This window comes from Cryptomeria japonica, unplaced genomic scaffold, assembly GCF_030272615.1.
Source record: "Cryptomeria japonica unplaced genomic scaffold, Sugi_1.0 HiC_scaffold_281, whole genome shotgun sequence".
NCBI classification, from domain to species: Eukaryota; Viridiplantae; Streptophyta; class Pinopsida; order Cupressales; family Cupressaceae; genus Cryptomeria; species Cryptomeria japonica.
The window spans coordinates 36,772-108,860 of record NW_026729103.1 but is presented as its reverse complement, the minus strand read 5'-3'; the positions used below and the strand labels follow the sequence as shown (position 1 = coordinate 108,860).

The following is a 72,089-nucleotide window of genomic DNA, read 5'->3' as shown; positions in this document are numbered from 1 at the left end:
GTTATCCATGCTGTTACAAAATGTTCTTTCTTGTTCAGCAACCTGTTGTAAAATCAAAACAATGTTGTGTTAAAGGGTATTTTGCTAAAAATAGACCTTGACCATGGTTTCATTTTGTTAAACTCTTCATGTAGATAGTGAAGGGTGTATTAATTACTAATATAAATGTGTTTTTTTTTTAAATTTTTGGTGGATTGAGTTTTGTATAGGGACATTAATATATAAAATAAAATTTTATTTTATGAATAATATAGTTCAATGATAAGATATGGATAAATTTTAATTTTTAGTTTTATTTGGTAATTAGATTTTTTTATTTTTATAATTAAAACTAATAAATTTAATTTTAAGATTCTAATGTTGAAAGCATCATCCTACAAGATGTAGTAATATTAGGTTCATAAAATTAAAATGTAATAAATCTTTCATATATTATAAAATAAAAAATATAGTAATTATGAACACACATATATCAAATGTTGTTTGTATTCTTGGAGTCATTTATGTTTTTGAAGATTCACATGTTTGTTTTATTTTAGAGTCAAGTAAGACATCAAATGAATAAAGAATAACAAGATATCATTGGAGGTTGGCGAAAATGGAGGAAGGAGATTTGTTATCATGTCGAGCTTACTTCTCACTCAGTGGTGATCCATGCATGAGAAGCACATCCTTTTCTCATTTGTGTCCCAAAAGAAAAGTGGGGATTGCATTATTTTTATCCTTTCAAGGACCAAGGGGTTTAGATTTTCTTGTGGGTTCACTTGGCATATTCACATTTGGTTGGTGTTTTGTACATTGGAGAAGGTATTGTTTCCACAAAATTGGAGGAGGGATTCGACATAATTGAAGGAGATGTAGACTCTTAAAGGAGAGTTGTTTTATCATTGGTAGCACTAGAGGAGACATTAGACACACTTGGAAGAGATGCGAACTTTTGGAGGAAAGGTGACTCATTGTGCAAGAAGGTTGGAAACACTTAATATTCTCTCATGTTGTGCAAATGGTTGCAAGTTCTACAATAAAAAAGATTTCAATCAATGAGATTAGTTTGGTATTTTTTGGGTGAGCAAGGAGGATAGGTTAAGGTGCTTGGTCAAAGTCTCCAGAAGGGTTGTTGTGATCAACCCATAGAATGTTTTATCCTTTGTTTAGATTAATGTGAGGGGGAGGGGGGGGGGGGGAGATGCTGGAGAATATAACGTATTCTTGGTTGGCTTAAATAATTAATAAAATTAGGTTGGTTAGTTTTTGAGAATTTAGTGATGATCTTTTTGGTGGATTATATGATTGTATGCGAGTTAGTGGTGATTGAGAATCCATTTTGGCACAGTTTCACATGCACATTATTGATCCGGTAGCTAATTGAGACAGTGAACATAACAAAACATAGCAGAATAGTAGAGGTGATTCAGTTAGTATATTTGACACTCAACTGGAACTCATACAAGCATTGTAGATGCTATTTTGGAGTTTATTTTTCTATAATTTATCATTGTAATTAATCAGTAAGGCAGTGAGCCTTTCAGGGTTGTAGCCCTTATTTTATTTGAGTAGTGAGCTCTAGGCAGTGCGCCTGAATGCTTGTGCATTCCCCATATTGTAATATTGTTTTGCTACTGGCCATAGTGGAATAATATTGTGGGTTCAAATCCCACCATGGTTTTTCACATTTGGGTTTCCATGTAAAAATCCGGTGTTATGATTTTGTGGTTGATTGTTTTATGTTTCTGCATTTCAGTTTCAAGTGTATGCTTCTGGTGGTTTAAAGTTAAGTTTAAAAACAAGATAACGGGTAGATCACTGATTCACCCCTCTCTTAGTGGTACCTGATTCCAAAAATTGGTATCAGATCTTGGTTCCTCTAAGGAAGCTTAATTGCTTGAGGAAGGTCTGGGAGATTGACTCAATGGATTTTGGTTTTTCAGAGACAACTTAGTGTGGCACTTGAGGATCTTGAAGCAACAAGAAATGAGATCAGTTCCTTGAAAATAAACTTGAATGTTGCTGATGGTTTCATTAACGACTTGAAGGATCAAGTGAGAATATCAAGAGACAAAAGAAAAGAATTGATGGAAAAGATGAAGGAGAAGGAAGATCAAATCATGGAAAATCAAGGTAAAGCTAATGAATATGAAAAAATTGAGATTGAGAATGCTGCCTTGAAGAATGAGATGCAATCCATTGTGATGAGGCTAACTAAGGAGATTGGGGATCGAAAGAAGATTGAAGAAAATATGGCACAATCATTGAAGTAAAGAGCTGATGAATGCTTCAGGCTTACCTATGAGAATGATGAGTTGAAGCTTGAGCTGACACAGTCAAGGAATAATGGTCAAGAACTTGAAAGATAGATTGCTACCTTAAGGGATGAACTTGCTACTGCCAATGATTACAAAGAAAAATTCAAAGCTAGCTCAAGAAGGCTTGATGGGATGCTATAATGTTAGAGACATGGGAAGGACATGCGAGGACTTGGATTTGAGAAAGGTGAATCCTCTAGATTTGGACAAAGCAATGCAAAACCCGATCAAAAGAAGAGAAAGAATCCTCTGGTAAGACAACCTAATGCTCATAAATTTAATGGTAGATGCTTTACTTGCAATAAATTTGGTCATATGAAGAATCAATGCAGAAATAGGACGAATAATGGAATGAACAACATGGACAATGTTCCTACCTTTACCGGTCAGTGTTTCATATGGAATAATTTTGGTGACACGTCAAATATGTGTAGAGCAGTAATGAATAACTTCTAAAACAAGAGGTGCTATGCCTGTGGGATGTTTGGACATATCTCTAACCAGTGAAAGATGAGATCAAATCAGATGAACTTCAAACCTATGCAGAGAATTTCTTTTTGCCGTGCATGCAACAAAAATGGTCACATTGAAAAGTACCGTAGAAACAAGAACAATGCTTTGATAGAAAAAAAAATCAGTTGAGAAGGGAAAGGCAGAGGTAGAAGAGATAAGAGACAAACATGAGAAGATGTGGGTCAGAAAAGGTGAATCTAAAGATGACAATGGATCTGCACTCGAATCCGGTGCAAGATCTTCATCCAGTAACTAGGGATTTATGCCTTAGGGAGAACTTTTCATGCAGATTCTAAGAACCCCCTCTTCGGTGAACTGTAATTGATTCTAGAAGGTTGTAGAAGGCTTAAATTAAATATGTAGATGCTATTTGGAAGTTTCAGTGAATATTTGATGCTCTGGTAAGCGATTTCATGAAAATCAAGATAACTGGTTGCAACATTTATTGCAATGAAGAATTAGGTCTACAAAGGTTAAAAAGGCATTTTAAGGCTTCATTCGTCACAATGAGATCAAGCGAATAGTGCACAAAAGCAGAGCAAAGTGACTTGGCGATTTCAATAATGATTACAATGATTCTAAAGTGAATCCCAGTGCTTGTTTGCGAATCAAGGTATTTATCTGTGACAAACTATCAGTTTTTGCAAACCCTAAGTTTGAAATGGCTTTAGCTTTTGGTATTGATACCCCATTTGTTGTCAAGATTAAGGATAGGGCCATACCAGTTTTCAAGAAACACCCTTTCAAGTCTATTGAAGACGATCCAGAAGGTGCATTTTCTTCGGCACCCTACGATGTCCTTCACAATGAAGACATTAGGGAATACATCCATTGTGATCTCAAGGAGCTTGGTAATGTGGACATGTTGAACCTTTATAACAAACACTTGATGAATAATTTGGGAAACCTCAAACCAGAATATAAGGTTCTTCAGGATAAGGGTTTTTCACAGTTCATCCATTTTTCATTGTTCGACGAAGCAGAGTGGATCCGGTTTATTCTTAGTCAAGTCCATGATGAGTTCATGTGGCTTGATAGGCCCTACAAGATCACCAAACAGAAAATTTGAGTTGTGACATGCCACAATGAAATTGGTGAAGTACTTGGCTCGAGGAAAGTGTCGAATAACACAGTGATAGCCACTACTGGTTCCAAATTTGACAACAAAGCAATGAACATAAACAACATCTTGGAGCATGATGTGAAGTTTGCATCAATGGTGGTCGAATACAAAGTTTACCAATCCAACAGAAAAAACTCCGTCTCCGAAATTGCCATATACTCTACATATCAGATGTTGAAGAATGACATGAGGTATGATCTATGTACAATCCTTCTAAATGAGTTGTTGAGTAATTTGAAGAAGATAAAGCAAGATAAGAAGCACACTTTGAAGTATAAAATTATTCTTATTTTCTTGGCCTTATATTTATTGAATGAGATACTCGGTATGAAAGGAAAGGTCCAATAGGGCTATGATAGACCGGTGGCAATGCAAATCATAGAGGGATTGTGGGGAATAGGAGATGATACAATGAGAATATCTATGCTTTGGGGTTAATCTTTCCAAGTTGCAATGAAAAAGAGAGAAAGAATCCCTAATGAGATTGTAGAGAAGTATGAGAAAACTATTTTCTTCATGGTTGATAAAGATCAATGTCAATTGGAAGTCGTGGAGCCTAGGACAGTGTGGATCATGCCCATGGGGTATAAAGTTGACTCTATCATACTTGAGGCATATTCTCAACACCTTTTAAGCCAACCAGTTGATCCTAAAGAAGGAAGATTTGGAACATTCAAGGAGAAAGACCTTGAATTGCACAAACAATTCACTACACCTGTTAGGAAAAGGAAAGTTGAAAATATGGCCGAGGAAGTGGCAGTGCAAATGGGTTTCACCCGAGAGGAGGTAAAGAAGGAGAGATAAAAAAAATGCATAGATCGAGGCCAAAGAGGAAACCAAGAAGCTTAAGGCAGACACGATTCCCTCCAAATCTCAACCAAAGGAGACCAAGTCTGCCCCTGCTTTGGTGGCATCAACTTTAGGACAAAGCCCATCCAAAAAGGGAGTGTTAAAGAAAAATGAGAAGCCCAAATGAACTTATGTTTCTATATCTCTGTTGGGCCTTGAAACTGAGTTAGAGGAGGCAACAGGCAAGGCTAAGAAGAAAGGTGAATTTGTTAAAGTGGTGAGGAAGCCGAAGACCGGTGGAGCCAAGCAAAGGAAGAAAACTAAATCTGAACCTACCCCTACCAGAAGACCCAAGAGAGGAAGATAGGTTAAAACTCAACTTGACAAAGACCTCGAATCTGACAATTTGCAAGGTAAATACACAATTGTTCCTCCATTGTCAATACACCAACTAATATATGAAATAATTGCTGATGGGAACTTGAAGAATCTTAGAGCTTATTATGAACATCTAGATGAGGGAGATCAGAGAAAGGTTGAAGAATCTATAGTTTTATACTTGCATAACTTTAGAAAAACATTGATTGAATTAGGGTGTAGTAACCCTAAGGATTTGTATAACATTATTGATGCAAGGAGGCTAATAGCTAGCAAGATTGACAGAGAAATGAAAGAAAGAGAGCTAATAAAAGTTTGCACCTGTATCACCCATGATGAAGTCAAAAGACTTATTGAGGAATCCAATAAGAAAGAGCTCAGAAGAAAAAATAGGGTAAACAAGTTAATGACTGGGAGAGTGGAAGAGGCAAGAAAGGAGACAAAAGACATATGGAGAAAAATAATTGTAAATGATCCTTCGTACAAAGATGCATTTAAGTCTTCTCAACCGGAAGAAAAGAAAGGTGTTTTTGGTTATCAGAAGGGTGAAACTCAGACTGGGGGACATTCGAAAGATCAAGGCAACAAAAATCTTGATGTTGAGTTCGGTGATAATCCTTCGGTAATAGACAGTTCAAAAACCCCCGAAATTCAAAAGGATGATACTGCACCAAGTGGTAACACCAGTACACAAGATAAAGGGGATGGATAAGGTAAAAAGGAAGCTGAGGGTGTAAAGGTAAAGGCTACAAAGGTAAAAAAGGGCAAAGGAGTCGTTGATCCGACAATTGATACTCCTGCAGTTGTAAAGACCCAACCTCAAATCTCCATTAATCTAGATGGTCCACTGAACCTTGGACATATGTCCCATGCTGAGAAGCTAATGTTCATAGCTACTATTCAAGCCCAGGATAGCCAATATTTTGTAAAGTCTGAATCAAAAGATAAAAAACTCATTTTGATGTTGGCTAATCTTTTGCAGAAGGTCGCTCCAAATGTACAATTAGATTATAATGCTAGCCCCTTCGGTAAATTATTTCAATTGATGAATAGTGTAAATAATAGTTTTGTTTCTTTAGAGAAGTCTGATACTAAGTGAGTTTTGGATAGATTTAAGGATGTAAGGATGCAGACATTCCGGAAGTTGATTGAGGATGATAGGGTGAGATTGAATAAAGGTCTGTAGGTTATTTTAGATACCCTGATAGAAGGTGGTAAAATGTATAAGTCTTGTCTAATTTTGCCTAAATTCACTGTAGATATAGACAAGCAAATAAGTGTTTTCCAGGTCAAACTTTCTAGTATTTCACAATCTTTTGATCCCAATGTAGCTCCAACTAGCAATGTTGAAGGATATATTTTGGCTCTAAATGATAAGATCTCAAGTCTTAATGATCAGATCTCTAGGATAGTGTTGGTGAACTTCAGAACTTGATTGCCCCTCGGTTGGACACCATGCTAAGCATTAAAGTAGACTGCATTAAGGCAATGGCTCAACCTGTGCCATCCGATCTTAGGGAAGTAGAGATTCATGTCACTATATTTAGTGCATTTATTACAGTTTTGGATAACTTGAAGAATGGGTGGGACACTCACCTAGGATCTTTGAAGACCATTTTTGCTGACATCTTCAAGTATTTGTAAATTATCTAGCAAGTATCTTTGTATATAAATTTTGGACAACATCCCATCTTTGGCATTGCTGTCAAAGGGGGAGAGAAAAGGTGAAAAATGTACCATATAGAAGAGTGCTATTTCAAGCTTCAGAATTCTTTGTCTAAGGGGGATCCTTAGAAATTCTTTTGATCCAGTGTACAGTGCTCAACACAACCATTTTTTCACAAGTATTGCCATCAATGCCATAGGGGGAGATTGTTGCCAATTGAGACTCATTCGGTGACTTCTGATGGTTGATTATTGGTTTAGGGTTGTCATTGATGGAAACTCTTCATGGAGATTCGATCTGGTAGCCATAATTCTTCTTAACTGGAAGCAGGTGTTAATCGGTATTTTAGGATAAATAGAGCAGTTTTGGTTTGGAAGCTTTCCGGTGATTACGGTGCTATGAATTTTGTATGGATTGATTGAGATGACATAATAACATCATTTTATTGTTGTTTTGGTGATCCACATTATCCTTTGTGATCTAGTTAAGCTGACATGTGACTACACGTTACACTAGTAGGCCGACATGGTAAATGATCTATTTTGTGATTGAGGATATATAAGACCAATGTAGATGATATTTTTGGTGGATGATATGATTGTATGCGAGATAGTGGTGATTGAGAATCCATTTTGGCACAGTTTCACGTGCACATTCTTGATCCAGTAGCTAATTGAGATAGTGAACAAGGCATAACATAGTAGAACAACATAGGTGATTCAATCAATATATTTGACACTCAACCAGAACTCATCCAAGCATTGCAGATTCTATTTTGGAGTTCATTTTTCTATAATTAATAATTATAATTAATTAGTAAGGCAGTGAGCCTTCCGAGGTTGTAGCCCTTATTGAATTTGAGCAGTGAGCTCTCAGCAATGTGCTTGAATGCTTGTGCATTCCCTATATCATAATTTTTTTTTGCTACTGGCGATATTGGAATACTGTTGTGGGTTCAAATCCCACCGTGGTTTTTCCCATTCAAGGGTTTCCACATAAAATTCTGGTGTTATGATTTTGTGGTTGATTGTTTTATGTTTCTGTATTTCAATTTCAAGTGTATGCTTCTGGTGGTTTAAAGTTAAGTTTGAAAACAAGATAACCGGTAGATCACTGATTCACCCCCCTCTCAGTGATACCTGATTCCAACAGTTCCAACCTCTGAATTTGTATAACCCATGTCACCTTTTAATGGTACATATTCTGGGAGTAGTGAGGAGATCAAGATGAACCTCTGAATTTGATCCTAGAGGACTCACTCTCTTGTTCCCCACGACAGTAACTCAACTCAATGAAGCTGTGGAAAGATTAAAAAGCCTAAATAATTATAGAGATGAAGAAGACCAAGAGGTGGGTGGAGGCTCAAGTGAACCACATGAATTATAATCAATGATCGAGAAGATAGGGAATCTTAATGTTAAGGTTGAGACATTGGAAACTCCACAAAATTGCCTAGGTTGTGAAATAAATAGGGAATGGATCAAATGACTAGAGGGTGGTATTGAGAACCTAATAAAAATCAGTAGAGGCCTAATGCATAAGTGTGTGATGGAGGTCATGACTGTGGTAAAGAAAATTGATAAGAAAAAGAAAAGGAAAGCTCTTGCAAAGACGAAAGATGTAGGAACTAAGGGAAAGATGAGCAACAACTTACTCCCTTGGGAGGAGGAGTAGAATGAAATGCTGGTTAGTTGGGGCTATATCTCATAATGCCCCTTTCTATTTTATTTTTTCCATCTCTCTTATTAGTTGTTTTTAGTATGATGTTTCAGAGTTTATATGTTTAAACTTATGTTATGTAAACTCTTTTAAACTCTGTGATGATCTTGGTGGGCTTGATCTCCAAGCCTTGGTTCTATTTTGTTATGGATGGTTTTTGATTTATATGTGTATTAGGTTGGGGCCCTTCCCCACTTAACTTAATTAAAAACATCCATTTCTAATGGATCTTACTAAAATAGATCAGGAAACCTTTCATGCACAATACCATCAATCATCATCTTTCATATGTACAAAATTGAACAATATATAAAGTAAGATATAAAATTTGAAAAATGTATTAACATTTGCACATATGTAATCTATATAAGATGTTTTCAAGGTAAGACATAACATTTTCACAATACCATCAATCATCACCTTTCACATGTACAAAATTGAACAATATATAAAGTAAGACACAACATTTGAAAAATATATTAAAATTTTCACATATATGTAATCTACATAACATGTTTTCAAGGTAAGACATAACATTTTCAAGGTAAGACATAATATAAGATATAAAATTCAAAATATATTGAACATTAAATCACTTGGTAAAACATAACAAATTCAAAATATATGAATAGGTAAGTCATGATTGATAATCTATATATAGTTCAAATAAATCATCTCTAGAAATATATATGTATATATAAGCACAATCATAGCTCAAACTTATATGTACATATAGAAGTTGAAGAAAAATACTTAATAGGGGATCCATCTCTTCTCACATCTTTGCATTCTTATCAGTTTTCATCATATTCTTATTTAAGATCATCCCAATGCTAACTACATTCTTCATAAATTATAATGCAAACATAAATCAATTTAGCCTTGAGAGGAATTGAGCATTGTACTTACAAGGTTTGGTAATTGCAGTTGAAGAAGTAGAAGTGCAGGCACTTTGAAAGATGTCACTAAAAAATGCACAACAAGAGATATTTGTGAAATATCAGAGTGATGACATGGAAGAAAAATGTATGACAATTTATATAAGAAATATTTTGGTGTAGGGGAGGAAATATACATCTTTATTGAAAGTGATCCTTACTTTAGATATAGGGAAGAGTGTAATCCTTCAAAATGGTAGAAATGACATATATAAACTACTAGAGAGAGGAACTAGTAGTTTTTAGGGCTAAATTTGCAAGCATGTAGCAATTGCATGGAATATTGTAGGAACTCTATTTTTTTATAAATGTGAATTTTCTAATTATTATCTATCTGCAACTATGGTTTGGAGGTGTGACTCATCACACGAATTTCCACATCAACACATCTAGTGATAAGTGTGAAAAAATTGAGTTTTTCAAGGTTTGGGTAAAACTTAATCATGGTATTAGTAGTGTTGAAAAAAATCATTTATTGTTAACGCAATATCATATTTTTATTTATAATATATCTTATATGCAACCTAAATAATCTCAATACCTTCTGGTAACCATAAATCTTTGTTATCTCTAACTTTTATATCCAACACAAATATAACAATAGTTGAACACAAAAGAGCTATTTGTTTTTGATTAAGATAAACAAGTTTTGAGGGGACCAAAAACCCTGTACAACAAGTTTTGAAGGGACTTGAAATCCTCAGATTTTTCACGGATCTGAAACCATCAAGGGATCGCTGCAAAAAGATACATCAAAGACATAAAGTAGCCCATCCACAATCAAAAATCTAGTGGCAAAAGCAGCTGCAAAAAACATAGCAGCCACCACCAAACAACTGCCAACCAGATAACAAAAGTAAACCAATACAAACCATGTTGACAGAAACAACAGGTCTAAAACTTGTCTAAAACATCAAACTATAGATATGAAAAACAAAAAATGAGGATTTAACAGGCACCCTCAGCCACCAAGCAAGGTTTTCCCAAGCTCCCTTAACCTGTAATAAAGTCTTTAGATCACCAACAACAAAACCTGATCTTAACCAAAAACACACACTGGCCGAACTGGGCCATTGAAAACGGCTAGCATCCAACCGACCCCTGGAGAAAACCAAGATACAAGGGCTTTTCCTAGCTCCCTCAACTATGAAAGTGGGTTTTACAAGGATCCCACAACAAGACAAAGCCTAGATCACAACAATACATCTTGAAGGAACAATCTGGGATTTCGGGTTTTGAAAAGGCACCAGAAACCTACTACATAAGAAGCCAAGAGGGTTTTTATAGGCTCCCTCAACCCACAAAACCAACAGTACAAACAAAAGCAACCGAAATGATCCCTCACCCCAACTCTCCACCTCAATAGAGACAGGTCCAGCTCAATAAGATAAGGAGGAAAGCATGTACCGAGAAACCAGATAATCCTTTCAAAACCACAAGTAGCACCAGTCGGAACACTCCCTCACACCTAGTCTCCACCTCGATAAGAGACATGGACAACTCAATAGGACAAGAAGGAGAGTAGATAGACTTCCCAAACAACCCTTTCATAGCCAGAAAGCTAAACAATCTCTCCAACACCACAAAATAGAAAACCGTAGGAAAGAGGTCAAGAAAAAGACTGCCCTCTATTCCCACATAGTCTAGAAACATGGTACCAACAATCACCCACCAGCATAACCCTTCATCCACCTCCAAGACAAAATCCACCTCAATAGGAGAAAGGTTATCTCCAACAATATCCATCTTCACCTCTAAAGAAGATAAAGACACCTCAATAAGGCAAGCTAGAAAAAACCCAAGCAGCAGGGAGAGGGCCATCCAAAAAATGAAACCAACAAAACCACCATTGGAGCAGAGCTAGAAACCCTTCATCGAAGCTTCAATAAGGACCAAAAGACACAAGAGGTTCTGTCTAAGACCACAAAAGGCCTCCAAAAGAAAAAATATGATCATACCATCAACAAATCCTCCAAGAGAATAATAAACCCCAATACAACGCAACAAGAAATAGGTAGTAAAGCACAGACTGAGGGGGGAAAGAAAAAAATCCCTCTGCCTCTTTCAAAAAAGAGGCCTTCAGAATAGGTAGAAAGACAGGATGAAGGGAGCAAGAAGAACCCCGTCCATACCCACCAACTAAACCAAGAGCCAGGTGATGGAGAGTGGGCAATGAGAAGGTAAGAAGACCCAAATCACCCTTTTAGGCCCAGACAAGGCTTGTCTCAACCCACAACTAGGGTTCTACCCACACACAATGTAATGAATCAACCACAACACTTTATAAGGAGGGTTAGGGCTATTTTACAACTTAGGACACTCATCCCATGCCTTTCACCCAAGTTTGGGGACTTCCTACTGCACCCGGGTCAAGGAACCCCCAATTAGGCCTATTCCTTGTAGCCTTGTCTGACCAATATTTCTGAAATAATTCAAATTTATTTAAAATAACCCTAGGAAAAAATTACATTTTGGAGTACCATTTTGGGACTTACATCCAATTCCAAGAGATAGAGTTATGAACTTGCTCCAACAACCCTAAGCATCTACTGGGTTGGCAGACCTAATAGGCCTAATTAGGTCTGTTTTCCAAAGCAACTACTTAAGAATGGAGTTGTAGAATCTAACTCACCCCTTGGGCATACTCCTAATGTGTCTAATGAGCCAAAACAACCTTTAAACTGGTTCCCAAACTCTCCTTAGGTGACTGTTCTCTCATTCCTCCTCAAGGCTAGGCTAAACACATGGTTTTCTTTAACCTAGGGTATGGTGGAAACCACACCAAAAATCACCCCTAGATTCCACCTCTTTGGAATCACAATGTACACACCCTCAAACTGCATTTTCCAAAGGGCTGATGAGTTCCTTAATAGGGTTTGCAGGTTAGGGTCATATTTTTGGTGAAACCCTATGTACTGGTTCTTGGAGTGACAATTTTTTATCATCTGCCTACAACTTGCTCCAGAATCCACCAGTTCGAATTAGACAACTTGCATTTGAACTTTCACTCACACCAAAATCCAACCAATTCAAAATATCATGCCAACCAATGCTCTATCAGATCGTACAATACATAAATCGGTGAAAATGGGCAAAATCTGAGTTTTTGTTTATTCAAACCACCAATTTCTCACATTCATCATCCAACCAACTCACTGATGGTCTCTAAGGTACAAATAGGCCTTCCCAAATGGATACAACTAATTTTCAATTTGTTAAGACCGTTGTAACTTTTTGGCCAATCGGTGGGGAAGTGTTGCTTAGCAACTTTTGCAACTTTTTACATTGTTTGACAACTTTTTAATTTTGACATCCCAAAGTCCCTAATGGAATTGTAGACCAATCCTAAGCCTAAAAACAACTTAGGGAACAACAAAACAACATGACTCCTACCCTATATGAACCCATGGTTAGAGTTGGTCACTAGGTTTATAAGTGACCTAGAGCCAACTGACCTTACAAGAGGTTCTTTATTACATTCACAGGTTCCAAAGATCCACACTAATTCAAAACACCATTCTATGGTGTAGGACCATCTATCAACACAAAAACACCAAACAAAATCCAAAAAAAAGAGGTGCCCTACACCATACTCTAGGGGTTAGAAAAACTCAAGTCTCTTGAGTTGGCAAATCTGGAACCTTGCACACAATCTTCTCCAAAGCCTGCTCTGTCATCCAGGTTGCATCTTCTAAGGGTTTTCCCTTCCATTGGACTAGATACTCATAATAAGTATGCCTCCTTGTTTTCTTACTCATCCTCCTATCAAGTACATTCTCAACTGCAAATTTAGGTTGCTTAGGTAGGTCTTGTAACATCTCTTCCTTGTTAGAATCATCTAGACCTATATCACACACATCAATAATAGGACCTTTATATGCATAGATATCTAAAACATTGAAAGTGTTAGAGAGACCAATGTCCGATGGGAGATCAATCTTGTAGGCATTGCTGCCACACTTTTGAATGATCTTAAAAGGGCCTATCTTCTTCATCATCAATTTGGTGTATTTCTCCTTATGTAGTCTCTCCTTCTTGGGATGAATCATCACCATATCTCCAACCTTAAACTGCAAATCTCTCCTTTTCTTATTTGCTGCATGATTGTACTTATCTGAGGTTTGTTCTAACCTATCCTGGACTTGTTGATGGATATCCCTCATTACTTCTACAAAGTCCTCTGCTTGTGCACTTTTTTTGTCCAGGTCTTTGACATCTCTCAGCTCCAATACACCTCTAGGGTGTGATCCATACACTATCTCAAAGGGACTGTGACTAGTGCTTTTATTCACCGAGTCATTATAAGCAAATTTTGCTTGAGGAAGTATTGAATCCCATGTAGTTCCTTGATCCTTAGTCAGACACCTTAATAGGTTTCCAAGTGACCTATTGATAACCTCAGACTGTCCATCAGATTGGGGATGATAGGCTGATGAAAATGACAAACTGGTACCCAAATTTCTCCAAAGAGTTCACCAAAAATGTCCAAGAAACTTAGAATCCATGTCTAAGATAATTGATAGTGGCAAACCATGTAATCTTACAACTTGCTTGAAGAATATACCTGCTATATGGGATGCATCATGTGTGATTTTACAAGGTAGAAAGTGAGCCATTTTGGAAAATCTATCAACAACTACATAGATGCTATCATGACCCTGTTTAGTCTTTGGAAGTCCTAACACAAAGTCCATGCTGACTGAATCCCACAACTTGCTTGGTATGGGTAAAGGAGTATACAATTCTGCATTTCAACTGCTATCCTTGGCCCTCTAACAAATCACACAACCTTCCATGTACTTTCTAATCTCAGTCTGGATCTTAGGCCAGAAATAGAATCTCTTAACCAACTCAAGGGTCTTGTCAATTCCAAAATGACCAACCAATCCCCCACAATGATTTTATTTCACAATGTTTTCCCTCATGGAACCTCTAGGAATGCAAAGTTGACTTCCCTTGAAAAATAGACCTTCCTGCAGATTAAAATTTGAGAACTCATTGTGGTACTTTTCACCCTTTTCCTGACATACTTGGTATGATTCTTGGAAATCCTCATCTCCTTGGTACACATCCTTCATGGAATTAATACCTATGCTCTCCAACTGAATCTCTTTTATTGCCAGGTTCCTCCTACTAATGGCATCAGCTACCTTATGTGCTACTCCTTTCTTGTGCTTGATGGGGAAAGTGAATGCTTGAAGGTATTCCATCCACTTCATATGCTGGTGATTCAACTTGTCCTGCCTATTCAAGAAACTCAGAGCATGGTTATCAGTATAGACTACAAATTCCTTTGGCGAAAAATAATGCCTCCACTTTCTCAAGAATTGGACCATTGCATACATCTCTAAGTCATAGGTTGAGTACTTGTGTTTAGCCTCATTTAATTTTTTACTAAAGAAGGCTACTGGACTACCTTCTTGGCTCAAGACTTCCCCAAATTCCTTGTTACTTGCATCACATTCTATGGTGAAAATCTTATGAAAATCAGGTAAAACCAATATAGACTGTTCTGCTACCCTCCTTTTCAAATACTCAAAGGACTTGTCTGCTTCACTAATCCATACAAATTGACATTTTCTACCCCCCTTAATAGTATCAATCATAGGTGCACATACACCACTAAAATTCTTAATAAAATTCCTATAGAAGCTTGCAAGACCATGGAAACTCCTTACCTCACTTGCATTTCTAGGGGTAGGCCAATTGAGGATTGCTTCCATCTTGGATGGGTCCATCTTGATATTGCTCTTGGAGATTACAAAACCAAGAAACACCAAATCTTCTTGCAAGAAGACACACTTCTCCAAATTGATCTTCAACTGTTCTTCATTCAACCTTTTCAATACCAAATCCAAGTGTGTTAGATGCTCATCCCTATCCTTACTAAAAATCAGAATATCATCTAAGTACACAACAACACAATGATTGATAAAAGGTTTCAAGACTTCATTCATGAGTCTCATGAATGTACTAGGGGCATTTGAGAGGCCAAATATCATAGCTAGCCATTCATAAAGTCCTTCATTTGTTTTGAAGGTTGTCTTCCACTCATCTCCCTCTCTTATCCTAATTTGATGGTAACCACTCTTCAAATCCACCTTAGAGTAGTACTTGGCTCTTGCTAGACAGTCCATCAAGTCCTCTATCTGAGGCATAGAGAACCTATACCTGATAGTGATCTTATTTATGGCTCTAGAGTCTATACATAATCTCCATGTACCTTCTTTCTTAGAGGCCAATACTGTAGGGACAACACAAGGGCTAATGCTCTTCCTTATGAATCCCTTTTCTAGCGACTAATGTACTTGCTTTGCAAGTTCTTCATTTTGATCAGGGGTCAATTTATATGCTTCTTTGTTGGGCAATGTTGAGCTTGGTATAAGGTCAATACAGTGACTCACATCACTGAAAGGTGGCAAGGTCTTTGGTTTGCTTCCTGCAACTATACCCTTGTATCTTTCCAACAATTCCTTCACTTCTCTAGGACTTGCAGTTCTTTCTTGCACTTTATCTTCCATTTTCTTTCTCACTTCTTCTCTTGGCTTCACCACTATGGAAAAGCATGGGGTACCCTTCTCACTGAGTGTCTGCATAAACTCCTCTTTACCTACTAACATGACACTAGTCACAACGTGACTATCCTTACCATCATCTAGTAGTGGAGTCATAGTGTATTGCACACCATTTTTAGTTAACTTGTAGACATTTTTCCTCCTATCATGTCTTGAGTCTACATAATATTGCCATGGTCTTCCAAGGAGTAAATGGCAAGCATCCATCTCTGTAACATCACACAAGATCTTGTCTCTATATTCACCTATTTGAAATTCAACCCAAACTTGTTCACTTACCAAGGCTTGCTGCTCTTTGCTCAACCAAGAGACTTTGTAGGGGTAGGGATGAGGAAATTTCTTCAATCCAAGCTTGCTAACCATCTCAATTGAAGCAAGATTATCCGTTGACCCTGAGTCCACAATGACTCTACATACTTTTCCACTTACCTTGCAAGTAGTTCTGAATAGTGTCTTCTTCTGTGGTGGCTCCTTGACGGTTGGTACCTTCAAGAGGGCCCTTTGGAACATCAGACACTCCCCTTGTTCTGGGTCTGCATGTCTTGAAGGTGAGTTCACAATTTGGGTGTCCTCCTCCTATGCTAAATGAACTCTCCTTTCTCCACCTTGACTGTTAGAGCCTTGTTTTTTCGGATATCTAAATGACTGATGGCCAACGTGATTACATGTGAAACACCTTTCGGTGAACACATTGGATCCTCTACCTCCAAATCTACCTCGACCATTTGGTGTCCTTCCTTTGAAACTACCCCTGTGACTTGGTTCTCCTTCTGATTCCTGATTACTTGACTCTCCTTGTTGTTTAGGAGATGTTCCCCTTCCACCAAATCTACCTTTTCCTCTAAAGTTACCTCCTCTTCCTCTACCTTGTTGGTCTCCCTTTCTTCTAAAATTTTCTTCAATCCTCAGTGCCATCTGATAGCATTTGTGAACTGTCTCCGGATTGTAGAGACTTAATTCATCTCGAATGGCATACTTGAGGCCATTCATGTATCTTGCCAACTTTTTCTTTTCAATCTCTGACACCCTTGCTCTGAAGGATAGTTTGTGGAACTCCTCTGTGTATCCACTGACATCCAAATCCTTTTGTCTTAGGCTATGAAACTTCTTGTGCATTGTCACATCATAATAATCAGGTACAAATTGTCTTTTCACCTTTGCAACCATCCTCTTCCATGATGAGATGGGGTTCTTTCCCTCTTCTACTCTCTCATTTTGCAAGTAGTTCCACCAACTAAGGGCAAATCTTTTCATCTTGGACTTAGCAGTCTTCATCTTTTGGTTCTCAGACACATATTCAAACTCAAAGTGATTCTCCAAGGCCTCCAACCAATCCATCACCTCCTCTGGTTTAATCTTCCCAGTAAAAATAGGTAGGCTTGCTTTGTCATCTCTGCTACCTACTCTCTCAAGGGCTTCAAGGAAACTTCTCTGATCTACAGGTATCCTTTCTCTTACCAGCAAAAGGGCATAATCCTCATTCCCTTCTTCCTCTTCTTCTTCAGAGTCTCCTTTCTTCTTATCCATCTTTCCCTTCAACCTATCCAATTCTTTTCTCATCTATTTGTTGGCTGCCACCTGCTCTCTTACCAACTTGGCCAATTCAACGTTGGTCATCCTTCTTCCATTACTAGTGTCTTCTCCTTCTGACATCTTAAATACCTCCTTCTTCCACCCTCAAAAACCTTTAAGCCTCTAATACCACTTGATGCAGAGTGGGCAACAAGAAGGTAAGAAGACCCAAATCACCCTTTTAAGCCTTGAGAAGGCTTGTCTCAACCCACAACTAGGGTTCTACCCACACACAATATACTCAATCAACCACCACACTTTCTAAGGAGGGTTAGGAATATTTGACAACCTAGGACACTCATACCATGCCTTTCACCCAATTTTGGAGACTTCCTACTGCACCCGGGTCAAGGAATCCCCAATTAGGCCTATTCCTTGTAGTCCTATCTGACCGGTATTTCTCAAATAATTCAAATTTATTTCAAATAACCCTAGGAATAAATTACATTTTGGAGTACCCTTTTGGAACTTACATCCAATTCCAAGAGATAGAGTTATTACCTTGCTCCAAAACTCCTAAGCACCTACTGGGTTGGTAGACCTAATAGGCCTAATTAGGTCTATTTTCCAAAGCAACTACGAATGAGGTTGCAGAATCTAAATCACCCCTTGGGGATTCTCCTCGGGTGTCTAATGAACCAAAACCACCTTTCAAACCGGTTCCCAAACTCTCCTTAGGTGACTGTTCTCTCATTCCTCCTCAAGGCTAGGCTAAACACATGATTTTGTTTAACCTAGGGTATGGTGGAAACCACACCAAAACTCACCCCCAAATTCCACCCCTTTGGAATAATAATGTACACACCCTCAACTTGCATTTCCCAAAGGGCCAATGAGTTCCTCAATAGGATTTGTAGGTTAGGGTCATATTTTTGGTGAAACCCTATGTACCAGTTCTTGGAGTGATAGTTTTGATAAACTTCCTACAAATTTCTCTAGACTTCACCAATTCGAGTCAGAACACTTGCATTTGAACTTTCACTCACACCACAATCCAACCAATTCAAAATTTTATGCCAACCAATGCTCTATCAGATCGTACAGTACATAAACCAGTAAAAATGGGTAAAATTTGAGTTTTTGTTTATTCAAACCACCAACTTCTCACATTCATCATCCAACCAACTCAACGATGATCTATAAGGCACAAATAGGCCATCCCCAACAACTAAAACTGATTTTCAATTTGTTAAGACCGTTGGAACTACTTGGCCAATCGGTGGGGAAATGTTGCTTAGCAACTTTTGCAACTTTTTACATCTTTTGACAACTTTTCAATTTTGACATTCCAAAGTCCCTAATGGACTTGTAGACCAATCCTAAGCCTAAAAAAACTTAGGGAACAACTTAAAAACATACCTCCTACCCTAGATGAACCCATGGTTAGAGTTGGTCACTAGGTTTATAAGTGACCTAGAGCCAACTAACCTTACAAGAAGTTCTTTTTTACATTCATAGGTTCCAAAGATCCACATTGATTCAAAACACCATTCTAGGGTGTAGGACCATCTATCAACACACAAACAAAAAAAATCCAAAACCAAGAGGTGCCCTGCACCACCAGGGCCCCAAAGAACCCACCACCTCGCCAAAAGTGAACAGATCTGCCACAATTGCACCATCTTGAACAACACCAAACACAGAAACCTTTGGCCAAAAGACAAAAACATCTGCATCACACACCAAAAGAGTCCCCACACTACCCCCGATACCTCTTCCGCCTCCCAAGCTACAGGTCGAATAGAAGGCCATAGAGAACAAGGGAAAAGAAGAGCTACGATGTTCCAAATACTTGTCCCAGTGCCAAAGAGGGAGAGAAGATCCTCCTGAAACAACCTCACCACCATACACATCCACAAACCCCACACACATGCCATCCTTCCAAGAGGAAGAGGCCCTAAGGAAGATCCAGTCAATCCATGCAAAGAGGAACCAAGCAGAGCCGACAACCATGAGCGAGGAAGGGATGGAGAGTCTTCGTGAACCCCACCCAAAACAGGCTGTCAACCGCCATCCATCATCCTCGTCATCTCCATCGCCATTGTAAGCTGCAACATCGCCTGCAACACAATGGCCTCCCAAAACTCTAGTGCCACACCCCCACCTTCGGCTACTCCCGTTCAACATTTTTTCCAACCCTACAAAAGAGCTATTTGTTGTTATAAAAATGACACATTATTATATAAAATGCAACTTATATTCAACTTTAAATGTTCATAAGAATTTTTGGCAATCCTTCACATTTCATTGGAAAGTACAATTTATTTATTGTGGCCACCTTTCATATCCATGATAGGATAAAATATTAATATGAAATAATCAAAATGCATATACATAGTTATCCCAGTAGTTGTACACATAAAATAGTATTTTTTTACTATGACAACATATCTTGTTCAAATGATCACTTTATTTTATACATAACAAAGTTATATAGATAGTTATGACATTTTATATGAAACAAAATTGTACTTATTTCATTTCATTTGTTTGTGAATTTATTTATGTTTTTTATATAACATTTATTAATTCTCATGTTATGGGTCTATCTTGACTAACATTTTGTTGTTTTTAATTTACTTGTGGACTTATTATTGATAATATATAGTATAAATATGTTTGAAGACTAGATATTACAACCACAAGTACTATACTAACAATTGGACCCCATGCAACTATTATCTTTTGTAATATGGAAATTGAAACAACAAATGTAAAAATTAAAAATGTGGAATGCTAAGTGAACAAAAAAAAATTGGATTAGAAGACTTCACGTGGCCGACTCTTGACTTGACCACTTATATATTCAATGCTTAAAGTGTGCTAGTGATACCTACATGCGTCAGTGCAAAATATTTAAGATATGATGATTCATTACTCGACATAATGCAATAAATTTTAGTGGCTGTAGATTCAATTAATTAATAAATACAGTAAAATGTACATCCTAAATGCTGCATAGAGCTTAGTTGGAAACATAGAGCATACTGCAAGCCTGCAAGTTGCCCTTTTTCCTTCTTTCTCTTCTCTTTTTTGGGAATGTGAATCCCAATGGTCACATGACTATTTACATTCTCCCAACTCTTGGTTTCACAGTTGAATGTGGTTGTATAAGTGGATGTGTGCAGTCCATGTACGATGTAGATTGAATGACAACTAATAAAGATTTTTTCCCTTCTTGAGAGTGGATGTAGCCTTTATGCCGAATCACTATAAATTCATGTTTTGTGTTTTTGTTGTATTATTTTCTCTCTATTTATGTTGATTATATATTCTTTCTCTTCTTGTTTTAAATTAATAATTGTTATCAAAGTTTGGTGAGTGATTGAGTAGAGATGAAAGAAGATGACGAGATTGATCTTATTATTGAAGAATTTATTGACAATTTAGATTTGACAAAGAGTGATGTTGTGCCTACAAAACCTGAAAGAATCTGTCATGTACATTGGTGGAATGGCTGAAAAAATGAGGAGGATTGGACTAAAGAAGAGGACATTGAAGCGAGTGTGGATGAATTTGAGGAAGATGAGATTGAGAACTAGGAGGAATATATAAAATTGTGAGGCTGAAGGAAGATAATCTATTTCTCATAGATAGATTGATATTTATGGAAGATGCAATGGGGAATAATTTTATTTCAATGGCTCGTGAAGTTGAGAAAATTAGAGCAAAACTTACGAATTTAGAGCAGAGAGCTTGGGGTGGGCCATTCAGTTCAAAATTTGGTCATGAGGGTTTTGATAAATTAACTCTTCAACCAAAGGATACAGAGCATAAATTAAACCACATAGGGTAGAGTGAGAGTCGGTCTGTTATAGATATGGAATTCGAGGCAGAAGAAAATTATTTATCCTTTAATTCCAGGAGAAGAAAGAAGGTCAGAATCTCATGGTCGCCATGTTTCTGGAGGTGTTTGTGCATCTTGGGGAATTTACTGTTGAATCCATTGTGGAGTTTGACTCTCAAGATGAGGAGGATGCAATTTGGAGCACTACCAAGGAGACACAAATTTATGGCCCTAGGAGGCTTGGCAATGATAATGAGAATGTTTCTATCGCTAAAGACAATGATTTTGATAGAGAAGTTGAATAAATTGGAAAGGTAGATGTGTTTGATGAGTTCGAAGAATTTAAAGAGAAAAGAATTAGAGCCACAACACATAATAAAAAGACAAGGGAGAATCTAATGCACAATATTACTAATAGAATGCCCAATAGAAGAAGAAGAAGAATAGCAACCCCTATTGCACCAAGATAGGCAATGCAAAGAGAAACAAGGGTGACGACCATGGAAGGACTTAACCAAGCAAATTTGGACTCATACTGACTTGTGACTTCTTTAGAGAAGCATTCCTGTGGTGAGGAGCTTTCTCACTCCATTTGCCTCAATGATAACCTGGAAGAAACGAAGGTCCGAGTTGAGAAATTTATTGACTATGAGGATGCTGTAGATAATATATTCGCCATGTTGGAAGGTGGCACGAACGAGAGGGAAGAATTGCTACATGTGGTCAGTGATTTGGGTGTGGGCACTTATGTGGAGCAATTGGCTTCTCCTACCAGGATTGCAATAAAAAGACCTGCCATAGAAACCAATCATTTTCGGGATTTTGTTTTGGATAAAGAAGACGGCCAAGATGATCGACATATAAGCGTAATGAAAAGTGCTATAGAGCTTCATGCTGTTGAGAGTAATATAGCTGGAGCATGAAACAGTGATCACTGACTTCTCCAGAGGCTTGTTCACCGTGTTACGCTTAAGTTTGAGTGCAAGAAGTCACATGTTAATATTAGCTTTATTGGCCATGTGGGCCTATGGAAAAATCCCTAGTTGGGAACAATTTCCATATGGGAGTTGGAGTGATGTATGTAGCCCAACTTATGGAGTAGCTAATGACTCTCAGTTCTTGAGGCAACGGTCAAGGAATATGTTTTTGGAAGAGTGGGTTGTTCCTCTTAGTTTCCAAAATGTTGTTTCCTAGATAACCATGGTTGTAGGACTGGTGTAGGGTAGAAGGATTCATGATGCGCGACTATTATTTTTTGACAAAATGCTTGAAGAAAATGTGTGAGTAGAAGCATAGGCAAAGTTTGCAAGGCATTTGAGCAGAGGGGATATAATGAAACTATATTTGTTTTTGATCTTGGAACATTTGATGTTTCAGTGTTCAAGGTTGGAGATGATGTGTTCAAGGGTTCTTCTCTAGATGGAGGAGTTTATTTTGTACCTTCTGAAAGAAGTGTTTTTGGTTGTGGTTTGATGGGCGAGTTTGTGTCTGAGAAATTAGTAAGAGAAGATGTTTTTGACTTTGATTTGATTTGGAGAAGATTAATCTAGATTGTTCTCAAACAAAGTTTGGTGAAGCTAAAATCTTGCTTGCTAGTTGTATTAGGAGTTTAGAAATGGAATTAGGGATGTCACACTGCATGGCTGTACCGATTGGCCTTCACAGGGGAGATTGTTGGGAATGTGAAGCGCAACGGTCACATGACCATTCACATTTTCCCAACTCTTGGTCTCATAGCCGAATGTGATAGTATAAACGATTATGTACAGTCCATGTATGATGTAGATAGGATAACAATTAATAAAGAGTTTTTCCTTGCTTGAGAGTGGACATAAGTTTTATGGTGAAACACTATAAATTTGTGTCGTGTTTTTTGTTGTATTATTTTCTTTCTTTGTTTTGTGTTTATTATATGTTCTCTCTTTTCTTGTTTTAATTTAACACTCCTTCGATTTAAAATTTGAAACTGGAGAGTACAAGCAACACATTTGAAACTTGCTCCAACCGTATATTTAATATCAATTTTCAAAATTTAATAATCATGAATTATATTTCCTTTGTTCCTATATTCTTTAGTACTACCTAATCATCTCAGAGACAAGGTGGATTGTAATTTATTGATTGTAAGAATTCTGCTTTTGGTAAAGATGACAAATATTGTTCATTTTCATGACGGAATAAATATATGCTTACCATAAATGGTTGGAGAGCATTCATAAACTCTAATGTTGGGATTATATGTTCTAATTATAAAATATAAACAATTTATCATTACTCGCCTATGATTTAATACAAGAAAGAATGCGAAATCTAGGAGAGATCATCAAATTCAATCGATGACAAAATCCAATTATTTTTTAATAATGCCAGCCTATAGATATACTTGCTCCATCTTATGTTTCAATAAAGTTCTTTTCCTTTTAACATTAATGCCAACTCAATTTACAGTATTATACTCCAATTGCAACAATAATATTTTTTTAGCAGACTTATTATAAGTTTTGACATATATTGTATACATAACGTTAAACAAAAAAATCAGTGAAGTCCATTCGAACACTGTAGGTATTTAATATGCTGGTAAGGTAGAAGCGGAATGTTCGATATATGCAACAGCTATATGATATTGAGTAAGAGACAAAAGTTTTCAGGCGTGGGTACCTTCTCAAAATGATGTTTCATCGATTATATTTTGGCTAAGAAGATTATTACATCTTTGCTGTTCTGGAGAGGGGTGTAGAGCTCAGCTCAGCCATGGTTCCTCACGCTCTTCTTGTTGCTTTTCCTTTACAGGGTCACATTAATCCCATGATGCAGCTCGCCTGGAAGCTCATCTCTCATGAATTCCTTGTCACTTTCCTCAACTCCGACAGCAATCATAACCGCATACTCAAAGCCAACACTCCAAATTCTTTGCATGATAACATCCGAATGATATCTGTTCCCTTTGAATTCCCTGTTATGGATACTCTGGAAGGCATTGCAAATGGCATGGAGGCGTTGGGAAAGGACATGGGGCCTTCTGTAATTGATAGAGTAGTTCGGGAAATAAATGCCAGAAATGAAGAAAACAAGCTCACTTGTATAATTGCAGACGCCTTGATGTGCTTTGGCTTACAGCCGGTGGCCATGCTCCATAAAATTCCCCTCGCCGCTTTCCACACTGCTCTCGCTTCATTTTTCACCATCTACTACTTTAGTCCCAGTCTGGTCTCGCTTGGCATCCTTGCTTCAGATGGTAACATATAATAATACACTTTCAATCTATTTTAGTTTCTATTTCATGATGCAAATGACAAATTAAAACCTTTTTTCATCTTTGTGGGTTTTGTGTTGAAGGAACTCCAAAGCAAGATAAAACAGTAAAATTTCATTCCTCCATGCCGGCGCTGCATTCGGGAGATCTTCCGTGGTTGTGGGCAGGCGAATACATGTTTAGAAAAGGGATTCGTATGGCAGAGGAAGTCAAACACATCAAATGGGTCCTTTTCAGTTCATTCTTAGAGATCGAAGCTTCATTAGTCGAAACGTTGTCCAAAGAAGTGGGAGTGTATCCAATAGGCCCTCTAATTCCTCCCGAGTTTCTCCATAGCAGGACAAGCACGAAGGTCCTCCCAAGCTTCTGGAAAAATGACACAGAATGTTTACAGTGGTTAGATAAACACTGTGCCCACTCTGTGATATACAGATCTTTTGGAAGTATTACAGTTCTGAGTGAAAAGCAAGTGGAAGAGCTTGCTATGGGAATGGAGGCAACCCGGAGACCATTTCTGTGGGTTGTACGCCCCGATCTGATGAAAGGAAGCGAAGCTATTTTACCTGCAGATTTCTTGGAGCGTGTGAGAGATAGGGGTTGCATAGTTTCGTGGGCCCCACAGTTAGAGGTGTTATCTCATCCTTCCATAGCCTGTTTTGTGACTCACTGTGGATGGAACTCTGTGCAGGAAAGCATCACCATGGGCGTGCCCATGCTTTGTTGGCCTTATTTTGCAGACCAGTTTCTTAACCGCACGTATGTTATTGATGTGTGGAAATTGGGTTTGCCATTAAATGCGAATAGCGAAGGAATTATAGAGAAGGGAGAGTTTGTAAAAGGCGTAGAGATTTTGCTGGAATCGGAACAAGGCCTTGAAATAAGAGAGGAAGCTAGAAAATTGAAGATAATTGCTAGGGATTCAGTCAAGGACGGGGGCTCCTCATGGAATAATTTTAATCTATTTGTCACCACCATGAAGTGACAACCGAATGAATGACTTGCTTTTTGGAGCCATTGTTTTGTTTCAGGTCTTTCATTATCGTGCAGAGAGGGACCCTGTTTTGTTTCATTTTGTCTCGTGTCCTACTTCCACATAATAGGTTATGTCATCCATGCTGTTCCAAAAATGCTCTTTCTTGTTCAGCAACCTGTTGTAAAATCTAAACAATGTTGTGTTAAAGTCTATTTTATTAGAAATAGAACTTCACCATGTTTTCATTTTGCTAAACTCTTCAGGTAGATAGTGCAGGGTGTATTAATTAATAATACAATTGTGTTTTAATATTGTTGTTGGATTGAGTATTGTATATAGATATAGATGGTATAAAATAAAAAGTTTTTATTTTATAAATAATATAATTCAATGATAAGGCATGGAGAAACTTTAAATTTCAATTTTATTCAGTAATTCGATTTTCAATTTTTTTTAATATCAGTAATAAATTAAATGTTAAAACTCTAATGTTGAAAGCATAATCTTATAAGTTGTAGCAATATTAGATTCATCAAATTATAATGCAATAAATCATTCATATGTTGTAAAATAAAAAAAATATAGTAATTAGATTTAAAAGTGATGCAAATGACTCTTTAAACTTAGGAGCTGACTGCCAGCACACATTTAGTTTTTTTGATTACGTCTAGTAGTAGATTTTAGTGAGTTAGACTGTTAGGTACCACGACAACATGGATTCTAAAAATAGAGAGTTAGAGTCTAATGAGGAGTAATTGTCTTTGAGAGAAATGAAAGGATATATTAGGTTGCAGATTTGTAACTTGAGGGAAGGAGGAAGATAGGAGAATTGGGCTTTTGAGTGATGAAAATATTTTCTCGGTTAATGGAAATATATCTTGTGTATTCTCTTTGCTATTTCTAAGTGCTCTTATTTGTACTCAATTAACCCTTGTTAATAACATTATCTATCTATTTCCTTCTATAGTTGTTTTTTGTGAGTAATAATAAAGAATCTTGAATGTTTCTCAAGTTTTTGTCTTTGTGTATTGGAAAAGTCAGATTTAGAAGTATGTGCTGAGCTAGGTGTTTGTATTAGTTTGATATCAGAGCAAATTTATCTTGAGCATGTGAGGCATTGTTATATATAGCAGTTCTTTTCTCTGTGTTTCTCCATTTCTTGTGAAGCCATCCCTTTATTTTTTATACATAGAATGCAAAATTTATGAAAATGATGAAAGATTGGTTGTGAAAGAGGAATGTTAGCAGCTTTGTTCAGTCCATGGAGGAGGATATATATGGGTTTTGGCCTTGGGTAGCAACTCATTATGTAATCTTTGTCATTGGTTTAAGCTTTATATTTCAAGTTTATCTATAGAGGTTGCTATTCTCAATAGTCTCCATTACTTGAAATTTAAGGTCTTGAATATCTCTGGTGACATGAGAACCCATAAAGTTGTATAGAGTTAAAGGAGTTTGAGTATAGCCAAATGGATGGGGAAGGAGAAAAAAAAATAGAGTAGAACCTTGAAAAATGTAATTAGCCTATGGAGTAAGGGAAAAATGACTATTTACATATTTAGACGAGGCCCCTAAGTGTCAAAGTTTTTATCACAATTTAGAAGACATCCCATGTCGAGAGAAACCATAAAATCAATGTTTAAGAAGAACAAGGGAGATGCAAATTTTATGAGAAATGTTTATCACCTATCTAAATGAATAATGTAGTGTTGTGATGAACTGCCTTATGGTAGAAGTGAGAGTTGATATGAAGCAAGGTGTATCTATATACTTGAGTTTTGGTTGTAAATTCAAATATTGAATGGTATCATGAAGTGGAAGAGATGATTAAGTTGGCTGTAAAGTTAAATATGTAATGGTATCATGACAAGTTCCAAGCTTCCAATCCTAAGAAATTCAAATATTCCTCAAAACTCCTCAAACTTTTCAATCCACCTATCCTAAAATCTCCACATTCTATAAAATCTCAAAAGTAGTCCATAGAAATGCAACAATCCTTATCCATGCAATCTTGCAATGCAATCTATTAACCCAGTCCTCATATTGTTCTCAAAATTAATAACATAATCCTCACATTATTTTTGGACCTATCCTTCCCACATCAATAACATTATCATTATTATCAATTAATCAATTTTTTATCATCTTGACTAGGGGAAAGATGATGCTTGTCTTTGCATTGTAGTGCATGCTTGGTTGCTTGATATTTTGTATTTTTATTTATTTTCATTTATCGTGGTCCGTACAATATACCATCACAACAACAACATGGTCTTCCATGTCCCAAATGACCTTTCCTTTTTATTGTCCATGCATTAGCTACATATCATCTTGGTTTGATATACATTGCTATATAAAATGAAGGCCGTTCTCCTCAAATCATCACAACTAATCACCATATTAAATTTATTGCATCTATCTCTTAGTTTTAATTTTCTTCCGCCATTTTTGAAATTTCATTTGACATATTTTTCACATGTCTTATTTCAAGAAATCACTCAAATAATTTTTGAATGGATAAGATCTCGAGGAGGCATCAATCATTCCACAAACTAAATTGTCATTTTTTTTCCTACTCAAGTGAGGCATATCATTGCTTTGTACATCGCTTCTATGTTTTACTTCTTAATTACTTTTATTTTCTTTAAAATAGTGTCACTTCAAATATCATCTTAATGAAGGGCAAAATGCAACATACACTAAAAGAATTCTCCTTATTATTGTATTGTTTATTTATTAATTATAATCATATCATTAATTAAGTATTATCATTAATGATCTATTATTATTAATAATCCACTATTATTAATTTTCTATTATCAGTAATTATCTATTAAAATTAATCATTTAATTAAATTATAGTTTGTTATTTAAGTAAAATGAGTTAATTATCCATTTACACAAACTAAACTTGATCCATAATTATCCTCTCATATCTTCTCCATTAGTTAATTCATTCTTTAAGTTAGCAACTTTTTCATTCAAATTATTTCACAAGCATTTGAAATAAAACTTCATATTTAATGTTTTGAATTCTATGCGTATGAATTCAAACTATTGATAATATTTAATTGCATTTTAGAATTATTAAGGTTAAATTTTTTAAAAACATAAGAGATGTGATTGTGTGTACAATCTCATAAAAAACATAATCACATGTTATTAGAAATTAGACTAGACATATTTTGAACAAAGAAACTAAACATGACAAAATATTAGATTAAAGAACGAATTAATAAATACAACATAATAATCATATCTTAGAATTATTAAGATTGGTAATTTATAATTTAAAAACATACAAAATGTGACTTGTGACTTGTGCAATCCTATTAAAAACATAATCAAATGCTATTAAAAATCAGACTAGACATATTTTGAAGAAAAAATATAGACACCACAAAATATTAAATTAATCTTGAGTTAAGAAATATATTTAAATAATTAAAAAATATTAAAATTATATATTAAAATATCTAACTCATATTTTATATATATATATATATTCAATCATTTTGATTGCCATGTCTATACATAGGAAACGTTTTATCGTAAAGATAAAACTTGATCGGCATAATGCAATAATCACTATGCATGCTACGAGACAGTCGAAAGGCTAGATGCGAAAAGTCGCTAAACGATATGGTCTAAGAGACAAAAGTTATCAGGCGAGGATCTCTTCGCAAAACGATGTTTTACCTATTATATTTTGGCTTCTTTGCTAACAAGAATATTACATCTGTGTTTCTCTCGAGTCAGGTGTACAACTAAGCTCAGCAATGGTTCCTCACGCGCTTCTCATTCCTTTTCCTGCACAGGGTCACATTAATCCTATGATGCAACTTGCCTGGAAGCTCGTCTCCCATGGATTCCTCCTCACTTTCCTCAACTCTGACAGTAGTCATAACAGCATACTCAAAGCCAACGCTCCAAATTCTTTACATGATAACATCCAAATGATATCCGTTCCCTTTGAATTCCCAGTTATGGATACTCTGGAAGGCATTGGAAATGGCATGGACGCAGTGGAAAAGTGCATGGGGCCTTCTGTTATTGATAGAGTAATTCAGGAAATAAATGCCAGGGAAGAAGAAAACAAGCTCACCTGTATAATTGCAGATGCCTGGATGTCCTTTGGTTTACACCCGCTAGCCACGCTTCACAAAGTTCCCCTCGCCGTTTTCCACACTGCTCCCGTTTCAATCTTCGCCATTCACTACTTCATTACCAATATGGTCTCACTTGGTGTCGTTTCTTCCGATGGTAATATATAATCATCCACTTTCAATTGATTTTAGTTTTTCTTTTATGATTCAAACAACATTTAAATAGCTTTTCCATCCTTGTGGATTTTGTTGTGAAGGAATTCCAAAGCAAGATCAGAAAACAAAATATCTTCCCTCCATGCCGCCGCTGCGTTCTGGAGATCTTCCGTGGTTGTGGGGAGGCGAATACTTTTTTCGGAAAGGTACTCGCATGGCACAAGAAATCAAGCACATTAAATGGATCCTCTTCAATTCTTTCTTAGAGATCGAAGCTCCAGTAGTCGAAACGTTGTCCAAAGAAGTGGGCGTGTATCCAATAGGCCCTCTAATTCCTCCTGAGTTTCTCCATAGTACGGCGAGCACGAAGGTCCTGCCAAGCTTACGGAAACATGAGACGGAATGCTTACAATGGCTAGATAAACAGTGTACCCACTCTGTGATCTACATATCCTTTGGAAGTACTGGAATTATGAGTGAAAAGCAAGTGGAAGAGCTTGCGCTGGGATTAGATGCCACACAGAGACCATTTCTGTGGGTTGTGCGCTCCGATCTGATGAAAGGAAGCGAAGCTATTTTACCTGCTGGTTTCTTGGAGCGAGTGAGAGATAGAGGTTGCATAGTTTCCTGGGCGCCACAGTTAGAGGTGTTATCTCATCCTTCCTTAGCCTGTTTTGTGACTCACTGTGGGTGGAACTCTGTGCAGGAAAGCATCACCATGGGCGTGCCTATGCTTTGTTGGCCTTATTTTGCAGACCAGTTTATTAACCGAACGTATGTTGTGGATGTGTGGAAGTTGGGTTTGCCGTTGGATGCGAATAGCCAAGGAATTCGAGAGAAGGAAGAATTTTTGAAAGGTGTAGAGATTTTACTGGAATCGGAACAAGGCCTTGAGATAAGAGAGGAAGCGAGAAAATTGAAAGGAATTGCTAGGGATACAATCAAGGACGGGGGCTCTTCATGGAATAACTTTAATCTCTTTTTGACTGCCATGAAGAGACAACCAAATGAATGACTTGCTTTCTGGAGCGATTGCTTTGTTTTACTTAGCTCGTTTATCCTGCAGAAAGGAATGCTTTTATCCTGAGCAGGACTTCTCGTCTCCAACTTCGACATAGGTTATGTCGAACCAAAACAATGTTGTGTTAAAAATGGACTTTAATTAGTAAGTATGCTTTCATTTTGCTAACTCTTCATGAAGGATGTTAACGCCGTGCAATTTCATCATAGTTGATGTTGTTACTGTATCAATTAATGATCTCGATATGTTTTGGGTATCATTGCTGAATTGAGTTTTTTATATAGAATGTTAGAGAGTATAATTTAATTTTTTTTTTAATAATATAATGTTGGATTCATTAATATTATTTTATTAATTTTTTTAAAGGTTGGATATTATTGATTTCTTTTTTGTTAGGGAATGTATTGTAATCATTGTTTGTTATTGAATAGGATATTGGGAGTTCTTTCGAGCCTAGCTTTACTTCAAAAACTTTTCTTGAGGTGTGTGCGAGTGTGTTTGTTGGTGTGTGGGTCAAGAGGTGAAGATTCTTTCTCTTGTGCCAACTTCTATTCTATCTCTGTTATTATTCCTTTTCTAAATTGTTTTTATGATTAATTAAAGCCGGATAGGTTCAAACCTATCTCACTATAATCCTACTAAATTTTTGTGAGTGTGTTTGTTGGGGTGTGTGTGTGTGTGTGTGTGTGCATGTTTTTTTTTTTTTTTGGGGGGGGGAAGGGTTGGGGGGGAAGACAAGTGAGAATTTTTCTTGTGTCAACTTTTGTTCTCTCTCTGTCATTATTCCTTTTCTAAAGTGTTGTTTATATGCTATAATCATATTAATTTTTTTGTAAATAAATTTCTATAAAATTCTCCTTCTAGAGTTAATATGGAATAGTTACATGTTTTTTTTTTACATGTTTTATTATTATGTTTAGTGTTATATAGAAATAATAATGAGTTTTTTGAGATATTTTCTCTTAAAAGAAAACAAAGAAATGAGTTTTTGGGATATTTTCTCTTAAAAGAAAACATATAAATTTTGGTGCCTTTTGTTTAGGCCGTTATATTATTGATGGTCAATGTAGATAAAGTCCTTTCTATTTCTAAGTATTGGATGAAAATTTCATGAAACTGCCCATTCAATGACAATACTTAAAGGATTTTCTTTCTTGGTGTAATATGATCTTAAAGTGTGTACTACTCTTGTCCCTTTATGTTCTTCTATTTAATAATGATTATTTTATGATTATCATGAAGTGTTTTGTTTCCTTCAAATCTTATTTTGACTTTATGTTGTGTGGTCTTACTCCTATTCCATGTTTATTTGTTTTGTTGTATCCCTGATTTATAAATCAAAATATATAATTTAACTTATTAATCTTCCCATATGAGTTATGCACCTCTAACTAAAACCAATATTTTTAATTAAGAAATAAGGCCAATATTTTTGTGAAGTAAAGGGGGGAAGGACCCCAACCCATACAATTCAACACTTAAATAACCATTCAACCAAAAAATAGGCTTGGAGAGCAAGCCCCATAATAAAAGAGTTTTAACCAAATAACCATGAGAAAATATAAGCGTACTAGTCTAAAGAGAAAGAGCCAAACCAAAATAAAGCAGCAGAGGATCTAGAACTAAGAACAACTAAAGAAAATATAGGAGCACTAAACAAAATAGCCCCAACCATCTAAAATATCTTTACATCCTCCTCCTAAAAGAGAAAGTTGCAGTTATTTTGTGCCTTTGACCTTCCAACATCATTTAAGCCTATCATTTCTTTCTCTTCTAAATTCTCTTAGAAATAGTCACAACTTGCATAACACAATTTTGCATAAGGAATTGACATATCTTTATCAAGTCTTGTATATTGCCCTCTAACTTCCATATCCAGTTCCTATTTATTTCACACCCCAGACAATTCTGAGGTGTCTCCAAGTTCTCAACTCTCACACTAAGGTCTTCCATCTCCTTAGTGATCCTTTGCCAAACATGTTGCTCCTTAGGTTCTCCTTCAACATCCAGGGCCTCATCTTCAACGTAATCCTTAATGTTGTTCAGTCCTTGATCATTATGAGCATTAGATGAGCTTGAGGAAGTAATTGAGAGGGACATTTGTGGTATAAATGAAGTTTATTAAGGTTGCATAGAAGGCGTTAAAAGGGTGTAAAACCATGGTAAAGGTTGCTAGCTGCTACCATTGTGCTCGATGTTGGAATGTAGAATCTAGTATGTTGGGCATCTAAATTGTTTAGATTGAGGGAAATGCACTTAACATGTGTAATGCCAAACCCATGCCTCTCCATATGAGATATTGTGCTATTTAAGATGAATATTAAATCCACACATGGAGAGGAAAATTTGAAGGTTTCACATTGGGGTAGCATTTTGGGTCCATAATATTAGAGCATAGTCCCAAACATGTAAGACGAGTTTGAAGATTGTAAATGTTTGGCGATATTTATTGAATGAAGTAGAAGAAAAGGTGTGATGATAAAAGCATATAAAAGGAAACACTTTGCCAAAATAGTGCTAGTAATAGAAGAAACATTCTAGTTGTTGGAGGTCATTTTATAGGTTTTGATTATTGTTCCAAATAATAGCTACTTAAGTCATTTTATAATTTGATTAAACATGAATTCTAGAGGACTTTTATAAGGGAATGTTAAAGAAACTATTAAAATTAGAGGTGAATTGGAAGGTTCAAATTTAATCCAATTTAATTTCCTAGCATTTCATGATCCATTCCTCAATCTCAGAGGGTGAAAAAGGAGTGTAGAGGTATTGTTTAATCATATAATTTATAAATTTATTCTCCAAATTTTTAGAGAAATTATTGGGAGTAAAAATATTGTTATTCATGGAAAAGATGGTTTGTAAGAATTGCTTTTTGTGTTAATTGGGTTTTGAAAGAGTGTAAAATTTCCTTTAATGCTACGTTCGAAGGGGAAGAATTTATAGAGATTTCAATGGAAGGTCATTTGAATTTGATACCTACTCTTTTCTTTTAATTATGAGTACACATATCAAATGTTCTTTGTATTCTTGGAGCCATTTATGTTTTGAAGATTCACATCCTTGTGCTATTGAGGAGCCAAATAAGACATTAAATGAATAGAGTGTAACTAGATATGATTGGAGGTTGGAGAAAATGGAGGCACGTGACTTTTTATAATCCCAAGATAGCTTCTCACTTGGGGGTGATTCATGCACAAGAAACACATTATTTTCTCATTTGTGTCCCTAAACAAAAGAGGGGGCTTGACAATATTTTTGTCCCTTGAAAGAACAAGGTGGTTTAGGCTTTTCTTGTGGGTTCACTTGGTGTATTCATGTTTGGTTGGTGTTTTGTACATCAAAGGAGAGAGTGTTTTGACAACACTAGAGGAGAGATTTGATGCACTCAAAGGAGATGTAGGTTCTTGGAGGAGAGTTGTTATCTCATGTGCAACACTAGAGGAGGCATTAGACAAACTTGGAGAAGATGTGCAATTTCTGGGGAAAGGTGTCTCATTGTGTAAGGAAGTTGGTCACTTAATCCTCTCTCATCTTGTGTAGATGGTTGTAGGTTATACATTCAGGAGATGCACTGATGAGGTCAGTTTGATGTTTCCTAGGTGAGTGACGAGGATTGGTGAAGCTGCTTCATCAAAGTCTCTATAAGGGTCGCTATGATCAACCCATGCAATGTCGCATCCTTTATTTGGATTAATATTATAAGTGGGGGAATGTCGGAGAATATTACATTATTCTTGGTTTGATTAAAATTAATATAATTGGGTTAGTTAGTTTTTTGGAAGTTATTCCCATAGGTAGTTTTCATAGGAAAAAATAAGGCTATAGAAAGCCATGACAATGTAACAAATTATTATCTAAAAACAATTGGTACATTGTTTCTATGTTTTATAATTTTTGTAATAATGGCTTTTATCAAATTTCTCTACCATTTTTAACAATATCTCCTTAATTTATCTTCTCTATATATAATATAGGGTATACATTATTCCATATTAGTATGTTTTAAATATACTAAAGAAATTAAGGCAATCTTAAAAAAAGTTTGAATTATTCAATTATTATTAAATCTATGTATTATTTTATAATTGACCCAGTAATTATCTGATTATTATACATTCTATGTATTATTTGATGATTCACTTAGCATCCTTTATTGAGTTCAAGTTATTCTCTACTAAAAGACCTTTATAATAATGTTTAGTGAAATGTTTAATAATAAAATCAATATATTCTAGGTATGTGAGTCAACTAAAGTTGACTAAGATTGAAATTAAAAATGATTTGTATAAAAATTAAAATATATAAATACACTTTTAACTTCAATTGATGTGATGCTGTGATAGAATACTCATATCTAAGATCTAAAATTACATTCTAGATTAGAGAGAAGATATAAATTATAGTTAAATTATGTGTTTAGGATACATTGTGTCAACAATCTTATTAATAGATACAACCATATACATATTTGTTCATGATTTTAATATAAGAATAATAACTATTTTCAAGAACTTACAAATCTTATTTGTATAATGATATATAAAGAAAGAAAAAAAGGCATGACACTAGGAGCATCATTGGGCTTTCTATATAAGGATTGTTTTTTAAGACTTCCTTCAATAGCAGTTAAGTCTAAGTTAATACTGACAATGAAATTGATGTGATGTGATAATCTATGTTGTTGAGCTAGCTATTGAACTTTATTAAAGCTTGATGCAAATTGATGAGGGATTGTGTTAGATAAGTTATTTAGTGTTATTTTGATGATTAGTGTCAATTGTTGATTGTTGATGGATGATTATTATTGATTGCTAATGTTAATTATAAATCACAATTGATGACTAATTCATGCAAAAAGATGAATGTGTTTTTTGCCCTTTTGATGTTTTGTTATTCCATTATGTGATGATGCACAAGTGTTTTAGGATGACATCTTTATACACATCTCTCTCTCTCTCTGTGTATATATATATATATCAAAATTTTGATACCCATGTTGATAGATAATAAACATATCTAAAAATAGCTAGCCTTGATTATTTGAAATTTAGAAACATAAAAGATGTGATTATGTCTACAATCATAAGTTAATAAAAATTAGATTAAGTATATTTTAAATAAAAGAAACAAAATATTCAATTGAATCTCAAATCAATAAATGTATCAAAATAACTAGAATAAATTAAATAACTAAAGATAAAACTATATACATTTATCTGTGATATTATATTAGTATAAAATTCTCAAATCTTTCTGTCTTTTGCATTCAAATATTCCGATTGCCATATCTATAGAAACTTGGAAAACACGTCGAATTTATTGTGCAACATTAAAGATTGGCTAGGCTATGCCCTTTAACAGTACATAGAGGCAAAGTTTAAGAAAACTAATATATAGCTGAACTCGGTGGGGCCGCTGCAGCTGGTTATCACAATGTTCAAACGTTATTGCAGAGAGTGTTTTATGGCGGATGTGATAATGCGTAACGCAATGTTCACTATGTCTTTAAGGAAGAGTCGAAAAACTAGACAGTGCGATCGAACTATACGATATTAACTAAGAGGCAAAAGTTTTCAGGCATGGGTCCTCCTCAAAAATGATGTTTCATCCATTATATTTTTTATAATGAAGATTTTCTATCATTCACAAAGTTATTTTACTTAACCATTATATTTTGGCTTGTTTGCTGAGAAGAATAATAGATCTGTGTCGCTCTAGAGAGGGCTACAGAGCTAAGCTATGGCTCCCCACGCTCTTCTCATTCCTCTTCCTGCACAGGGTCACGTTAACCCCATGATGCAGCTCGCCTGGAAGCTTGTCTCTCATGGATTCTTCGTCACTTTCCTCAACTCCGACAGCAATCATAACCGCATACTCACAGCCAACACTCCAAATTCCTTCTTTGATAACATCCGAATGATATCCGTTCCCGTTGAAATCCCGCCTATTGATACTCTGAAAGGCATTAATGAAAATGGAATTGAGGCGTTGGCAAAGGACATGGGGCCTTCTGTAATTGATAGAGTCATTAAGGAAATAAACGCCAGGGAAGAAGAAAACAAGGTCACCTGTATAATTGCAGACGTCTGGATGTGCTTTGGCTTGCAACCAGTAGCCACGCTCCATAAACTTCCCCTCGCCGCTTTTCACACTTCTCCTGTTTCACTCTTCGCCATGCGCTACTTAGTGCCCATCTGGTCTCGCTTGGCATCCTTCATTCTAATGGTAACATATAATCATACTCTTCCAATCGATTTTAGTTTTTATTCGATGATGCAAATGACATTTCAAAACATCTTTCATCTTTGTGGGTTTTATGTGAAGGAATTGCAAAGGAAGATTAAAAAATGAAATATCTTCCCTGCATGCCGGCGCTGCATTCTGGAGATCTTCCGTGGTTGTGGGCAGGCGAATACATGTTTCGGAAAGGGATTCGCATGGGAGAAGAAATCAAGGCCATCAAATGGGTCCTCTTCAATTCTTTCTTAGAGATTGAAGCTCCAGTAGTGGAAACGTTGTCGAAAGAAGTGGGCGTTTATCCAATAGGTCCTCTAATTCCTCCTGAGTTTCTCCATAGCAGGACAAGCACGAATGTCCTTCCAAGCTTCTGGAAGAATGACACAGATTGCTTACAGTGGTTAGATAAACAGTGTGCACACTCTGTGATTTACATATCTTTTGGAACTTTGGCAGGTCTGAGCGAAAAGCAATTGGAAGAGCTTGCTCTGGGAGTGGAGGCCACACGGAGACCATTTTTGTGGGTTGTGCGCTCCGATCTAATGAAAGGAAGCAAAGTTATTTTACCTGCTGGTTTCTTGGAGCGCGTGAGAGATAGAGGTTGCTTAGTTTCGTGGGTGCCACAGTTAGAGGTGTTATCTCATCCTTCCATAGCCTGTTTTGTGACTCACTGTGGATGGAACTCTGTACAGGAAAGCATCACCATGGGCGTGCCCATGCTTTGTTGGCCTCATTTTTCAGACCAATTTCTTAACCGCACGTATGTTGTGGACGTGTGGAAATTGGGTCTATCATTCAATGCGAATAGCCAAGGAATTATAGAGCAGGGGGAATTTGTGAAAAGTGTAGAGATTTTGCTGGAATCGGAACAAGGCCTGGAGATCAGAGAGGAAGCGAAAAAATTGAAGATAATTGCTAGGGATGCAGTCAAGGACGGGGGATCCTCATCGAATAACTTTAATCTATTTGTCACTGCCATGAAGCGACAACCGAATGAATGACTTGCTTTGTTTCATTTCTTTCGTTATCCTGCAGAAAGGGATCTGTTTTGTTTCATTGCGTCTTGTGTCCTACTTTCCACATAGGTTATGTCATCCATGCTGTTACAAAATGTTCTTTCTTGTTCAGCAACCTGTTGTAAAATCAAAACAATGTTGTGTTAAACGGTATTTTGCTAAAAATAGACCTTGACCATGGTTTCATTTTGCTGAACTCTTCATGTAGATAGTGAAGGGTGTATTAATTACTAATATAAATGTGTTTTTTAAAAAATTTTTGGTGGATTGAGTTTTGTATAGGTCCATTAATATATAAAATAAAATTATAATTCAATAAAATTATAATTCAATGATAAGATATGGAGAAATTTTAATTTTTTGTTTTATTTGGTAATTAGATTTTTTTATTTTTATAATTAAAACTAATAAATTAAATAGATTTTAATGTTGAAAGCATCATCCTACAAGATGTAGTAATATTAGGTTCATAAAATTAAAATGTAATAAATCATTCATATATTATAAAATAAAAAATATAGTAATTATGAACACACATATATCAAATGTTGTTTGTATTCTTGGAGTCATTTATGTTTTTGAAGATTCACATGTTTGTTTTATTTTAGAGTCAAATAAGATATCAAATGAATAAAGAATAACAAGATATCATTGGAGGATGGCGAAAATAAAGGAAGGAGATTTGTTATCATGTCGAGCTTACTTCTCACTTAGTGGTGATCCATGCATGAGAAGCACATCCTTTTCTCATTTGTGTCCCTAAAGAAAAGTGGGGATTGCATTATTTTTATCCTTTCAAGGACCAAGGGGGTTAGATTTTCTTGTGGGTTCACTTGGCATATTCACATTTGGTTGGTGTTTTGTACATTGGAGAAGGTATTGTTTCCACAACATTAGAGGAGGGATTCGACATAATTGAAGGAGATGTAGACTCTTAAAGGAGAGTTGTTTTATCATTGGTAGCACTAGAGGAGACATTAGACACACTTGGAAGAGATGTGAACTTTTGGAGGAAAGGTGACTCATTGTGCAAGAAGGTTGGAAACACTTAATATTCTCTCATGTTGTGCAAATGGTTGCAAGTTCTACAATAAAAAAGATTTCAATCAATGAGATTAGTTTGGTATTTTTTGGGTGAGCAAGGAGGATAGGTTAAGGTGCTTGGTCAAAGTCTCCAGAAGGGTTGTTGTGATCAACCCATAGAATGTTTTATCCTTTGTTGAGATTAATGTGAGGGGGAGGGGGGGAGGGGGGAGATGCAGGAGAATATTACGTATTCTTGGTTGGCTTAAATAATTAATAAAATTAGGTTGGTTAGTTTTTGAGAATTTATTCCTATAGGTAGTTTTTATAGGAAAAACCAAGGCTTTAAAAAGCCGTTACAATGTAACAAATTATTATCTAAAAAAAATTGATGCATTATTTCTATCTTTTACAATTTTGTTAATAATTTCTCGATTTGATTATCAAGTTGTGCTCTACCATCTTTTAAAAATATCTCTTCAATTTATCTATGGTTCTAAATTATACTCAATTTATCTTCTCTAGACTATTATACAATTTATGTATCACTATCATTTTATGATTGATACAATATATTTAATTGAATTCAAGTTATTCTCTACCAAAAGATCTACATAATAAATTTTAGTTAGTGTTTAGTGAAATGTTTTTAAAAAAAGTCAATATATTCAAGGTATATAAGTCAACTAAAGTGGACTAAGATTGAAATTAAAAAAGATTTGAAATTGAATTGAAATATATCAATATAATTTAAAATTTAATTGATGTAATGCTATGATAGAATGCTCATATTTAAGATCTAAAATTAGATTCTAGATTAGAGAGAAGAAATAAATTAAATCATAGCTAAATTATGTGTTTGGGATACATTGTGTAACAATTCTTATTTATAGGTACAACCTATCCATTTTTAATTTTATTTATTTTTAACACCATAATCATTATTTTCAAACATTCACAGCTTCTATTTATGCAACAATATATAAAGAAAGAAAGAAAAAAGTGGCAATAAGGAACAACATTGGGATTTCTATATAAGGTTTGTTTAAGACTTACTTGCACGTTGGTTGAGTCTTGAAACTAAGTTAACAATGATAAAAAGTTATAGAGTGGCAGTGAAATTGATGTGAAATTGATATGATGTGATAATGTATGTTGTTGAGCTAGCCATTGAATCTATATTAATGCTTGATGCAAATTGATGAAAAGTTGTGTTAGAAAAATTATTTAGTTTTATCTTTGATGATTGTTGATGGATGATTATTATTGATCACTAATGTTAATTATAAATCAAAAGTGATGGCTAATCCATGCAAAAAAGAGAAGTGTTCTTTGTCCTTTTGATGTTTTGTTATTCTCTTATGTGATGATGCACAAGTGTCTTAGGATGACATCTTTACTTACACAACTCTATATATATAAATTCAAAATTTCGATACCTATATTGATAAATAATGATCATATCTAAAAATTGTTAACCTTGATTATTTAAAATTTAGAAACTTAAAAGATGTGATTATGCCTACAATCCTACAAAAAAATAATCACAATTTATTAAAAATTAGACTAAATATATTTTAAATAAAAAATGACAAAATATTAAAATAAATCTCGAATCAATAGATATATCAAAATAACTAAAATAAATTAAATAAACATAAAACTATATATATCCACTTTTCTACTCTGATATTTTATCACAACTATCATTCTACGGTGAACCATAAAATTATTTCTTATTTATCTGTCCTTTTTCATTAAAATATTCCGATTGCCATATCTATACATAGCAAAGGATATAGTAACTTGGAAAGCACCTCGAATTTATTCTATTGCAACATCAAATAGTGGGTTTGGCTATTCCCTTTAACAATACCAAGAGGCAAAGTTTTAAAAAACAAGTTTTCAGGCACATGGGTCCCTTCTCAAAATGATGTTTAATCCATTATATTTTTTATAATGAAGATTTTCTGTCATCCACAAAAAAAACTTTTAAGTTATCCATTCTGTTTTGGCTTCTTTGCTGAGAAGAATAATAGATTTGTGTCGGTCTGGAGAGGGATACAGAACTAAGCTATGGCTCCCCACGCTCTTCTCATTCCTCTTCCTGCACAGGGTCACGTTAATCCCATGATGCAGCTCGCCTGGAAGCTCGTCTCCCATGGATTCCTCCTCACTTTCCTCAACTCCGACACCAATCATAACCGCATACTCACAGCCAACACTCCAAATTCCTTCATTCATGATAACATCCGAATGATATCCGTTCCCGTTGAAATCCCCCTAATGGATACTCCGGAAGGAATTGAAAATGGAATTGAGTTGTTGGCAAAGGACATGGGGCCTTCTGTAATTGATAGAGTCATTCAGGAAATAAACGCCAGGGAAGAAGAAAACAAGGTCACCTGTATAATTGCAGACGTCTGGATGTGCTTTGGCTTACAGGCGGTAGCCACGCTCCATGAACTTCCCCTCGCCGCTTTTCACACAGCTCTTGTTTCACTCTTCGCCATTCGCTACTTTAGTGCCCATCTGCTCTAGCTTGGCATCCTTCATTCTGATGGTAACATAAAATCATACTCTTTCAATCGATTTTAGCATTTATTTTTATGATGGAAACGACATTTAAAAACCTCTTTCATCTTTGTGGGTTTTATGTGAAGGAATTCCAAAGGAAAATAAAAAAACAAAATATCTCCCCTCCATGCCGGCGCTGCATTCTGGAGATCTTCCGTGGTTGTGGGCAGGCGAATACATGTTCCGGAAAGGGATTCGCATGGGAGAAGAAATCAAGCCCATCAAATGGGTCCTCTTCAATTCTTTCTTAGAGATTGAAGCTCCAGTTGTCGAAACGTTGTCTAAAGAAGTGGGCGTTTATCCAATAGGTCCTCTAATTCCTCCCGAGTTTCTCCATAGCAGGACGACCACGAAGGTTCTTCCAAGCTTCTGGAAAAATGATACAGGATGCTTACAGTGGCTACATAAACAGTGTGCAGACTCTGTGATCTACATATCTTTTGGAAGTTTGGCAGTTCTGAGTGAAAAACAATTGGAAGAGCTCGCTCTGGGAGTAGAGGCCACACGGAGACCATTTCTGTGGGTTGTGCGCTCCGATCTAATGAAAGGAAGCCAAGCTGTTTTACCTGCTGGTTTCTTGGATCGAGTGAGAGATAGAGGTTGCATAGTTTCGTGGGCGCCACAGTTAGAGGTGTTATCTCATCCTTCCATAGCCTGTTTTGTGACTCACTGTGGATGGAACTCTGTGCAGGAAAGCATCACCATGGGCGTGCCCATGCTTTGTTGGCCTTATTTTGCAGACCAGTTTCTTAACCGCACGTATGTTGTGGATGTGTGGAAATTGGGTCTGCCATTGAATGCGAATAGCCAAGGAATGATAGAGCAGGAAGAGTTTGTAAAAGGCGTAGAGATTTTGCTGGAATCGGAACAAGGCCTTGAAATAAGAGAGGGAGCTAGAAAATTGAAGATTATTGCTAGGGATGCAGTCAAGGACGGGGGATCCTCATCGAATAATTTTAATCTATTCGTTACCGCCATGAAGCGACAACTGAATGAATGATTTTCTTTTTGGAGCCATTATTTTGTTTCACTTCTTTTGTTATCCCGGAGAAAGGGATATGTTTTGTTTCATTTTGTCTCGTGTCCTACTTCCACATAAGGTATGTCATCCATGCTGTCACAAAACGTTCTTTCTCGTTTGGCAACTTGTGGTAAAATCAAAACAATGTTGTGTTAACAGCTATTTTGCTAAAAATAGACCTTAACCATGTTTTAATTTTGCTAAACTCTTCATGTAGATAGTGAAGGGTGTATTAATTGATAATACAAATGTGTTTTTGGTTTTATTGGATTGAGTTTTGTATATGGACATTGATGATATAAAATAAAATGTTAATTCAATGATAAGGTTCGAAATTTTTTAAAAATTTGTTTTACTCATTACTTAGATTTTTTATTTAATTAATAGTAATAAATTAAATTTTTAATTTTTAATATTGAAGGTATTATTTTACAAGGTGTAGCAATATTAAATTCATAAAATTATAATGTAATAAACTATTCATATATTGTAAAATAAAAAAATATAGTAACTATATTTAAAAGTGATGTAAATGGACTCCTAAAACTCAGGCGCTGATCACCAACTAAATTTTTAGGAGGAGATTCTTTTAATTGTTTTTACTATGTTTAGTAGAAGATTTTAGTGGGTTAGACTATTAGAAATTGTGGCAACATGGATTCTATAATTAGAGAGTTAGAGCTTGATTAAGAGTAAGTGTCTTTGAGAGTAATGAGAGGAGATATTTAGGCTAGAGATTTGTAACGTGGGGGAAAGATGATGATAGAAGAATTGAGCTTTGAGGTATGAAAAATATTTTCTTGGTTAATAGAAATATTTCTCTTGCTATTTTCTAAGTTCTCTTATTTTTAGTTAATTAACCCTTTTGGATAACATTATCTATTTGTTTCCTTTTGTAGTTGTTTGTTGTGAGTAATAAAGAATCTTTAATGCTTCTTAAATTTATGTTTGTGTGTATTGGAAAAGTCATATTTGGAGGTTTGTGCTAAGGTGGGTGTTTGGATCAGTTTGGTATTAGGGCAATTTGCACAGTTTATGAAAATGATGAAAGATTGGTTGTGAAAGAGGAATGTGAGTAGATTTGTGCATTCCATTAAGGAGGACATAATACATGGGTTTTGGCATTAGGTAGTAGCTCATTGTGTCATCTTTGACATTGGTTTGAGATTTACATTTCAAGTTCATCTACAAAGATTTCTATTCTCAACATGCTCTATGGTATGAAATTTAAGGTCTTCAATGTTTCTTGTGATGTGAGAACGCATAAGGTTGTTTAGAGCTAGAGGAGTCTGAGGAAAACCACATAGTTGGGGAAGGAGAAAAAACATAACAAAGTAGAACACTGCAAAATGCAACTAGCCTATGTAGTAATGAAGAAATTACTAATTATAAATTTAGAGGAGGCCCATGAGTGTCAAAGTTGCTGCTACAACTTAGAAGACATCCCATGTCGAGAGAAACCATAAATTTAATGTTTAAGAAGAACAAGGGAGATGTAATTTTTGTGAGAAATATGTATCATTGATCTAAATGAATTATGTTGTGTTGTGATGAACCACTTTGTTCTAAAAGTGAGAGTTTAGAGGAAGCAAGGAGGAAGTGTAGCCATGTGCTTGAACTTTGGCTGTAAAGTCAAATATGGAATGATATCATGATGTGAAAAAGAAGATAACCAAATTGGAAGGAAGAGTAAGACAAAGGAAGAGAAAGAAGCTAACAAAGAAACAATAAAAAAGGAGTTACAAAAGTTAGAGATTGAGTTAAAAGAGTTATGGTGTCTAGTGGAGGAATGTGATTTATGGAACCATGAGCAAGAAAAGAAGGATAAATCTATAGCAAAGGTGTTGAAGAGTTATAAGAAGGTGAAAAAGAATGGTGAGAACAATTATTCACCTTGTGGGCAAGAGCCATTATTAGAGAGGAATTTCATTGAGTCAAGGATTAAATAATGAGTGGAACCATTAGAGTAGGAAAGATTAAATCCCTTGAATAGTTTGAAAAAATAGTAATGGATAAAAAACATTTGAATGAGATCTTCCAAGAGCATAAATAAATGAATGGGACAAAGCTAATTTTGATGGAGGTGTTGATTTGTGTTACCTAGAAGAAGAGGAATAAATTGAAGATTATAATGTAGAAAGAGAAGAATTGAAAGATGGCTATGAGAAGGAATGCATCCTATACAAGAGGATTGAATTGTCGTAGAAATGAAAGCAATCCACATTGGAGAGGAAGCTGCAATAGAGATAGTAGATCATAAGTGATGAATAATTCACACAATTTAAAGGAAAAAGCTCTTCATTCTTTTAATGTTTTGTTATTTTATTATAAGATGATGCACAAAGTGTGTCAAGATGACATCTTTATATACACAACTCTACACATAAAAATTCAAATTTTGATACGTATATTGATAAATAATGATTATATTTCAAATTTGCTAACCCTCGATTTTAAAATTTAGAAACACAAAGAATGTGATTATACCTACAATCCTATCGAAAAACATAATCACAAACTAATAAAAATTAGATTAAACATATTTTAAACCAAAAAGTAATAAAATATTAAATTAAATCCTAAATCTATATATAAAATTTTTTCCTAGTGTGATACACAACCATCATTCTACGTTGAACTATAAAATTCTCCCTTATTAGCCGTTAGGCTTGTTATGTTGGGAACTTACATCAGAATCTCCTCACATCTTACGCCTGACGTTTCCCTCCATTGCCGTAAAAAAGGTGGGTGCTCTGCAGCTGGGTTAGTTTTGAAATCAAATGAATTATTGGTATTAGCAAGAATCTGCACACTTGTCACTTGTCTTGTTTGTGGTCATTTCATAATCATCTGTTGAGGGAAATGAACCCAATGGTGAAAATGATGCCCCTGATAATTCATTTTCATTTGGGTCGAGAGACTACTTTGCAGATACATAAACCTGATATTTGAGGATAGAATTGCCAATCATGTCTAGGCTATTTTATGTTTTATTTCTTGAGCCATTGATTTCCCCACCCTAATGGACGACTTAGATTGAGTATCCACACAAGGCATTGGGTATACACATATATGTGGCATAATTAGTAGAATTAAGGTTATTCTAGGAGTGTCAGGAATGGTAATTGTTCCAACTAACTAAGTTATGTCATTAACAATAATATGGGTAATAGTTACAATTATAATTAGTAATGTAATAGATAGTGATATTATTGTGATTTTTAAAAACATTAATGTTATTTCGCAATATCATGATTGGAATGAACATTGATGTTATTGTTATAAAACACAAATGATATTAGTAATTTTATGATTAAAATAAATAATATTATCATGTTATGGCATATAATAATAATATTGCAATGTTACAAGAGTTGGTGAATGTAAATATCAGACTCAAGGTAATAACATTAGTACTATCAATGACCTCCAACATGAATGTCATTATCAAATAATATATTTGGAATCTAGATATAATGTTAATGCTACTAAATTAATTTTAAAATTATTGTGGTCATAATGATTAGATCAAGTGACACTATTAATGTCACAAAAAGAGCTTTAATATGGTTATTGTATTAAGGTTGATGAATAATAATACTAATATTCAATCATGAATATTAACTACATAGTTAGATCAAGCAACAATATCAATGTTAATACTATTAGTGTTCTCTTGAGAGTGGTAGTAATATGTTAATGATTTTATGGTTGAAACAAGTAGAATGTATATGGTGCTATGAGAAGCATAATGTTAATATATAAGTGATTCATTACTATTATGTTAGTAGAATTATGGCCACCTTAAAAAAAAGAAAAAGGTATCAGTTCATTGAATTTACAATCTAAATTGGAATTGATTGATGTCAAATACATATTACAAGATTTTGAGGGAATGAAGAATTAGATATCTTAAAGTTTGCAAATGGAGTTTAAAGGATTTGTAATTTTGTCTAATAACATATGCAAATGGTATTTTTTTGACTAGTTACTTCTCTAATAATATTGTGACAACAACCTCTTCATCTCAAATAATTAGTCTATATCTTACTATCAGCGTAACCCTTACAATTCTTTTTGATGTAAGTACTAGCTTATGAATCTTTGGATTGCCATATCTATCCATAGCACCATCTTACAAGTAATCCATCTCTTCTAGAGGGAAAGTGTTGTTATGAAGGGGCATTGAATGAGCTCACATGCCTTGACTTTGCTTCCACTTTTCACCTGCAAAACAGACCACGTGCCTTGACTGTACTGCCACGTTTTGCATGAATTATAGAGCAGCACTCGCGTGCCCCGCCCATACCTTCACTTTTTTTCATGCAAATGGCTATAGAGTCTACACGCCCTATTTGTGCTGGGCTAATGCGAAGATAGGATGAGTTACACAGCAAAAGAAATCAGTCAATATATATAGTAACAGTTCCAGATCATAGCAGGTAATACTTTTTGATCTGATCTCATACTGTATTTGGCTGCCTTCACTTGGTATGAACATCAGATTGCTGTTAACTGCCAAATTTGTAAACATCAAATTGTTGACGCATCAAAGCAAAGCAAAGACTCAAACAAATTTGATGATGATTGATGCTGAAAGAAGATGCTTTTAATTGGTTAAATTAATTGTTTAACTGCAGAATTAACTCTTCTAATATGTTTGCAAATGGTCCCAGCATTTCTAGGATTTCATTTGAGGCTACAAACAGTCCATATCTCTCATCTTATATTCTAATTTCTAATTGTTCCAATGAAAGTTTTTCTCTGATTTGTGTGTTCAATCTTCTAATGAATCCCTACAAATTGTAACTTGCATAGAATTCCATTGATGAGAACAGAAAATGGGCTTATCATCATTACCATCTTTTGATTCGTAAGATAGATTTATACTGATTGGATGACTTTGAATTACAGCCAGCACAAAGAGCAAATTTCAGCTCTATTACATTTTGGTGCTTGATCTGAATCAACTCAGAGCAACTGTTGACGAGTTATATTCTCCAAAGAGTTATATTCTGAAATTGTATGTCTATGTTTTGGATTTGTATTCCTGAAAGAAGATGATTGTTTTAGTTATTTCAGGTGAATTTGTTGGATTTTTTGTTTATAAATTCCTTCCACGGAACTTAGCAAAACCTATCGGACAACCGTTGCACCCAAAAACGCTTAGTTAAACATTATTGAGCACAGTGTTTTATGGTGGATGTGGCCATGACTAACGCAGAGTCAGAAAGCTAGATAAGTACAATCGCTATATGATATCGACTAAGAGACAAAAGTTTTCAGGCATGGGTCCCTTCTCAAAATGATGCTTCATCCATTATATTTTTTATAATGAAGATTTTTTATCATCCACAAGAAAAACTCGTTAGTTATCCATTCTACTTTGTCTTCTTTGCTGAGAAGAATAATAGATCTGTGTCGCTCTGGAGAAGGCTACAGAGCTAAGCTATGGCTCCCCACGCTCTTCTCATTCCTCTTCCTGCACAGGGTCACATTAATCCCATGATGCAGCTCGCCTGGAAGCTCGTCTCCCATGGATTCCTCATCACTTTCCTCAACTCTGACAGCACTCATAACCGCATACACAAAGCCAACACTCTAAATTCCTTCTTTGATAACATCCGAATGATATCTGTTCCCTTCGAATTCCCGCCATTGGATAGTCTGGAAGGCATTGAAAATAGAATCGAGTCGTTAATAAAGGGCATGGGGCCTTCAGTAATTGATAAAGTGATTCAGGAAATAAACGCCAGGGAAGAAGAAAACAAGGTCACCTGTATAATTGCAGACGTCTGGATGTGCTTTGGCTTACAGGCGGTAGCCACGCTCCATGAACTTCCCCTCGCCGCTTTTCACACTGCTCTTGTTTCACTCTTCGCCATTCGCTACTTTAGTGCCCATCTGGTCTCGCTTGGCATCCTTCATTCTGATGGTAACATATAATCATACTCTTCCAATCGATTTTACCTTTTATTTCATGATGCAAACGATATTTAAAATCCTCTTTCATCTTTGTGGGTTTTATGTGAAGGAATTCCAAAAGAAGATAAAAAAACAAAATATCTTCCCTGCATGCCGGCGCTCCATTCTGGAGATCTTCCGTGGTTGTAGGCAGGCGAATACATGTTCCGGAAAGGGATTCGCATGGGAGAAGAAATCAAGGACATCAAATGGGTCCTCTTCAATTCTTTCATAGAGATTGAAGCTCCAGTAGTCGAAACGTTGTCGAAAGAAGTGGGCGTTTATCCAATAGGTCCTCTAATTCCTCCTGAGTTTCTGATCGATAGCAGGACAAGCACGAAGGTTCTTCCAAGCTTCAGAAAGACTGACACAGATTGCTTACAATGGCTAGATAAACAGTGTGCCCACTCTGTGATCTACATATCCTTTGGAAGTACTGGAATTCTAAGTGAAAAGCAACTGGAAGAGCTTGCTCTGGGATTGGAGGCCACCCAGAGACCATTTCTGTGGGTTGTGCGCTCCGATCTGATGAAAGGAAGCGAAGCTAATTTACCTGTTGGTTTCTTGGAGCAAGTGAGAGATAGAGGTTGCATAGTTTCGTGGGCGCCACAGTTAGAGGTGTTATCTCATCCTTCCATAGCCTGTTTTGTAACTCACTGTGGATGGAACTCTGTGCAGGAAAGCATCACCATGGGCGTGCCCATGCTTTGTTGGCCTTACTTTGCAGACCAATTTCTTAACCGCGCGTATGTTGTAGATGTGTGGAAATTGGGTCTGCCATTAAATGCGAATAGCCAAGGAATTATAAAGCAGGGGGAAATTGTGAAAGGTGTGGAGATTTTGCAGGAATCGGAACAAGGCCTGGAGATCAGAGAGGAAGCGAAAAAATTGAAGATAATTGCTAGGGATGCAGTCAAGGACGGGGGCTCCTCATGGAATAACTTTAATCTATTTGTCACAGCTATGAAGCGACAGCCAAATGAATGACTTGCTTTCTGGAGCGATTGTTTTGTTTCACTTGACTACTTATCCTGCAAAAAGCTATTCTTTTATCTTGATAAAGTCGTCCCTTGTGTCGTACTTCCACATAGGTTATGTCAACCATGTTGTTACAAGACATTCTTACTAGTTCAGCAATCTCCTATAAAATAAATAAAATAAAAAAAAAGTGATGTGTTAAAAGCTATTTTGTTAAAAACGGACCTAGAAAGTGAAGGGTGTAAATGCTATCTACTTTGATCATAATTCACGTTGTTATTGTATCATTCAGTAATACAATATTGTTGTTGTTTGGTGGAGTGTGGAGTTTTGTACTTCAATTTTTTGAAGTCTTTATTTTTTTAATTTTATTCAATAATTGGATTTTAAATTTTTTTCGATTGATATAATTAAATAAGATTTTAATGATCTGGTTAATTAAAAGTGAGTTAGGCTTGTACCATTACATATCTGGAGAAAAAAAGTGCCACCTAGGGTGCATGAGAAATGCACACCTAGCTAGAGACAAAACACCAAAAAATAGTAAGGAACCACCAAGCACTAGATGAACCAGTAAACAAAAACCACAAAAAAACCAGTCAACCACCAAAGATAGGAATAAATGGTCAACTGGGTGGAGGCGTTACCCTCTTGACAATCTTTACAGTCCTAAAAATTTATTAGAATGTGATTTTTTTGTTAGAGTCCTTAGCAGAATTCAGAGTACTAGAATTTGGAGTATCTTTAACCATAGAGGTAGGGGATTCCATCGAAGTAGAGGGGGATATAGCATGTCTCTTACACTTGGCTTTCCTACGGTCGATCTCCTCTTCAATAGCCTATAGGGAAGCCAAATTCTTTAGGACCATCTCCAAGCTTCTCATTGAAATCTCCTCAATTTCATTCTTAAGGATCTCTCGACTTTCCTTTGAGACATCTTCTCGCCAAGGTCTTTTAGCATTCCTTCAACTTTATCCCAATTCTCTAATCTATCAGCCATATTGCTCGCAAGTTCCCATACCTGTTCATCCTTCTCCTCCATTGCCCATTCGTTCGCTCTTGCACTAGCCTTAGCCATAACCTCCATTCTATTAATATTCTAGATAGGCAAATTGAACTGTGATAAAGGCCATTTAATCACCACATCTAGTTTTAGGATTTTAATGTTTTGAATAATAAAAGTGGGATAGGCTTGTACCATTATGTAACTGTAAAGCAACACCAAGAGCGCATGAGGGATACACAACCAACAAAAAGACTTCCCACCAAAGAACAACAAAAACCTAGCAAGGAAAATAGAGAATGAACAACCAAACTAAAAATCCAGCAGACAAAAAAGAACTAGGACCAGTAAAACACAAACCAACAGCCCAACATAGACACAAAGTGATAGTTTATTGCATGGGATTACCCTTGTCCTGCCAATTATGGCACAAACTAAGAACTTTATCAGAAAAAGAGACATTTTACTTGATCCAACCCCAAAACTAGAGGAGACTAGCATAGAGTTAGGGGTGGCCTATACCATCAAAGTGATGGGGTCAGAGCTCGTGGCCAGGGAATCCATGCATCTTTTTTCTTCCCCCCTTCTTCTTTCCATCTCATTGTGGATAGCCTATAGGGAGGCATTGTGCTTACTAACTACATCCTCGCAAGCACTGTTAACATCCTCAATTTTATTTTTAAGGGCCTTCTGGGTTTTCTTAATCTCTTCCAGCTCATAGTTATTGCCTGCATTCTTGATCCTGGAGTCCATGTCAGAAATCTTTCCGTCCATCATTTCCCACTGCCCCAAAATACCCATTAGATCATTGGCAGATTTCTATACCCTTTCCTCATTCAACTCTTTAGCCCAAGTGTTGGCCTTGGCCTCGGGCTCGACCAACTCCAATCAATTAATCTTCTTGATGGCCATATTCATTTGCACAAAGAGCCATTTTATCAACTCTTCCTATCTTTGGATGTCTTAGTCCAATTCTTTCACAATTTTTTTCATAGTCGAAGTAGTACCCTGAAATTTGGAGTGATCAAGGAAGGGAGGGTTAAGAGGGGGAGGGCTAGGGTTTCCTCCAATTTTAGCAGGGGACGAACTTCCAATCCTAAAGTATTCGAGGAGTTTAAATCCTTCAAGGATTGAGATTCAGAGACAAAATCATCAACAACCTCATTAACCATTTCTTGTTGTAGCTCATACTAGACACCCACATCTTGATCCTTTTTGGTGACAGCAATGGCTTTAAATTTGGCCATTCTAGCAGGGTTTTTCCTAGTGGGCATTTTAGAACCAGAGTGAGGCATAACCTGTTCCCCAAAATTAGAGGGTGTAACAATAAGGTTAATAATTAGATTGGGATAATAGGTAGACCTAGCCACAATAGAATGGACTCCACTAGAGGGGGATGAAGCCATGTGGAAGTTATACAGTCTCTAGATGAGACCCTGGTGGAGTGGGGGATTACCCCTTTCAATGGCTTTGCAAATAGATTGAGACAAAGAAGACATAATCCATAAAAGGAATTTCATTCTAACCCCATATTGGAGGTGATTTAGCATCGGAAAAATCTATGTATGGAACCTTTTTTTCTACCGTCCAAGGTGAAGTACTTCATTATGAGCAGAGACATCCTTCCAAATTTTGAGGAAATTCTTTTTGTTGTAGCCACTTTTAAGCTTGGAAACTCCTTCACTTGGTTGAAAAAACCGATCCAAGTCATCCTTGTAATTCCCTTTTGGTTTTTTGGGAAAGGACACACCATCAAGGGTCAGCTCTGTCACCTTCGCAATAGCCTTTGCAGAAACCACAAAATTAATACTGCCAATCTTCACGTTCCCATTGTCTCAATCATTAACCAAACTAATAGAGCTCTTAGGGTCATGACCAGTCATCCTTTCAACACAATTATCTAGGTTCCCCTTGATCATTTTGTCCAAAATATCCCCATTATTTTTAAATTTGGATCAGCTGTCAAGTTAAGTCTGAATCAAATCGTCTCCCCATAATCGCAAAATAGAAAACCAAGATGAGAAAGTGACAAGCCTAGGAAATGTGGTGGTAGGAAGTACCATCAATAATTTTTAAATCCCACCTAATTAACAAGCAAGGAGTGGAAAGGGTGAGAAAGACAAGTACAAAAACGCCAATTTGGGATTCTACATCATTAACTAACAAGTCCTTCAAGATCATGGCACAAGCCTGCATTGGGATTTCATGCAAGTGGAACCAAATTTTAAAATCATTAACATACACACCCATTCCCACCAGCTTGTCTGCCACACAACTGCCTTCATGTCTCACCTAGTAGAGCCTGATGATTCCTAGTAAGGGAAGGAGATTGTGACTATTGGCGATAAGAGGGTTAGCTTTCCACTCTGGTTTAGCTTCCCTTTTGAGCATCATAATGGTATTGCTCGAGTCACCTTCAATAATTATACGCTTGAGCCCCTTTTCCTCGGCCATGCTCAACCCATGATAAACAACTGCCACTTTATCCATGCTTGAAGTTTGGATTCCAAGATTTGCCACATAGGCAAGGATGAGGCTACCACATGAATCTCTAATCACTCCACCCCGTCCCACATCATCCTAGTTGCCCCTACACGACCAGTCAAAATTCAACTCCAACCAACCGATAAGATTTCAATGTTGTTAATATATTAAATTTACATAAAATTATTCAACTTAATAAAATAAGTAAAGTATCTACAATAAAATATTAAAAAAGAGAGAGCAAAGTAATAAAAAATTAAATTACACCGAGCACAAAATAAATAATTAAATTATATGTAATTATTATTAGAAATAATAAATACTATTTTAAATGTATAAATTAATGTAATTTGAAAGTGATATTTTAAAGATAACAAAACGATGTTAAAGACATTAAGAATAGTTATTTTACAAATAAATTTTTAGGATTAATTAGACTGTGTCTTAGAATATTTATAATAACTACACAAATATTAAGTTTAAATTTACAATTGCAAATTCGATATTTGTTCTTGCAAACCTAATGTCCATATTTTTGAAACTAAACTACTATGTAAATTTGATTCTATATCCATACATGGAATTGGAATAAGGTATATTGTCAAGATTCAATTCTAACTCCTTTTAGAAAAATACATTTTCCTAAAGGAAAGATTAGGGTTCTAAGAAGCTTGTCTCACAAACAAAGCAATGTGATAAGAAGAAATAAAAGGACAAAGCATTCATATTGTATGAAAATATAAATCTAGAAACTACATGCAAAATGACACTCTAGAGGTGAAAACAAGGGTGGGCATGCTTGGTGAAATCAAGCTCATACAATAAATCAAATCAAACCCTTAAGAAAGATAAATTTATAAAGCATAGACAAAAGCTAACCATAATGAGAACTAAAAAATAATATAATGTAATTTTTTTTATAAGTACTCTAATTTTGAAGGAAAAAATATACAAGATGTAGAGATATAAAGTTCACTAAATTATAATTTGATAAATCACTCATTTAAAAAAAATTAGAATAAAGTATAATTAGATTTAAAAAGTGAATGTTTGAGGTGAAAACGATGGTGAATATGGTTTTTGAGCAAGGTCAAATAATGAACCAAAAAATGTCAAGAAAGATGTTATTATAAATCATATATAGGAAAAAGTAATAAAACCCTAAAGAGAAAAATTAAGATCATGTAATCATAAAAGTTAAATCTAAAAAATTCTAATTTATAAGGAAAAATCCTACATGGTGTGAGGATGTTAGGTTTATCGATATTATCAAGTTGACCAATTTATAATGTAATGAAATATAATCAAATATTGATAAGAGTATAGGGTTTAAGAATTAAAACTAATAATTGAAATTGTTAAAAAATTTAAATTTATTATTAGAAATAAATTGAGTATGAGAATTATCTTGAAATTTGATATGAAAAATGTTGTGAAAAACATACATGCTAAAAAATCTTAACTAGAATAATTTTGCTTTTTATGTGTTTTCTTGACAAACTGTATCCCTTATCTTGAGATTGATTCTTGATTAGATCATAATATCATTCTTTGATTCAATTAGGACATTTGTGAAATAACATTACACCTATAACTAGGGTACATTGCACATGTGAATGCTTGTCATAATTGAACCTTTGAGAGGCTCTTATTTCTCCCTTTCAAGCTCAAAGGAACCATCTTTAGCTTCGTCATAACATTGGCCCATAAAATTTGACTAACCAATAAAGGACACACAATACTTTCTATAAATCAAGGAGGCTCTAAAACAAGAACTAATATCAACACGAGACATATATTTTATGGCCAAGGATACTAGCCATTAGTTTTGAGAGTAGGATATGTGTGCATCTGTTTGTTCAAATATGTGACCAAGATGGTAAGTTGTGATACATGTCAAAGGTTAACAAGAAAAATGAAAGACATATGTGCTTTACTAAAAATAGTTTCAACTAAGGGTCCATTTCAATAGTAGGGCATTTTTATTACAAAAATCCTCTAATAAATATAGTATTAGTAATAGTTTAAAATGGACATTTTTAGCCAAAATAATTTTATCAAATTTGTATTCATCCATTCATATAAAGAAAAAAATTTCATTTACCTATGATGTATATCTTACTAACTAATGTCATCCCTAGGTTTAGGATGCCTCAAACGATCATTTCTAGTAATTTTATGTGTTTTAGAGCAGATGAAATCATTATATTCCAATAAAAAGGGATTGTAATTACCTTTTGATCTCCTTATCATTCTCATGCCAATGTAAAACTAATTCTGACAAGAAAACCTTGATACTAGATTGTCATTAGGACCCTAGAGTAAAACAAGAGGAGAATTGAAAAAATTAAGTTTCTACTCTAGATTGATGTATAATTAATTCTTTAAAAAATATAGGTAAAATCCCTTTTTGAATTATTACATGGGACACATATTACATTCCTTATATAAATTTAGAGTTGTGTACCAAATCTTATGATACATTGATGAAATCAAAGAATATCTTATCACTCAAAGGTTTAACCATGGATTTAGGAGGGATTTAAAGTTCAAAGGGATTGACTAGAAGGGGCCTAATGAATCTATCTATGCTAAAAAATATTATTCGAAGGGATAATGTATGAAATGATACATTTCTATGAAATCAAATAGATATCTTTCTTGAAAGATGGAGATTCTATAACATTATCCATTGAACTCACAACCACACCCTTTGAGAAATCACATAAATTTTATATTGTTTCTTCACCAAATGAGTAGACAATATATTAAATATTATAAATGTCCACTTTTATACAAAGAATTTTCAAGAGTTTTACACTAAATAGTACTTTTGAGAAACATGTTGAAATGTGTGGAAACGAGATGCTAGCCTGGGAACGTAAGCTAAGACCTCAAATCTCCATGGATTTAATTAGAAACATAAACCAGGTTTAGTTACAATCCTAATAGGAGACAAGAACCTAAGGGGTTTATAATTCTATTGTTGCAATTGATTTGAGGTTATCAATTTTGTATAAATGAACTAGTATAAATGATATGAAATTGAAAACTTTCAACACAAATAGTAAAATATATAATAGAAGACCAAACAATAGATCATACCTAGAAAGAGAAGCTAAATAAGAATCTATAATTGTAATTTGGACCAAAAAATGTAAGATTGGTGTGTTGGGCATCCCAATCAAATGGTGTTTGTATCTTGACACTAAGTTCCAAATTTTGGTCAAGAGGTTGTGTTTGAAAAGTGTTAGACACAGTTGGAGAGTTCCCTCATCTAGGTTTTTCTACATGTTTGATGTTTGATATCATCTATCATTATCTACTCTACACACCTATAGAACTCTTCATGGTTGTATCTAGATATACTCATATGTAAATGTGAAAATTTTTGTATTGTATAAGGGCTTGCCTTAAGTCAAACCCTATGTTGTTGTTTCTACTTCCACTACAATAATGTTTGATAAAAAAGAGATCTTGTCCTAAAAAAGGGTAGAGGCTACAATCTTAATATAAATTCTCAAATTGATAAGTGTTACCTTAGATTCAAAATTCTTGGCATTAAGTCTCAAATAAGGCTTTATGATTCTTTAATGGCGATAATGCATGCCTTCATCATGGAGAAACACATAAAACTTGATCATGATTGTTGAAACTTGAAATATTAATTGCTTGATTATAGAATTTTGCTCAATTGACTTGAATATTCTTGATTATGTCCTCAATTTTAATTCTTTATGTTGATGGGAATTTGAAATGAGAGTGGGAGTTGTATTTATGTGCAACTTATACTTTTTAATTTTTTTGGAGGGAAGGGTAACATCATAGAGAAATTTCACACTATTTATAAAGCTCACTATTAAAATTTAAGTTTGGGGCCAAATTGCTTAGACAGTGGCATTAGAAACCATATTCCACCATGATAAGGGAATTGGGCACCCTATTCCTTGAAATTTGGGATATAAAAGAGGTCTTGACTAGAGAATTGTATCAAGTTTCTAAAAATGGCCTCAAAATTGAGAACAAATAGACACGAACCTAGTACATTAGAGAAGGTATATGAGATTCATTAGTCTTATTATCTAATCTAGGAATAAAAAAATATTTGTCATCAACAATACATTCAATAATGATTAATAGGGCCAACTACAAACCCTTGGGAGAGTTGGACATAATGATTGATTATTCCTTCTCTTGTGATTTGATTTTTGGATATGATAGAATGATGAAATGCAAGTACTAGGTTTAAAGATGGATAATTTATAGTAATTAGCATGAATAGAAAGATAAAAAAAAAAGATAAGAAAACTATAAGAATAGATATAGAACAAGGATTAGAAAGGAACCTACACCTAGAATTTAAGCTTGAAAGTGATGGACTATGTGGCTAGGCATCCTAGTCTTGAAGGTGTCTAATGCAAATATTATAAATAAATTTTGAATCAGGATCCACTTAGATTAACCCCTTGAAGTTTTATCAAAAAAGTGTCGAACACTTTAGACATTGGAAAGTGTCTAGGGTTTTTTGGTCCATCAAAGACTAAATCTCTTCGTCTTAGTTTGTACTTCCTAAATATATAGTTTTTATCTATCAAATTTGAGTCATATTTATAAAAGAGATAATAAATTGGTGTTGGGTTGTATAAAGGTTTTCCTAAGTCAAACCTTAGGCTGGAATTAATCCTACAACAATGATGATTAGGAAAAAAAAGATTACAATTGTAGGGAAAAGGCAAAATTTGAAGTGAAATGTTGAATACACGAGATTATTTTTCAAGATTGATGTTGTTAATGATGATGTGATAATATTTGGATAGGACCCTCAAGTGTTGATGCAATAACATAACAAGATAAGTTCAATCATAAAAGCTCACTTGTGTGAATATTGTTATAACTTGCTACTTTATAATGGTTGAATTTGAAGAAATTTACTCATAATACTTTATCTAGGAGTTGATTGAAATGTTTGAGTGATTAAAATGCTTGAATTAATTAGTAAATATTCTCTTATATAGCATTCCCAAGATATTTCATAAATTAGGCTGACCTCCAATAGTCATATTAAAATTTTGAGAGAAAATTTTTTTTGGCAAGAACTGACACATCGATAGATTCAAATTTGGGAGTGTGAGATTTTGCCAAGATCAAGAGCTCAATGAAAAGTATAATAGAGAGACAAAATAGATGATAGGAATAAAATATATTCTATCAAGAAGAAAATACTGATCAACTGGATCATCAAGTGTTACATACAATGTAGGTGAGCCTGCTTATATAGGCAAGGCTATATGGATATGTGAGCACACAAACATGACATGTGGCTCAATAAGAAACAAGGGTAGGTAGGAAATAGGTGTGGTAGGTAGGAGAAACAATATAATATTCCACATGAGGTGGATCGTGCACCGAAGGTGGAATGTAACAACAAGATAAGACCACAAAAGGTGGAAATTATCCTACACACACTATCCCAATGTGGCACAAACACCCAAGTGTCTCATACCCAAACTACTATGATATGCATGTACCTAAGTAAACTTAAGTAAGGTGTAATAATATCCAAGATGAATAAATAATTACACCAACAGGGAGGACCATTGCACCTAGTTGCTCTATTCCACTAGGACTAGGGAACTTAGATCCCTAGTCCACCTTTACTATGGCACCTAGGTGCATAGTCCACCTAGACTATGGTGTCGAGCACCCTAGTCCACCCAGAAGTGGGTGGAATAGAGCAGGTGTGCATAGGTTCACAATACATGATCTAATTACTAAATTGACATATGATAGTAGTTTGATAGTAATAAGGGAAAAAATAGGCTTGGAAAGAGCTATGAAGAAACATACATGTTGAACACTTTTGGATGCTAGGGGGTGAATAAACATATACTAAAATTTTACCATTCATTAATCATTCATTCCACTTATCACATGTGTAAAAGTAAGTTACAACTTTAAAAAAAGATCAATCACACAAGAACACCAAGAGTTTTATGTGGAAAACCCAATGTGAGAAAAATCACAGTGAGAACTATCTCACTATATGGAAATTGAATACAATTTTTTAGTCTCTTGGGCAAGGAAGATCATTGCTTTTGAATTAGAGTTGTAGGCTAAGGTGTACAACCCTAGGGCAAGATACAATGTACTTGCAACACATCGAAATGTTGATTACCATTGGCATTCATTGTTATGAAAATATTATAACTGACTTCATTACTACTTATTTGCAATTGTATGCCTTTGGTCTTACACCACACGCCATACACAACTTCTTATTCAACTCATTCATTCCTCCAAAAGATCTCATTCCTTATATATCATCCACACAAAGAGACACATCAATTAGTTCAATGTAATTAGATGTAACGTGTAGACTATTAACACTCAAACCAAAATAATTCTCCAAAGCAATGCGGAAGGGAAAAAAGGCATGTGAAGCATCACACTATATTGACACACCTTCCTATTACTCCCAAGTCATCTCCTTCAACTCCACATGCTACCACACATACCAAAAACATTCATGTGAGCTCTAGAAGATAGAACCAGTAACGAAATCCAACCAAACATACTCAAAATATGATGCAAAACTCCACAATACTTATGGATGCACAACATAGCATCACCTAATACCAACAACACAAAATAATTGAACTACAACACCAAATCATAAGAAGGTGGAGGAATGCATAACATTGATGCAACTAGGTAAGAGTAAATGTGTAAATAAATAGAATATAAGATTAGGTATAAGGATGAGTAAATCCATAATGTAACTAGGTAATTATGGGTGGGAAATATCAAAAAATTGATTGTTAGATTTACTAAAATATAAGGTAGAGGAATAATTTTTGTGAAGAAATACAAGGAATAATAGGGTAATATACAAATTTTAGGGAGATAAAATAATATGTTGTGAGATAGAATGAGATTTTGTGATGATGGATATCTAAAAGGGAGATATGAGAGTAAGAAAACTAGGTTTAGGGACAAACAAACTAGGCATCATGAAGGGAAAGACGTGTGTTAATTATGAGATATATGATGATAAATGATGAAATAGTGTTTTGGCTAATAGAAAACAATATTAAAGTGAAAGATATTTCTTAAAATACTTTTGTAGGCTATGATATAATGAATATTTTAAAACATTTTCCAAAATGGGGTGGTAGCTAGTACTATAGAAATTTTTTTTAAAACATAGTATGTATTAGGGTAAAACTCTTTAAATAAAATATAATATTTTGGTAAGCATGGGTTATTTGTCTAGTTTTATGTGTTTAAAATTTAATATAATTTCACCCTTTCATACACTAATATAAATATGCTAATATAATACAACATTAGTATTTAACATATACATGATTAATTATATATTTCTAACTAGAAAAAATTATAATATTAATCTAGGTAATGCTTACACATAAACTTGTAAATAATAAGAATAGCGTAAGGGTCATGTGTCGCTATGATTTAATGAATCATGATTACCATAGAAGCTAAGTACTATAGTGAACACGATATACTATATTATTTTAGGCTTTATATGAACTATGTAGGATATTGGTATCAAATCTATGTGTTTATGTATGTTAAGTAAATAATGGGATTCAAGCATGGGCTATGAAGACATGTGGATTCTAATGAAAGTTAGTTTTAAACTAGGAACCTCATAAGGCTTACTTAAAAATAAATTATTATTGAAACTATAAGTTATATATTTTCCTTTATTCATCCATGTTTTGTGAGGGGTCCCAGAAGTATATATATGCAGTTTTGTGGTAGAAGCTAAAGTTTCATTTACGTAACCATAATGAAATTTCATTCTACATGCAAGAATTTTTGGCACAATGTTAGGATGGATGAGAAGTATTTTTCAATCAAAATACATTGTTGTAGCTGAATTATTTTTTCAATTGGAAAAAAATTGTTTAAAATGTTGACTTATAGATAGATATTTGCTCAAAAATATATTATTAAATGTTATTTTGGATTGATAATGTTGGTTTTTACTTGTGACTTTAAAAAATAAATATTTTGGTTAGCTAGTAATATTTTGGTGTCTGAGTTTAAGATGCTAAAAACAATGTCACAATAATATTTTTCTAATGCTACACAAGAAAAAAAAAAGTAAAAATAACTTCTTTTTTTTCACGCACCACTTTGATAATTTTTTAATGCTACACAAGAAGAAAATAAGGTAAAAATAGCTTACCTTTTTTTTTCACGCACAACTTCGCTATTTATTTGCACCTTTTGCCGTAATAATTTACTTTGAATCAATACATTCATTTCTTGTTTTGTACTTGCTATTTATATTAGTTTGAAGAGTTATGACCATTCGAAAAGATATAATATTTAATAAAAAATTTATGATCGACTTTTAAATTTTTTTTTGGTCGGCTTTTAATTTATATAAGTTAACATTTTTTTTTAACATGGTCATGCGCTCCACCCCGTGCTATCACTGTAGGTTACGTCTTTGGACGTAATAAGAATAGCCTAAAGGTCACATGTCATTATGATTTAATGAATCGGGATTACCATAGAAGCTAAGTATTGTAGCGAACAAGATATACTGAATAATTTTAGGCTTTATAGGAACTAGGTAGGATATTGGTGTCAAATCTATGTGTTCATGTATGTTAAGTAAATAATATGATTAAGGATGGGTTATGAAGACATGTGGATTCTAGTGAAAGTTAGTTTTAAACTGATAGTTCTGATACTAAATGTAAGTACAAATCCAATAACCAACAAGATGAGAGGGGGGGTGAATCATACAAACTTAATCTTCCATAAAAACATCAGATTCAACCTCGGTAACATATAATTTAGTAATATAACCAAAACTGTTAAACATGCAAACTCAAAAGCATATAAACATCATAAACCTCATAACACCAGATTTAACGTGGAAACCCAAATAGGGAAAAACCACTGTGGGATTTCAGACCCACTAAGAAATATACTCTCTAGAGTATGCTCGGTTAAAAGCAAATCCTGTTAAAGATTACAAATACATTGCTAGATGTGACCCAGTTAAGGGATTTCCCTCGAATCTGTTAGGATCTTCACCTTGTTAGAAGTGACCTTGTTAAAGGATTTCAAACACTCAATCAGAATGTCACCTTGCTAGAGGGTTTTGCAAATAAGACTATTAAGTCCACTCGGTTAAGAGATTTTCTGTCACTTTCACAAAATAACATTAATAAAAATCTATCTGCAACTTCACATCTAAAATGCTAAAGCAGATTCTTATTTGTTCAATACAATCTAGACATAGAACTAATCTTGTCCATCTGCTGGGCTTCTATACTCTGTTTTTCAAAACAGGTCTTCAAGATTCAGTGCTCAGTAATCACTATGTAGCATCCCAGTGCATACACTTGCCTGCATACATTGTTTATCAACAGTTTCCTATTTATAAACAATTAGCTAACCGCTTAATCTCCTTGATCACATTTCCCATGATCAATCATAGCCATCAGATCTTCAAACTTGACTAGGTTCAATGCATCTTTCGATCTAAAAATGTTTTACCCTGCCTTGGAACTTGCATACATTTCTTGGAACTTGTGCTAGGGTATTGCGGTTCAATCTAAACTGTAGATCTTCCTGCCGATCTTCCATTGCCATAGATTCTTAACAAACTATATTTACGGCATTCCAATCATTTAATCAGTTCCATCTCATCAGCTTCCTTCATTAAATAATGCATATAAACATTTAATGCATTCTGTTATAGCTCGGTTACAACTCGGTTACAACTCGATAAATACTAAACTTCACTCGGTAGACATTCCACCTTCATCAACCGATAGCGATAACGTTAGGGTTTATCGACTAGGTTCTTTGCTTGGTAACATAGTATAGTATTAACCTTACAATTTACAACATATGTATGATGTTAAAACAATCTAAACATCATGATCTCATCATTGTCTGACTCGATAATAGTTGCCCATTGAATACCTTATTCATCCCCTTATTCATCATATTCTTTCCTATGTCTTTTACTGACATCTTTATATTCTTCAAATCATATTTCTCAAGATATGGCAACATCACACTGAATTAGAAAATCAATTTTTTGACATCAATGACAAAATAAGAATATCAAGACAGTAAACATCCTTAATCAATTATATCCATAATCATCAACAACCTTCTCAATATCCTTTATTGAAATGTCAGCAATCCTTCATTGTTTGTTATAGTGCCAAATGCTAACAATCTCCCCCTTTGGCATTGATGGCAAAACCAATTGATTTGACCTTAAAAGATTTAGATTGCTGTGATTTTCTGAAATGCTGAAATGCTCTCTTGCTCTCAATAGATTTTCTCCCCCATACTTTAGACTTCTCCTATTTTTAGTCTTCTTTCCAATCTTCAGTCTTCTCCCCTTTCTCAATTTTCTTCCCCTTTGACAACAATGCCAAAAAAAGAACTAAAACATAATTTCTTCATGTATGAAGTGAATTCCTACTATAATGTGTCAATTGAGTCTCGGTCAAAGCATTTTGTCTTCAATTTCTGTTCCCTATATGGTATCTTGTACACCTTTAGAAAACATCCTAAAGTGTGTAAATCAACATCAACTCCTAAAAGATATTCGTTAGAGTCATCGGATTGATGCTTTCACCGAACTTGGTCAGTGAGTAGAAGATAGGGGTAGGACCCCTAACTTACTTCTGAGATATTCAAAAGTGTGCCTTGGTAGTGGTTTGGTGAAGACATCTGCTATTTGTTCCTTTGTGCTAACATACTCCAACACCACTTTCTTCTTTTGAGCTTCTTCTCTAAGATAATGATATTTGATAGAGATGTGCTTTGTCTTAGAGTGCATAACAGGATTCTTTGAAATATTAATGGCACTAGTATTTCACAGAATATAGTTACTTGCTTGGCAACTTTCTCATTTATACCTTCCAACAATTGTTTGATCCATGCAATGTTGGTACAATTCAATGCCACAGCAACGTTTTCAGCTTCTGCTGTTGATTGTGAAACACATCCTTGTTTCTTGCTAAGCCAACTCACTAAACTTTCTCCTAAAAAGAAATCTCCTCCACTTGTGCTTTTTTTGTCATAAATGTTGCCTACCCAATCAGCATCAGTATAAACTTTTAAATCAAAATCATTTCCTTTCTGATATACTAAGCCATAATCTTTAGTGCCTTTCAAGTATCTAAAAATTCTTTTGCTTGCTGTCATGTGTGTTTCCTTAGGATCTGTAGAGAATCTTGCAACTATACCTACTGCATGTGCTATATCTGGTCTGTTGTGAACAACATATTGTAGCTTTCCAATCATGGATCGGTAAAGTGTCTCATCAACAGATGCAGATTCATTATTCTTTGATAATTTACAGTTGGTAGTCATAGGAGTACTTACTAGTTTTGAATCCTCCATTCCAAATTTCTTCAAGATTTCTTTTATGTACTTGGATTGAGTAATAAAAATCTCATTTTTCAGTTGTAGTATCTGTAAACCTATAAAATACTTTATCTCACCGATTAATGACATCTCAAATTCTTTGATCATTTCATTTCCAAAGTTCTTGCATAAATAGTCATTTCCACAAAATATAATATCATCAACAAATATGGCTGAGATCAGTATTCCATTTTCATCATTCTTCATGTACATATTGTTGTTCTCACTTGTCCTTATAAAACCAATCTTAATCAAATAAGAGTGCAATCTTTCATACCATTCTCTAGGTGCTTGTTTCAAACCATATAAAGCTTTGTTCAATTTACATACCTGATCTTTATTCTTGTCTTCAACAAATCCTTCAGGTTGTTCAATAAAAACTTCTTCTTCTAATATTCCATTCATAAATGTAGATTTGACATCCATTTGATATACCTTGAAGTTTTTGAAAGCAGGATATGCCAACAATGTTCTTACTCCTTCAAGTCTAGCAATAGGTGCAAAAGTTTCACCACAATCAATTCCTTCTTCTTGAGCATAACCTTTGCAAACTAGTCTTGCTTTGTTTCGAATGACCTCTCCTTTTTCATTTAGCTTATTTCTAAAAATCCACTTTGTACCGATTACATTTTTGTCCTTCGGTCTTGGAATTAGTGTCCATGTGTCATTCTTCTTGATTTGATCAATCTCTTCTGTCATAACATTTATCCAATCTTCACTATTAAGTGTCTCTTTCACTATTCTCGGTTCAAATTCAGATATCAAACATGTGTTCTGTCTCAGCTTGTTCCTTGTCATCACTGGATCATCCTTATCTCCTATAATTTGACTTGGTGCATGATGTCTTCTGACATACTTGGCTAATATAGGCTCGGTAGGCTCTGTATGATCTTCTTCATCACTCGGTAACTAGATATTCTCTTCATTTTCTTCAACAGTCTTCTCGGTAAGACTTGTCGGTTGAACATAGACAAATTCATCATAGTCTTCTGGTTCCTTGGAATTTCCTTCATCATTTCTTTCTGCAAATTCATCAATTTTCACATTTGCACTTTCTACTATTTTGTTAGATGATTTGATCAGACATTTAAATGCTTTGCTTCTAGAAGAATAACCTAGAAATGTTCCTTCTTCACTTTTCTGATCAAACTTGCCATTTCTATCATCTTTGTGAACATAGCATCTACTTACAAAGATTTTAAAATAATTTACATTAGGTTTCTTGTCATACCAGATTTCATATGGTGTCTTCAAAGTACCTTTCTTCAATTGTACTCGGTTAAGGGTGTAAATTGCTGTGCTTATTGCTTCTCTCCAAAATGTTTGTGGCACTTTCTTTTCAATCATCAATGTTCTAGCACAATCCACAATAGATCTGTTTCTTCTCTCAGCTATTCCATTCTGTTGTGGAGTTCTCGGTGCAGAGACTTGTCTTTTAATACCATGATCATTGCAGAATAAGTTGAATTCATCAGATGTGAACTCTCCTCCTCTATCTGATCTAAGACATTTCAGTTGTCTTCCTGTTTCATTTTCAACTCTTTCCTTGTACCATTTAAACATTTGAAAAGCTTCTGACTTTTGTTTTAAAAACATTATTGACATCATCCTTGAATAGTCATCCACAAATAATATGAAATATTTATCACCATAATAACTTTGAACTTTCATAGGACCACAAAGATCAGTGTGCACAAGATCTAAAATTCCCTTAGAAGTGTAAGACTTACTTGTAAAGCTTGATCTTGTCATCTTACCCATCTGGCATCCTCGGCACATAGCATTCTCAGGTTTTTCAAGACTCGGTAGACCTCTTACTTGGTGCTTCTTACCTATTTTGATCAAATTATCAAAATTTACATGACAAAACCTTTTATGCCATAACTAGGTATCATCTATCTTTGCATACAAACACTTGTTACGAGTTGAGTCAAGGTGAAATGTGTTACCTTTTTTCTGTGTCCCGGTAGCAGCTAACTTTCCATTCTTGTCATGAGCTTTGACAATTCCTTTCTGAAATTCTATTCGGTAACCTGTGTTGTTTAGCTGTGCTACACTCAACAAATTGTATTTCAAACCTTCAACCCTATAAACATCATTACATTTAGCATTGTCAAGAAGTGTTATAGATCCTTTACCTTTCACCGGACATGGTGCATCATTACCAAATTTAACATAGCCTCCATCATAATCTTCTAATATAACAAACTTGTGTTTATCTCCTATCATATGATGTGAGCATCCACTATCTATGATCCAAGAATCATTAGTATTTATGTGAGATATTAGGGCTTTTTCTTCATACCTTTCTTCATCTGATCCATCTTTGATAGCCACATAAACTACTTCCTCTGTATCAGTTTCATCTGATTTATCATCATTGGATTCCTCATCAGCTATTAAGCGTGTCTTTCTATCTCTTCTTCTGAAGTCTCGATGTCCTCTGTAATGATTATCTTTCTGTCTGTCATCTCGGTAATCTCTCTTTTCAGTACAATCTTTGTCAAGACAATTAGAAGCTATATGTCCTATTTTATCACAATTGAAACATTTCAAAGGTAGTTTTCCTTTATACTTACCTTTGCCTCTAGGTAACCTTCTAGCTAATAGTGCTTCAAACTCTTCCTGCTTTCTGATTTCCTCATACAGTTTGTGTACTTCTTCCATGTTCTTACGAAATCTTTCACTTGCTCCACTGTGATCTCTTTCAGAGTACTTATACTTTATTTCATTGTAATCATTAGATTCATCAAGATGAAAAGAACTAAATGCAGATTCAACTCTATTTACCGAAGATCCACTATTATCAAAGTTACTTAACTCAAATGCATGTAGCTTACCAATAGTAGCATCTAAAGAAATTGGCATATTAGGTATAGATCTCAATTCATTGATTGCAGAGACTCGCATTGCATAAGCTGGTAGAAGGGTTCTTAACAACTTACTTGTTATATCCTTTTCTTCAATAGTTCCACCTGCTCCTTTGATTTGATTGTCAATCTCCTTTAGTCTTGTACTATACTGAGTTATCTTCTCACCTTCATTCATCCTCATGGATTCAAGTTGTCCTCTTAGACTATCTACTTTTTCTCTTTGAACATGTTCATCTCCTTCATACACAGATATGAGCTTATCCCACATAGCCTTTGCATCATTGCAACCTTCTAGGTCATTAAACTCTGAATTGGTCAATGAAGATGTTATTTCAATCATTGCTTGAATATGTTCTTGCTTTGCCTTTATCTCTTCCATTGTCAATGGATCGGTGCTCAGTGTAACAAAATTGTTCTCCAAATAGTATACAACATATTCTCCAACTCCTGATGATGCAGCTTCATCCTTTTCTGCCATGTAGAGAAACTTGACTTGTTCAGCTTCGGTGCATCCCTCTTATACATCTTTGGATCTTCAACTCAAGTGCCTTTAAACTTTCTTCTGGAGTCCAAAGCTCTGATACCAATTGATAGTTCTGATACTAAATGTAAGTATAGATCCCATAACCAACAAGATGAGAGGGGGGGGGGGGTGAATCATACAAACTTAATCTTCCATAAAAACATCAGATTCAACCTCGGTAACATATACTTTAGTAATATAACAAAAAATGTTAAACATGCAAACTCAAAAGCATATAAACATCATAAACCTCATAACACCAGATTTAACGTGGAAACCCAAATAGGGAAAAACCACTGTGGGATTTTGGACCCACTAAGAAATATACTCTTCTAGAGTATGCTTGGTTAAAAGCAAATCTTGTTAAAGATTACAAACACATTGCTAGATGTGACCCAGTTAAGGGATTTCCCTCAGATCTGTTAGGATCTTCACCTTGTTAGAAGTGACCTTGTTAAAGGATTTCAAACACTCAATCAGAATGTCACCTTGTTAGAGGGTTTTACAAATAAGACTGTTAAGTCCACTCGGTTAAGAGATTTTCTGTCACTTTCACAAAATAACAGTAATAAAAATCTATCTGCAACTTCACATCTAAAATGCTAAACTAGCTTCTTATTTGTTCAATACAATCTAGACATAGAACTAATCTTGTCCATCTACTGGGCTTCTATACTTTGTTTTTCAAAATAGGTCTTCAAGCTTTAGTGCTCGGTAATCACTATGTAGTATCCCTATGCATACACTTGCCCACATACATTGTTTATCAATAGTTTCCTATTTATAAACAATTAGCTAAGCGCTTAATCTCCTTGATCACATTTCCCATGATCAATCATAGCCATCAGATCTTCAAACTTGACCAGGTTCAATGCATCTTTCGATCTAAAAATGTTTTACCCTGCCTTGGAACTTATGCTAGGGTATTGCGGTTCAATCTGAACTGTAGATCTTCCTGCCGATCTTCCATTGCCATAGATTCTTAACAAACTATATTTACGGCATACCAATCATTTAATCAGTTCCAGCTCATTAGCTTCCTTCATTAAATAACGCATGTAAACATTTAATGCATTATGTTACAGCTCGGTTACAACACGGTAAATACTAAACTTCACTCGGTAGACATTTCGCCTTCATTAACCGATAGAGATAACCTTAGGGTTTACCGAATAGGTTCCTTACGGTTTACCGACTAGGTTCTTTGCTTGGTAACATAGTATAGTATTAACCTTACAATTTACAACATATGTATGATGTTAAAACAATCTAAACATCATGATCTCATCATTGTCTGACTCGGTAATAGTTGCCCATTGAATACCTTATTCATCCCCTTATTCATCATATTCTTTCCTATGTCTTTTACTGACATCTTTATATTCTTCAAATCATATTTCTCAAGATATGGCAACATCATACTGAATTTGTTCTGCATGACACCCAACTTCTCTCTGAAGAAGATGAATTTTGCTTTCCCCAATGCCTTTGTCAGAATGTCTGCTACCTATTGATTTGTAGGTATAAACTGTAGCTGAACAACCTCACGCTATACACAATCTCTGATGAAGTGATACCTGATGTCTATATGTTTCGACCTATCATGAAACACCGGATTCTCAGTCAACTTAATGCAACTCTAATTGTTGCAGTGTATCACTATAGTCTCCACCTTCTGACCAAACAAGGCTACTAGCAACTTTCGAAGGCATATAGCTTCACATGTCGCCATGCTAGCTGCTATGTATTCTGACTCTGCAGAACTTAGAGCCACAGACTTCTACTTCCTGCTGAACCAAGAGACAACTCCTGATCCTAGACTGAAACAACACCCTAAAGTGCTCCTCTTGTCTGTTGTACTGCCTACCCAATCTGCGTTAGTATAGCCCATCAACTTGATTCCTTCACCTTGAACATATCTAATCCCATACTCGATTGTACCTCACAAATAATGCAGCACATGCTTTGTCGTTGTCCATTGCACTCCCTTTGGTTCAACCATGAACTAACTAAGAGAGTTAACTGCAAAAGATATATCTGGCCTGGTGTTGACCAAATACATGAGAGAACCAATCAACTACCTGGATAATGTGGGATCTACATCCTTCTCCCTAGATGTATCTACCTTCCTCCAATTCATGATCATAGGTGTAGACATGGCTTTGCAATCTTCCATCCTGAACCTTTTCAAGATTTCAATGCAGTATTTCCCTTGTCCAAGGAAAATCTCTCCATTTGTCTGCCATACCTCCATGCCTGGAAAGTAGTGCATAAGTCCCAAATCCTTCATCTCGAACTCTACTACAAGGTCCCTCTTGCACTCTTCTATGAGTCCTAGTGAACCTGTTAGAAACAAGTCATCCACATATAGAACAAGAATGAAAATCTCACCCCCAACCACCAAGTAGTAGAGATTAGCATCCGCGTCACTCTTCAGAAATCCCATTTCCTGCAAGTAACTATCAATGTGCTCATACCACACTCTGGGAGCCTGCTTGAGTCCATACAAAGCTCTCTTTAATCTACACACGTGGGTCTCTTTGTTGTGTGCTACAGAGCCTTCTGGTTGTTCTATGTATACCTCCTCTTTCAAATCACCATTGAGGAACGTTGTCTTGACATCCATTTGATGGATCTGCCATCCCATTTGTGTTGAAATTGAGATTACAGCTCGTATAGAAGTATACCTGGCAACTGGAGCAAATGTCTCCTCATAGTCTATTCCCTCCTTCTGAGAGAACCCTTTTTCCACAAACCTTGCCTTGTATTTCTCGATGCTACCATCTGCACCGTGCTTGATCTTATAGATCCAACGTGATCCAACCACAGCCCTATCTGTTGGTCTAGGCACTACCTCCCAAACATCATTCTGCATAATTGAAGTATACTCCTCAACCATAGCATCTTGCCACACTTGATGTTGTGCAGCCTCCTGATAGCTAGAAGGTTCACTATCTACCAACTGACTAACTAATGCAACATAGTCATCAAACTTGACTGGTTGTTTCCATTATCCTAGGAGTACCCACTAACTCTTGAGTATTTCTTTGTGTCTGCTGAACCTTACGATTGTTGTTGCCAACAGTAGAAGATGAAATATCAACCTCCATGTCTTCTTGATGCATCTCTTCTTGCACCTGTTGCTCCATACTCTAAGAACTCTCACCTCCTGAGCCTATGCTTGTACTAGTAACTGTACTAGAGCTTTGCTGACCTTGATTCGATTGAGTGATCCTTGGAGCTTGTGTTGGCTACTCACTCTGATCATCTGCTGGCAAATCTCTGGACCTTCTAAATGCCTTGTCCTCCATGAACTTGACATCACATCGAACAATAATCCGCCTGGTCCCTAGAATGAATATCTAATATGCCTTTGAGGTTTCACTATACCCCACAAAGTACCCTCTTTCTACAGTTTGATCTAACTTGGTACATGTATCCTTTGGAATGTGACAATATGCCAAACTCCCAAAGATCCTGAAGTGACTAACATCTGGCTTCTTCCCAGTGAATGCTTCCTCTGGTGTCATCTTCCCTAGCACCTTATGTGGAACCCTGTTTTGTATGTATACTGCCGTACTACATGCTTCTGCCCATAAGTAATGGGGTAGGTCCTGATCATGTAGCATAGCCCTTGCTACCTCCGATATGGATCGATTCTTCCTCTCAGCAACCCCATTCTGTTGTGGGTTGTAAGGAATAGTCCACTCTCTTTTGATTCCTTCCCTGGTACAAAACTCTTGGAATTCATTCCCTTTGTACTCGCCTCCATTGTCTGACCGAAGAACCTTTATCTTCCTTCCTGTCAAGTTCTCCACAAGAGCCTTGAACTCTTGGAAGCGACTGAAAACCTCATCCTTGGTCTTCAAGAAGTATATCCAGGTCTTGCTGGAGAAATCATCAATAAAAGTACTAAAGTACTCATACCCTCTGAGAGATTTCGTCAACATTGGTCCACATACATCTGAATGTACTAGATCAAGAACACCCTTGGATCTAGTGTCACTCCTTGGAAAAGTTGCTTTCACAAACTTCCCCAACACACATCCCTTACATACATCATCATGCTC

At 35.3% G+C, this 72,089-nt stretch overlaps 8 protein-coding genes across 9 annotated transcripts in view; all 8 read left to right on the top strand.

Moving 5' to 3' along the window:
* LOC131048229 (anthocyanidin 3-O-glucosyltransferase 7-like) overlaps positions 1 to 167 on the top strand; it is a 1,771-nt gene extending 1,604 nt beyond the window's left edge. Inside the window, exon 2 of the mRNA XM_057982120.2 lies at positions 1 to 167. This exon is cut by the window's left edge and continues 1,006 nt beyond it. The gene's annotated coding sequence lies outside the window, so the exon portion shown is untranslated.
* Positions 168 to 24,117: 23,950 nt separating this feature from the next.
* On the top strand, positions 24,118 to 25,601 carry LOC131048216 (linamarin synthase 2-like). The gene is made up of 2 exons (XM_059215778.1): positions 24,118 to 24,601; positions 24,703 to 25,601. Exons 1-2 carry the CDS (start codon positions 24,118 to 24,120, stop codon positions 25,599 to 25,601), a joined length of 1,383 nt encoding a protein of 460 aa, XP_059071761.1.
* Positions 25,602 to 29,371: 3,770 nt separating this feature from the next.
* LOC131048215 (anthocyanidin 3-O-glucosyltransferase 7-like) lies at positions 29,372 to 30,869 on the top strand. The gene is made up of 2 exons (XM_057982107.2): positions 29,372 to 29,855; positions 29,956 to 30,869. The coding sequence occupies exons 1-2, from the start codon at positions 29,372 to 29,374 to the stop codon at positions 30,867 to 30,869; spliced, it is 1,398 nt and encodes a 465-aa protein (XP_057838090.2).
* A 5,748-nt stretch (positions 30,870 to 36,617) lies between these two features.
* LOC131870076 (UDP-glycosyltransferase 85A2-like) lies at positions 36,618 to 37,229 on the top strand. Its single transcript, XM_059215777.1, has one exon. The coding sequence runs from the start codon at positions 36,618 to 36,620 to the stop codon at positions 37,227 to 37,229; it is 612 nt and encodes a 203-aa protein (XP_059071760.1).
* LOC131870075 (UDP-glycosyltransferase 74E1-like) lies at positions 37,226 to 38,116 on the top strand. Its single transcript, XM_059215776.1, has one exon. The coding sequence runs from the start codon at positions 37,226 to 37,228 to the stop codon at positions 38,114 to 38,116; it is 891 nt and encodes a 296-aa protein (XP_059071759.1).
* A 3,054-nt stretch (positions 38,117 to 41,170) lies between these two features.
* Positions 41,171 to 43,017, top strand: LOC131870082 (UDP-glycosyltransferase 74E1-like). Its single transcript, XM_059215788.1, has 2 exons — positions 41,171 to 41,717; positions 41,818 to 43,017. The coding sequence occupies exon 2, from the start codon at positions 41,859 to 41,861 to the stop codon at positions 42,729 to 42,731; it is 873 nt and encodes a 290-aa protein (XP_059071771.1). The 5' UTR covers positions 41,171 to 41,717; positions 41,818 to 41,858; the 3' UTR covers positions 42,732 to 43,017.
* A 4,087-nt stretch (positions 43,018 to 47,104) lies between these two features.
* On the top strand, positions 47,105 to 50,017 carry LOC131870081 (UDP-glycosyltransferase 74E1-like). Of its 2 annotated transcripts, XM_059215787.1 has the most exons (3): positions 47,105 to 47,194; positions 47,667 to 48,687; positions 48,787 to 50,017. In XM_059215787.1, exon 3 carries the CDS (start codon positions 48,879 to 48,881, stop codon positions 49,701 to 49,703), a length of 825 nt encoding a protein of 274 aa, XP_059071770.1. In that variant the 5' UTR covers positions 47,105 to 47,194; positions 47,667 to 48,687; positions 48,787 to 48,878; the 3' UTR covers positions 49,704 to 50,017. The 2 variants fall into 2 exon arrangements, with proteins under 2 accessions (XP_059071770.1, XP_059071769.1); XM_059215786.1 differs by having other exon boundaries at positions 47,114 to 48,687.
* LOC131870074 (UDP-glycosyltransferase 85A2-like) lies at positions 48,204 to 48,698 on the top strand. The gene has a single exon (XM_059215775.1). The coding sequence runs from the start codon at positions 48,204 to 48,206 to the stop codon at positions 48,696 to 48,698; it is 495 nt and encodes a 164-aa protein (XP_059071758.1).
* Positions 50,018 to 72,089: the final 22,072 nt, after the last annotated feature.

Coding starts and splice junctions, on each gene's coding strand:
- LOC131048216 (XM_059215778.1), top strand. CDS start 24,118: ATGGTTCCTCACGCTCTTCTTGTTGCTTTTCCTTTACAGGGTCACATT. Junction 24,602..24,702: donor TGGCATCCTTGCTTCAGATG/GTAACATATAAT, acceptor TTTGTGTTGAAG/GAACTCCAAAGCAAGATAAA.
- LOC131048215 (XM_057982107.2), top strand. CDS start 29,372: ATGGTTCCTCACGCGCTTCTCATTCCTTTTCCTGCACAGGGTCACATT. Junction 29,856..29,955: donor TGGTGTCGTTTCTTCCGATG/GTAATATATAAT, acceptor TTTGTTGTGAAG/GAATTCCAAAGCAAGATCAG.
- LOC131870076 (XM_059215777.1), top strand. CDS start 36,618: ATGGCTCCCCACGCTCTTCTCATTCCTCTTCCTGCACAGGGTCACGTT.
- LOC131870075 (XM_059215776.1), top strand. CDS start 37,226: ATGAAATATCTTCCCTGCATGCCGGCGCTGCATTCTGGAGATCTTCCG.
- LOC131870082 (XM_059215788.1), top strand. CDS start 41,859: ATGCCGGCGCTGCATTCTGGAGATCTTCCGTGGTTGTGGGCAGGCGAA.
- LOC131870074 (XM_059215775.1), top strand. CDS start 48,204: ATGGCTCCCCACGCTCTTCTCATTCCTCTTCCTGCACAGGGTCACATT.
- LOC131870081 (XM_059215787.1), top strand. CDS start 48,879: ATGTTCCGGAAAGGGATTCGCATGGGAGAAGAAATCAAGGACATCAAA.